Source organism: Lactuca virosa, chromosome 1 (genome assembly GCF_052849685.1).
Source record: "Lactuca virosa cultivar CGN04683 chromosome 1, Lactuca_virosa_CGN04683_v6, whole genome shotgun sequence".
In the NCBI taxonomy this organism is placed as follows: domain Eukaryota; kingdom Viridiplantae; phylum Streptophyta; class Magnoliopsida; order Asterales; family Asteraceae; genus Lactuca; species Lactuca virosa.
Window position 1 is genome coordinate 3,917,694 of NC_136426.1, and position 72,089 is coordinate 3,989,782.

General features: G+C 36.0%; 2 protein-coding genes across 2 annotated transcripts; both read left to right on the forward strand.

The window, feature by feature from the left end:
• The first annotated feature begins 14,080 nt into the window (after positions 1 to 14,080).
• LOC145131796 (E3 ubiquitin-protein ligase UPL2-like) lies at positions 14,081 to 27,925 on the forward strand. Its single transcript, XM_079066449.1, has 17 exons — positions 14,081 to 14,321; positions 14,427 to 14,569; positions 15,851 to 15,946; positions 16,037 to 16,240; positions 16,331 to 22,832; positions 22,904 to 23,931; positions 24,006 to 24,305; positions 24,383 to 24,587; positions 24,666 to 24,928; positions 25,023 to 25,294; positions 25,385 to 26,444; positions 26,516 to 26,662; positions 26,745 to 26,825; positions 26,911 to 27,136; positions 27,269 to 27,408; positions 27,479 to 27,585; positions 27,669 to 27,925. Exons 2-17 carry the CDS (start codon positions 14,471 to 14,473, stop codon positions 27,769 to 27,771), a joined length of 10,833 nt encoding a protein of 3,610 aa, XP_078922575.1. The 5' UTR covers positions 14,081 to 14,321; positions 14,427 to 14,470; the 3' UTR covers positions 27,772 to 27,925.
• A 14,902-nt stretch (positions 27,926 to 42,827) lies between these two features.
• On the forward strand, positions 42,828 to 54,932 carry SAB (HYPERSENSITIVE TO PI STARVATION 4). The gene is made up of 22 exons (XM_079066454.1): positions 42,828 to 43,127; positions 44,067 to 44,178; positions 44,489 to 44,761; positions 44,941 to 45,206; positions 45,527 to 45,740; positions 45,828 to 45,998; positions 46,093 to 46,170; positions 46,281 to 46,532; positions 46,630 to 48,717; positions 48,800 to 50,639; positions 50,727 to 50,824; positions 50,892 to 51,355; positions 51,434 to 51,683; positions 51,782 to 52,006; positions 52,126 to 52,265; positions 52,364 to 52,436; positions 52,507 to 52,608; positions 52,691 to 52,861; positions 52,940 to 53,263; positions 53,341 to 53,508; positions 53,603 to 54,032; positions 54,569 to 54,932. The coding sequence occupies exons 1-22, from the start codon at positions 43,063 to 43,065 to the stop codon at positions 54,751 to 54,753; spliced, it is 7,989 nt and encodes a 2,662-aa protein (XP_078922580.1). The 5' UTR covers positions 42,828 to 43,062; the 3' UTR covers positions 54,754 to 54,932.
• The last annotated feature ends 17,157 nt before the right edge of the window (positions 54,933 to 72,089 follow it).

Consider the following 72,089-nt stretch of genomic DNA (forward strand, 5'->3'; position numbering starts at 1 on the left):
AAATTCAAAATTTTCAATTGGTAATTCATGAAGAATGGGCTGAATAGTCACTGTGCTTTTGACTGGGGTATGCGGTCCAGATGATTGTACTACCGCAGAGTATGTCAAGGATGGGTTTTTGTTGGGAAATTTTATGGAAGGCAAGTATGGACAATTTAAAACTAATTCTGGTCCTTCCACAATGATTTCTTCATCTACATCTGAAGACGACTAAGAATCAGGACAAATTGTGCCAATGATGGGTAATTGATCCCTTTGATTACCCGAGGATTCGGGAAGAAATTCCGCAATGGAACAGTTGTTACTCAGTTCATGAAGTCTACTGAAATGACATCTTATGTCTTCGGGGAATGTTTTGTCATTGTCTGGGTAATGAAACTCACGATCCATTGGGACATATGGACGATCAACATTGAACCGGGGAGTAGAGTTCTCATCGGTTGAGTACCCACTGGACCATCCCCAGTTATAAGTGTTGTCTACGACCCTATTGTTAACTAAGTTCTTAATTGCTTCATTTTCATTAAAAAGCTTTTCTATTAAATGGTTCAAACGTACAATTTCATTCCGGGCAAGATCTCGTTGATTTAAATCAATATCTAAATGAGTCTCATTCAACATCCTAACATCCTTTTCTAACAACAAATCTTTTTCTAGCATGGCAACCTTAAGTCTCTTATCCTCAAGTCTTCCTCTCACATGATATAGCTCTTGGGACGCTATATTCTTTTCATCTAGTGCTTTGTTGTAGTCTGAAAGGACGGCAACACACGTGTCATTAAGACTTTCTAAGTATGGTTCACAAACATGCATGGTGAAATTATTAGAATGGATCATGATTTTTACCTGTTCGACGATGCTAAGAGTGCCATCTTTGGCCATGTAGCAGTAATTCCTCTCCAAATTTGTCGATCCGTCCTCTTCAGCAGTTGCAACCATGCAAATCTTCCCTTTTCTCTTGTTGCTGTCAAACTCTTCATCCTCATCTCCGAATGACCACACTTGATCTTCACTTGAGCAACATACGCTCTTGCTTTTTCTTTCTCCTCCATCTCTTGGGCCATTCTAAGGTAGAACGCCTTATCCTTAACCACATTTGCTTTGCAATCTTTGGCAAAGTGATTCTCTTTATGGCACTTATGGCAGATAATGACTTTGTTTTTCTCTTCAGTTGAGGTACCAGAGTCTGATGGTTTGTTGGACTGCGGTGCCTCTTTGGAATGATGTGCATTTTGTGGTTGCTGTAGATGGTGAGGGTTTTAGGGATATCTTGAGTGGTTATTCTGTGGGTTGAAGTTACGGTTAAAAGGTGGTTTGGTAAACTGCCGACTTTTGCGAAATGATGGTGGTGGTAGCCTGTTGAATTGTTGGCTAACTAAGGCGATGACATTTTGAAATTCTTATTTGTCATCGATTTCAATATTAGCTTCATATGACTGCGGTGAGTTATCATATGAAAGTGGATAGGATGATTATGTGGTATATGAATACTATGGAGTTTTGACTTGTGGGGTTTGAGCTATCAAGGCAAGTGGTCCACCGAGGTCTGCACAATCTTTTAGCACAGTTGATTCTTGTTCTTGAAGTTCTCCATATAACTTGAACAAGGATAAGGTATGAATCTTTCTATCCCCTTGCACAATCATCTTTACAGTAGACCAATGTCTTCCCAAACCATTCAGAGATTGCAGGTTTGTTTCATGGTTACTTCGAACTGTACCAACATTTGATAACTTCGTGATGATGAGATTGAATCGTTTGAACGGGTCGTCAAGACTTTCACCGGGAAGAGCTTTAAAGTTGTTTAACTCATTTAGAGTTGTGGTGAGTTTCTTATCTTGAGCTTGTTCTGACCCTTGATAGAGATTCTTGAGCACATCCCATATCTCCTTAGCAGATTTGCAGTTGATGATGATGTTAAAATTATCTGGAGCCACACCGGAAGAGATTTCATAAAAAGGTTATGGCATCGTTCTCCATTTTGTCACGATCATCTTTGGTTGGTCGATTCATTGCGGCTGGACCTCCACCTAGTCATGCTTCAGCACCATCTTCTTGAACATGAGTAAGAACAGGGACATGGGGTCCTTCTTCCGCAGACCTCCATACATCTCTACCGAGTCTCTTGAGATGTCTTTCCATTCTTTGGGACCAATGGTGGTATTCATTTACAATGAGTATTGGAGCTCTGTTCGAACCTCCAACACTGTTGGAAATGTTCAATGATAAAGCTTGTGCCATATTTCCTTTGTTTTGATTTTTTTTTAATTTCCAAGAATGAGCTTTAGTGGTATAGAAGGATTTTCAAAATCAGAGTTTTGTTTAAAAGCAACCACTTTGGCTCTGATACCAATTGTTGAGAGAAAAACTTTTGAGAACCACTTGAACAAACATTGGTACAAGATAATAGTTGCGGAATAAGTTAATCTCAATGATCAAGTTAGCTCAACAATAATAAGTTAGAAGTGTTAGATTGCTACTTGTGGAAATGTAAAGGAAATGTAAATGACAACAAGTTATATTAAGTAAACACCAAGCTGATTCATAACAAGGTTTGCATTCAAACACAAGTTGGTGTGTGTGTGATCAGCTTAAGGTGAAGAGGATCTCGGATATTAGAAGATAACAAGATAGAGAAGAATGATCTTTTGTATTTCAATGAAAGTTCAGAAAGATATTAAAAGTTGGTGTGATTACAATAAGAGGGAGTCTCTATTTATAGAGTCCCAAAAAGTTACATAAGAAATAAACTAATACTAAATTACTGACTTCAGTAACCATGCAAGGTTCACTGGACAAAACAATGTAAATACGATAAGTCAGAAAAGTATTCCTGGGGTCTTCATGTTCAGATCATCTATGCGGTAGTGGTTGCGGTTCGTTGTGGTTCACTAAATGTCTTCTTCAACTCCGGTAGTTCACTTCTACTGCGACATCAACCCCAGATGCGGTATCGACTACAATCCAGACTGCGGTTCCTTAGCTAAAGATGGTCACTTTTTGTATCAACATCTTTTACCCTTTGTTGTTATTTGATGTTTAAGATAATATTTGCATCTTCATGGTGTTTGTCGAACAATTTTTAAAACAATGTCTAATTTTCTTCATTGGCACTGCGTGGTCGTTTTAAAATCCTGGGGGGGTTGTATGGGTTAAACAATACGTGCTCTGTGTTTTTTGTATGTTAAGTTTGCCTTTAGTTCATCGCATTTCTTCCCCCTTTTTGTCGTCTTGGATGGTTTTGTTGGGTTATGAGCATTCTAACACTCCTAAGTGTACATGCAACCCTAAATACCTTGGATCTATGTTTTCTCTATTATACATACAATTATGAACATCCAAGGTATTATCCTAATCTAGCATACAAAATAATAAATATAACAAGATAGAATACATACCTCTTTGATGTAGAATGTCTTCATGAAGCTTGAGTGCCTAGTGCCCCAAGTGTGACACCTCAAATGGTTCACACAACACCAAATACACTTGGAATAACTTGAGAGAAACTTGAACACTCCTTGAAATCGTCTAGCCCTCACACTCACACATTAGTGCCCGATTTCTTGAGCCATGGGATTCTTTTATATGGTGGCTATTAGGGTTACACCATGTAACTCATAACTTTACCCATTCCTTATGCTCCATGGATTTTAACCTCCATTGAGTATCCATGGGTCACCCCATGGACTTAGTCCAACATAAGGAATCTTGGATCACAAGCCCACATATATAAGAATGAATGATTTACACAATCAACCCATATATTTAATTAGTCTCCTTTTGATCACTTAATTAATTCCAAATTAATTCTTGATCAATACTAATTAAATAACCTTATTAATATATTAGAACTTATAATATATTAACCAACCTTAAGTGTTATTTCTCTCATTATAGTCTATCCAAATGCATGATGCCATGCAACCCAAATGGACCATGCCGGGTCGGGTCAAGTCTTACCAATTATAGTTATGGACTTAGACATTAATCCAACAGTCTCCCACTTGGATAAGTCTAAAACTATTATTGCGTATGACTTCAGGAACCGATCAGCAATCGTAGCTCTCAAAAGCTTCTGTCGAACTCTGACCTTGTCGATGAACTCTGACCTTTGTCAATGACTTGTCCATTAGATAAGGGATCATATATTCCTCCATTATAGATATCATATGGACTGAGACATGGATTATCAATCATTCTCTCTGTCCATTTGTTGTTTCCCGATTTCCGATTCATGATGACTGACTGATTGAACAAATCAAATCAGTCCTGGCTTGGCCAATCACTCACATGTATCATCTTTAAATCATCGAGGGGCCCACAGATATCGCTTTTATCCCGAAGGTAAAAGGAATGGATAAACTTCGACTCATATGGCTTGTTCTACTACTTGTTGAATCATACACAAATGCACGTTTTATAACATCGAGTTACCAATGCGTTTTCGTGCAATCAATGTATAACCAACTCATAGTAACAACTCATATCTCTAGGTTTGAAGAATATAAGATATTATCGTCTCATGATCACTCGTGATAAAATCCATGAAGTGATTCAAATGAGCGCGGGTTGAATCCAATACTCAGAACTTATGAGCACTCATGAGTGTTGTAGCACCACTTTGTCCACCAACTTGGACCTCTACAAACCAACCCATGACAGTCTTGATTCATATCTACTTCCAACATATGACCGACTGTGGATGGTTTGAATAACTTAATCATTCAGGAAGAGCGACTTAGTTATTCTGGAAGTCAAAACATGCAAAGTGAAACACAAGAATAAATGAATCAAATATGGTATCAAACCCTATGAATATAAATAAACACTTTTATTTATCACCATACTGATTACTCATTATTCATTGTTTCGGTTTTATCAACTTTATACTTGAATTTAAAACAATAGTTGTCCCATGCTCCAAGCATGTACACTATGTTTTCTAAACACTAGTCATGCCATACACCAAGTATGCATACTATGTTTGTCTATGATCTTTACTTTGTAAAATAGATCAATTGAACATCACTCCAATGATCCTCTTTTCACAGTCCCAAATCCTTACTGCAAATGCAAGAATTCCAAATTCATGCCATTTACTGAAATCTGTTAGATTCTAAACTTATATGCATTGATCCTCTTAATGATTATGCACGAAGTCAGAAAGACTTGACAGCAATCATTACAGAGCATTCCAAAGGAGATCAGCTCCTTGGAAACATCCTTCTTTCATTAAGTTTCCTAATCTTACACAGATTGAATAATTTCTAACTTTGAAACATTTCCATATTCCATTTTGACTATCACTTCTGAACAAGAGTTGCCTCCTTACAGATTATGTCAATATGGTCCTTCCACAATTAACATTATACTTCCAACTGTCCTTGAGCAACCAATCTTTGGTAAACCTTAGATTGTCCTCGACAATTGCTTAATCATTTTAGTCATATCCAATTCTAGACCTTTTCCCTTCATAATGCCCCATGCATTTGGAAAATTTTAGAAATGATGAATATAGCACATGTAATCGATCCTATATCCGAAGCATATGGGACACGATTCATGATGTCTCACATAAAGACTAAACCAGTCTTTTGCTATAATATTTCCATTTCAATTTGCCAAGTTCTCAAAATTCAGATTATGAAAAGGATGCCGTAATCATAATCGAATTTTAGAACGCAAATAATGGACCCATATATAGAATTTCCTTATGTTGAGCCATTCCAACATGAAATTCATATATATATCCTTGATTAAATACGATTAAAATCTCAATCTAAGCTTTTAGAATTGAAATGAAGTATAATTTCCTCTCCCTTAATTATAGCAAAACAACTTTTTCAACCCCTGCAACCTCACGAATTGAAACTTTTGTTTTCTATAATTAACATTGCTAACTTGCAACCTTTGTCATAATTATCATGCTCCCACTAACATGATGATTATTAGCATAACACTTATGCTCCCACTAGCTTTGACATGTACTCAGAAATCAGCTGACTTTCTTACCAAAGTTTAGATTTCTGATACTAGATTGTTTTGATAAAACTTTATCAAAATCATACACCTCTCTTAGATAGTTCACATGTGTGTCTAAACAATTTTAGAACTATGAAAAGAGATGTCGTAATCATAGTCTCAATTGTTTAGACCTTTGCCACTTCTCACAAGTCCATGTTAGTGTGCCGGTAAACCACACACGCTCCACTAACGACTTTGAGAATGCAAATATCACAATTGCTATCTAGCTAAAATCTACTTAGTGAAAGTGTTTCCTCACCATCATTTTCATGAATCGGAGAGAAACCTTATGACACTTAGATTTAATAGTGTATGTGTTCTTATCCATGTGAATTTGTCAAAACCATAATCACAAGACAAGGTTAGTGACAAATCCAAACTCATATTGATTAAACTTGTGCAATCTTAAATTCTTGCCATTTGGCAGCTCAGGTGCCTGCCATTGCTTCCAAGTAGTTGTGCAACCAATTGAGAACTCTCAAAACTCCTATGCAAAGCCAACTTGAATAGGCACAAAAATTTCAACACGATAGGTTATAAACCTCAAGTCGTGTGCTAGTGAAGGACTTTAGGTTTTATTCTTGATTAAGTCTTGAAACTTTCAAGAGCTTTAAGACTCCCACTGTCCTCTTGACATATAAGACTCCCTTGTCAAATATTCAAGAGATAGTGCGGATTCTTTATCAAGACTAACACTTTACACAATTGGCCTAAGTTGGTCTCTGTTTTATCCAAAACATCACAACTTACCAATTTCAAATGTACAAGAGTAGATAACCTTTTACTCTTACATTTGACTAGTGTTAACAAACCCTCTTTAAGATATGTCACTCAAGTTACAATCTTGGAGTATGACTCTAAGAATTGTTTTGGAACGAAGTATGACTCATCTTTTTGATTTAACCATTTCAACAATTCATGACTCCTCTTCTTGACTTTAGAGGACCAATTGTGATATGGTATCTTAATCATTAAGATGATCATAAACATGATACTAAAGTACTCTCCCATCTTTTCAGATTTGAGAAACTTTTATCTTTCTGCCATACTTTGATTCTTCTTATTCGTTCTGTCTCACATTGAAACTTCTCCAATGCTACAAAATTATACTTAAACTTATAAGTATAACCATATTTACTGAACTTAAGTAAATCATGACGAATAGTCTTCTTGATCTTTTGTGGTGGACTTGACCAATGCACAAGAATGTGTACTCGATCCCTTAGTCCTTTCCTTATTCACATAAGGAATTAGTCTTAATTTTCCAAGCTGAAAGTTCTCATTCATCATACTATACAACTTGCATGATTCCAAGTTTCGGTCCAATTGAACCTTGGGTGATGAGAATCTTTCCTTATTTGGTAATATTAGACACTACCACAACCGAAAGAATCAAATCCATTTTTCCAATATTGCTATCAATGGAATCTTATAAGCAACAACTTTTCACAAATGCCATTGTAAGGATACTTAAAATAAATAAAATCAAAACCTTTTTCTTTTATTTTAAAACTTTGTGGAAAAACTTATCCTTACAATCCATATGAAAACCTTGTTGTTATCTATTCCTAAGCAATATAAATATCATAACTCTTAAGTAATAGCCCAAAATTCTGATCACCGAACCATGCGATTGAAATCCATCTTCGCGATCAGAATCAGCATGTACTTAATAGAGTTAGACAATGGACTTTACCTGAAGTAGAGCCAAACTTATTGACTTTAACATCCTTAGGTAAATTTGACAGCTTTGTAACCAATGCCCCTTCCTTTGGCAATAGTTACCTATGGACCCTTGATAATGGGACTATCTCAGACTTCGCCTCTCTCTTTACCATTGGGTCAACCGAGTTGACTATGGCCGATCCCTTTCCATTGGGAAGAGAGAGCTTTACTGGATATCCAATGTCATCATTGTCAATGTCCATAGCGTTTTAGGAAGTTGATCTTAGCAAATAGATAAGATCATTAAGGGTCTTGTCTTAGTCTGTTTCATAGGATTCCCAAAAGAACTCACTATGTGACTTAGAAAGTAGTCGAGCCACCAACTTTCTCAAGACTTTGACACCCAACTCTCCCGGCTTGTCAATATATGACTACATCTCCAAGATGTGATCACACCTAGACCTTGCCTTGCCAATAGGGCTTGAGTGACCTTAAACTTTTTAGGAACTTGTGGGTTAGGGAGAATAATTGGAGGAGGTGAAAGAAGTATGATATCCATGGGACATCATCTTCATTTAGGAAAGCTTGTTTCAAGAGATTTGGGAAGATCATAAATGTCTAGACCAGACATCTTTTTGGGAGATATTCAAGATAGTTGATTTAAAGTCCTTAATATGACACCCAATATGAAATATTAAGGCTAGGACCCAACAAACTATTTTATAACTTAGAAGAGGGATGCCGTAATCCAAGCTATAAAATATTTGAAGGTAGGTGAATGACGATTCACCAATTTCCACCATGAAAAACGAAATAATTTATTAGGTTTTAATTGGATTTGAAAGTCCTAGATCTTTGAGATTCATTGAACTGTTCAAAGGCATGTTTCAATCTCGAGTGTGCCCTTCAGGTTTTGTGACTGGGATGCTGAGGATCACAAAACAAGGTGTGAATAACCATGCAAATATACTTGGTACCCTTAATATTTACCCCTTAATCAGTGTGCCGGTTAACCACACACGCTCCACCGATACTATGATAAATATTAAGTTACCCTTTGCCTACCTTGTTAAGTCCAGGTTAGTGTGCCGGTTAACCACACACGCTCCACTAACGACTTAAGCAAAGTGCAAAGTGTAATTTCATGGGTTAGCACCAAATTCACATTTTCCTAAGTAACTAAGATTGGGTATTAATAAGAGTTTAGTTACTTAGTATTTATCGTTAATACTTTTAATGAAAGGAGAATTATAGTCCTTGTCCTACCCGTTCGGCTAACGACCCTCCACCAGTCAAGGAAGCGGTGGGTGAGAGTGGACACCCATTAAACTGCCATTTTATAGGCAGTAACCTTATACCCCCCTTATAGACCGGCTTCGTGAATGAGGCCTACTAACGATAAGACTGACTTTACTCTTATACATATATATAAATATTATTAACTTATAATATTATAAAGTATAAGGGTTGAATTTTAACTTTTAAAATTCTAAGGGCTAACTTGGAATTAAAGTATTCACAAGTGAAAACTTTTCAAATTCCAAAACTTGAGGGCAAGTTTTGAAACTATTCAAAACTAATTAATTCCATAACTTATGAGTTTAAAGTAGTTTTAATTAAAAAAAAAAAAAAAAAACTCTTCAAGTTCCATAACTTGAGGACAAGTTATGGAAGACTTTAAACTAATTAATAAAAAAAATAACTTTTTTTTTATTGTAACTTATGGAACTAATTAAGGTTACGCTTTTTTTTTAATTTAATGAAGAGACTCTTGAACCTCCATAACTTGAGGACAAGTTATGGAGTCATAAAACCATTTAATTAGAACTAGACTCTTCATTTTGTAACCTTTGCCAACTTTTATGAGTTTTATGATTCTTAAATGTGACTTTTCATATAACTTGAGGACAAGTTACAAAAACACACTTTGGAATCAACTCTTAGATTAAAATGGATTGAAAACAACTATTTCACACAACTTTTCTATTAATCTAAGAACCTCATAAGAACAAGATAATTCAAATCATCAATCTTCAAGAAATTAGCATGAACATACAAACTAATACAAATCTTGAAATTATGACAATTATCTTAGAAATTGGATTAGCATGAACATTACCACATAAAAAACAAGTTTATAAGTCCAAAAACATCTTAGGGTAATGTTCCTAGTCCAATTCCAGCCAAAACAATCGAATATATGCATCCAACTCGATTTTTCAGCTACTTTTGCAAGTATAACAAGAAAACAAGCCTAGGCTCTGACACCACTGTTGGGTTATGAGCATTCTAACACTCCTAAGTGTACATGCAACCCTAAATACCTTGGATCTATGTTTTCTCTATTATACATACAATTATGAACATCCAAGGTATTATCCTAATCTAGCATACAAAATAATAAATATAACAAGATATAATACATACCTCTTTGATGTAGAATGTCTTCATGAAGCTTGAGTGCCTAGTGCCCCAAGTGTGACACCTCAAATGGTTCACACAACACCAAATACACTTGGAATAACTTGAGAGAAACTTGAACACTCCTTGAAATCGTCTAGCCCTCACACTCACACATTAGTGCCCGATTTCTTGAGCCATGAGATTCTTTTATATGGTGGCTATTAGGGTTACACCATGTAACTCATAACTTTACCCATTCCTTATGCTCCATGGATTTTAACCTCCATGGAGTATCCATGGGTCACCCCATGGACTTAGTCCAACATAAGGAATCTTGGATCACAAGCTCACATATATAAGAATGAATGATTTACACAATCAACCCATATATTTAATTAGTCTCCTTTTGATCACTTAATTAATTCCAAATTAATTCTTGATCAATACTAATTAAATAACCTTATTAATATATTAGAACTTATAATATATTAACCAACCTTAAGTGTTATTTCTCTCATTATAGTCTATCCAAATGCATGATGCCATGCAACCCAAATGGACCATGCCGGGTCGGGTCAAGTCTTACCAATTATAGTTATGGACTTAGACATTAATCCAACAGGTTTGTGTTGGCCAACCTTGGTTTGGATTTTCCCAGAGGTTAGTGTTGGCCTTTGGGGGTCTTGGTCGTGGATATCATTTGAATAAGCTTTGGGGGCCAGGGCGTCTGTTCTGATGAGCTCAACGCTCACCCATAGGTTAGTCTCCATGAGTCGAGGTTTTAGTTAGCCCGTAGGTGCGAACTCTGGCTTGTTCGTTCCGTTAGGATCTCTTTCTTAGCTGAAAGCCTTCGCTTTTGGGGTTTGCTCTAAGCCATGGTTCAAGGGGAGTTGTACTCCAACCCTATTCATCTAAGCAAAATCGAGGTCGTCACCTCGGGATCTAAGAGATTAGGCATTATGTATTTCGAGGGAAAGGTTATGATCCTTTAAGGCCTCTTACTTATCGTGATCAGGAGTTGCAGCTCTCTTGACCTCATCGACATGTTTATTAGGGAGAAGTGATGGGCCTTTGAGGCTTATGATTGTCTTTTGTCTCATTGGTTTTGTGTTGGTGGCACGGGTGATCATTCCGTTATTATTTTTCATTTATACGAAAGTATGTCGATACTCGTTCGCTACAAATTTTCTTTTCATTGCATGTTTTTTAGTGCCTTGGAGGCATCTACCTTGTCAGATAAGTATCGAAAGTCCGATAGCTTTTGCTATTCTAGGTTTAACTCTTGGGCTGACTAGTTGGGGCGTGATTATCCGTTAGGAGTTTGATCACTTGGCCCCTTCCCTTGATTCCCCTCGAGACAAGGCTATTGGCTTGGGCTCTGGGGCTCTCAGGTAATTGGGACAAATTCTTCTTCTTGGTCTTCCTTGGCTTGTATCCCTCGGCGGCTCGAGTCTGCGAGCTTTCCAGCGTTCGTGCTCGTATGCGAGCCGTGATTGGCTGTTTCTGTGTTAGTCGTCTTTTGGAAGATGATTTTAAATTTCCTCCACTCTCCGGTTTTGGTCACTTGGTCATCATATTTGGGTGGTTTTACTTCCTTCTGTGTGACTTTTTCATTGCTAGCTCTGTTTTCTGTGAGGTTACTGACTTGGTGCCGTCCTGGGGGAAGCCTCTGCCAGCTGCATAATCTTATGGTCGTAGCGAGTCTCCTGTTTACGTTCTCTTTTTTTAAGGTGATTTCCTATCCTCACTGCTCTGGTACTGGCGGCTCCTTGTTTGTGTCTCTTGTCGAGCTCCGTGACTTCGCGGGTGTGTTCCTTCATTCCCTTCTTTTCCATACCCTGTGCCCTTGCTGCCCTAAGGCGTGTAGGTACACTTAATAACGTCCAACCTCGTTTGGTATTCATGAGGACGATCCTTAATGCTTTTGGAGTGGTAATACTATTGCTATCGCGCCCTTCCCCTCGGGCTGTTCGTTAGGGGTTGGCGTCCTTTCCTCTTGTCTTGGATGTTCGTTTTTTTGCGCTTGACCGTGTGGGTGTTAGTTGTCTTCGTGCGCCGCATTTGTGGAATGTGTGCAGTAGCCCAAGCGGCGATCGCCTGAAGTGGTTTTGCCCGTGTGCTTAGAGTTGTCACTATCGTTGAACCGTTTTTCGTTTTGAACTTGATTGTACCGTGTATTGTTGATGGGATGGCTTGTAGCCAGAAGAGAGCAGGTCGCCCTAGGATCATATCGTCTTCTGACTTGTGTTTAACTACCGATAACTCTATTATCCTTGTTACCCTTTCCTTTTTCGTCGTGGTTGAGTAGTGTCAACGGGAGTTTTATGGTTCCGAGTGGCCATAATTTGTGTCCCGTGAAGCCAACGAGCGGGGCTCGGGTTGGTGGTCTTAGGCTTCTCTTCCAGCACTCGAGGCAGTGCTCATAGAGTACATCGGTGCTGCTACCTCCGTCGATTAGGACTCGCCAGATCTGATGTTGTTGTACGAGGGCGGGGATTATGATTGAATCTGTGGGACGCTCTCGGTTTTACGATTACTACAACTTTCGTTTAGATCACTTAGGTTAATAAGCGATCTATCTTTGATTCACTATTTACGACATTCGATGTCGTACTAGGTCGAACGCAAAACTTCAACGGGTCATAACTTCTTTGTTCTAAGCCCGATTTGAGCGTTCCGTATATCCCCAGAATCCTCATCACGACTCCTTCGACTTTCATCAAGGTTATTTGTCATAATTATTATTCTATTTAAGACGCGTATTTTACTTCTTATTTTATTATATTGTTTTAAGCACGTATACTACATAATATAACTACCCATAGAACACATAATACTAAATAATTCTCTTTATTTATTCTTTAAAAGGTTACAAGTGTTGACTATTACAATTACGTTATTTTATTAATGCCTAGTGAGAAAATAAGAACGCTATATTGATGTTCTCATGCTTCAAAAAAATTCTTATGTAATAAATATTATATTATTCCTAATACATAGATATTGTTGTAAATAGATATTGCTTTACAACAAGCAAGTGAAACATCATATTTAATATTAATGAATACTATTTTTAAAGATAAAACACAAAGCCATACAAATTATGTATTGTTTTAAATTTACCACATATTCATTAGTAAATACATATAAATATTAAATGAATATTGCATTAACAATATGTTTTATTATATGATTAAAAATTTCAAGTATGTAAAAAGCCCACAAAATTTTTCTATAGGTGGTTTTGATATTGTTTATGAAAAACATGAAATATCCTTATTTTTGGTAACTATTATAACTCCATGGTTGTAGGAAACAATTATTCTTCATTATTAGTTAATTATGATAAATAGTAAAATTTCATTCATGTCCTTACGTAATGATCAGTCTACAATTGTTATCGCGTTATCAATATTTTCATGTTCTCAATATAACCTCATCACACACACAAATACACAAATACACACACACATACATACATATATATATATATATATATATATATATATATATAAGTTTTTTTTTTGAACTCTTTAAATAAATTAGAAAAACCTAAAATCAAAACCATAGGTAAAAGAAAACCTTTAGGTTGAATTGTTTTGTAACGTGAAAACGAGTTAGCCGTCTAGGTCAAGATTTTATTTTCAGTTTCTCATATCTTCCAAACCACACAACCCTCTCGACCACTCCCTAATCCTTAAGATCCCGCTATCCACCTCTGAATTATTATTTTTTTCCTTTCCGTTTAATCAACTCATTCTCTTTCAACATGTTTAGTGTTTTAACCTTACGTACCACACAATATTTTAAGATATATCCTAACCTGAAACCCAACACAAAAATAAAATATTAAAATAACATGACACGATAATTAAATGGGTCGAATTAGAATTAGGATGACATTTCACATTAAGTAGAAGGAGAAAGGACGAAATATGTAATTTTACTCATGTGAAAAGACCCACCCTATGGACCGTAGTGCAAAAACCGCCCTTCAATTTCACATCGAGTGTAGAAAAGAGGGAGAGGACTGCCCTTCTGTATAAAAAGCAGCTCTCTTCTCCGATTCGAGGGTTAACCCAAACACATCCACCAACAGAACCCTTTTCTCTATACTCTTTGGGCTTCTGGGGCCTCATTTCTCTTACACATAAACCCTTTTACTCCCTTTCTTGATTTTCAATTTACTTTGATGTTTATGAATCCCTTGTTAATCTCTACACAACCAGGTCAATCTGTCCCGCCCTCTTGTTTTTCTGTATGATTTAATCGATTATCCTCGATTTGTTTGACTGTTTCATATCAAATTGATATTTTTTGTTTTGTTTTTGCAGTATAAAGGAGTGTAGAGGAGTAAAGAAGAAGGGTTGTGAATCTTATGGCGGGTACCCTAAGATCGAGCTTGCCGTCGAGGTTACGGCAGCTTTTATCCGGTGAAGGACCTATCGGTCCGAATGTTAAACTTGACTCTGAGACTGTAAGATTTTTGCCCCCTTTTAGTAATTCTTCGCTTCCGTGAAGTGTTTATGCGTAGTTTTATTGGGGGTTTCTTGTTTTTGGTGTTGAATTTCGTTTATTGGTTGAAGTTAGGGCTGCATTCTGTTGGTGTTATTGTTTCGAAGTTCTTATGTTGATAATTAATTAATTGATGTGGAGGTAGGGTACTCTGTGATTTAAGTAACATGACTAGAAGGGTTCGCCTTGCTACATATAGTAATTGTATGCATTCAGGTACAGTTTCAAGTGTCACTGGATCTACATTGTATTTAGGGTTTGTAGTTTTTAGGCACACCAATTAAAAAAAACAACAATTTGAGTTTTGATACAAAAACTAATACTCTCCAAAAGTCCAAATGTAAATAGATATGGACTTCCTTAGTTCCTTTCAAATGGTTGTTGGAGTTATGCTTTTTCTTCCCTGGATGTTTTAAAATCCAAGTTTTAAGTACAAAAGTAACTGTGTTGTCGTTGATTCTTACTTATGATGCAATTACAGTGGCGTTTAAGCATATTATCTGATATAGAACAACATCATTGAAAGATTTTGTGGGGTTTCTTGTGGTGTATGAATGTGATTGATTAATAAATATCATATTAGGGCTAGTTTTTGGGGATGCTTTTCTTTATAGCAAAATTATGACTTGTTAACTTCTGTGCTCTTGTTGATTCTTAGTTTATCCACAATCAAATTAGTAATTATTGAAGCCATGATGAGTTCTAATAGCATGATCTAAGGATTACCTGTACGTAGTTATATGACCCTTATTTGTGTACTTTTGGAAGATACGAATGGGATGTATGTGCTTGAAGTAGATCTCAAGATTTTATGCACTTTTTCTACCCTTCTCTCATAAAATTTATGCTTCAAATACTTTGCTTTATTGTAGTTTTGTATTCATTCGTTCTTTTATCTTGTTTCCTTCCTAAAGGGCTGCATTTTTGTTGAACTTTTTAAAACCTAATTCTATTTGTAAGTATATAACTATATATGCATCCTGTAGCATAAGATTATACACCACAATTGACATAGGTGTTACCCTGAACTTTTTATAAAGAAAGAGGGGAAATTCTTCATTTTGGTTCCTTTCATACTCGTCTGTAGCGGGGGTTGGGGGATCATAATGGGGTATCTAATGAAAATAAGGCTTTACTTATCAGTAGGATATTAGATTCTTGTGATGCTTGCAGAAGATTATTTATTCGCTTATATTTTGTATTTCTTGTCTTTACTAAGTTAACCATGTCATTTTTTTTGCAGCCCCCAAAAGTGAAGGCATTCATCGACAAGGTGATTCTGTGTCCATTGCAAGACATAGCAATCCCTCTTTCAGGTTTCCACTGGGAGTACAGCAAGGTGATAAGATCATATTCATACCCTTACCCTGTGCCACCTTTTGAGTTTATATACTGCCTGTAGTTTGCTTAACCATGTGATTGTTATCAGGGAAATTTTCATCATTGGAGGCCACTGTTTCTGCATTTTGATACATACTTCAAGACATACTTGTCTAGCAGGAAGGACCTTCTTTTAGCAGATCCTTTAGAAGATGATACCCCTTTCCCTAAACAATCTGTTCTTCAGATTCTGCGTGTCATGCAAATAATTCTCGAGAATTGTCACAACAAAAGTTCCTTTGATGGTTTAGAGGTATAGTGATATCCATATACCGTTGCTCTTTATCAGTTACACTGTATGATCTTTTTATATTTGTCTCTAAGGCGTGGTTTGTTTGTTCAGCATTTCAAGCTGTTGCTTGCATCAGCAGACCCCGAGGTTCTGATTGCTACCTTGGAGACTCTTTCTGCATTGGTGAAAATAAATCCCTCAAAACTTCATGCAAGTGGGAAGCTGGTAGGATGTGGTTCAATAAACAGTTGTCTTCTATCATTAGCGCAAGGATGGGGAAGCAAGGAAGAGGGTCTGGGCTTATATTCATGCGTTATGTTAAATGAAAGAACCCAAGATGAAGGTCTAACCCTGTTTCCATCTGATGTACAAACCGAAAATGACAATTCTCAAAACCGTGTGGGGTCCACTCTCTATTTTGAGTTGCATGGTGGTGATGCTACATCTACCAGCACAAGTGTTATTCACATCCCTGATCTTCACTTGCGTAAGGAGGATGATTTGTCTTTGATGAAGCTGTTGATTGAGCAGTATAGTGTGCTCCCTGAGCATAGGTTCTCATTGCTGACTAGGGTTAGATATGCTCACGCCTTCCGTTCTCCAAGAATCTGCAGGCTATACAGCAAGATATGCCTTCTTGCTTTTATAGTTCTTGTTCAGTCAAGTGATTCGCATGATGAGCTTGTGTCCTTTTTTGCTAATGAGCCGGAGTATACAAATGAGTTGATCAGACTAGTGAAATCTGAAGACACGATACCTGGAACAATTCGTACGCTTGCAATGCATGCTCTAGGATCCCAGCTGGCTGCATATTCATCTTCTCATGAAAGGGCACGCATTCTGAGTGGCTCAAGCATCAGTTTTGCTGGTGGAAACCGCATGATTCTTCTTAACGTGCTGCAAAGGGCGATTTCGTCTTTGAGCAACTCTAGTGATCCATCGTCCATCGCATTCGTTGAGGCACTTCTTCAGTTCTATTTGCTTCATGTGATATCCACATCAAGTTCCGGGAGTGTTATACGGGGATCAGGAATGGTTCCGACTTTTTTACCTCTTTTAGAGGACTCGGATCCTTCACACATGCATCTCGTCTGTTTAGCTGTGAAGACACTGCAAAAGCTCATGGATTACAGCAATTCGGCTGTGACTCTGTTTAAAGATTTGGGAGGGGTAGAGCTTTTAACCAACAGATTGCAGATAGAAGTAGGTAGGGTGATTGGTTCAGAAATAGGAGATGACAATAGTTCAATGAGCATCGGGGAGTCCTCAAACAGTAATGTTGACTGGTTATATTCTCAGAAGCGGCTCATTAGGGTTTTATTGAAAGCACTTGGTTCTGCTACTTACGCCCCAGCAAATTCTACAAGACCTCAAGGGGGGGGTCATGATGTTTCATTGCCTGCCACTCTTTCCATGATCTTTGGAAATGTGGATAAGTTTGGAGGTGATATATATTCCGCAGCTGTTACTGTCATGAGTGAAATGATCCATAAAGACCCCACTTGTTATGCTTCATTGGATGAATTAGGTCTTCCAGACGCGTTTCTAGAGTCGGTGAAAGCTGGAGTTGTACCTTCTTCAAAAGCTCTTACTTGTGTTCCCAATGGTATTGGGGCTATCTGTCTCAACACCAAAGGCCTAGAGTCTGTTAGAGAAACTTCAGCATTAAAGTTTCTGGTTGATATTTTCACCGATAAGAAATATGTACTTGCAATGAATGATGGAATTGTGCCTTTGGCGAATGCTGTTGAGGAGCTTTTGCGTCATGTTGCTTCACTCAGAGGTACCGGTGTAGACATGATCATTCAGATTGTTAATAAAATTGCATCCATAGAGGATGGTAAGGGCAGAGGAAAATTGGGGAAAGTTAACAATGAGAGTAATTCTATGGATATGGACATGGAAGATAAGGAAAATGTAGGTCCGGTTCTTGTTGCTGCTACAGATTCGGTTTCTGAAGGAGTTGGTGATGAGCAGTTTATCCAGTTATGCATCTTTCATGTGATGGTCTTGGTTCATAGAACAATGGAGAATGCTGAAACGTGCAGGCTGTTTGTTGAAAAAGAGGGGATCGAAGCTTTGTTGAAGCTTTTATTAAGACCAAGTATAACACAATCATCAGAAGGGATGTCGATTGCTTTGCATAGCACCATGGTTTTCAAGAGTTTTACACAACATCACTCTGCTCCATTAGCACGTGCCTTTTGTTCTGCTCTTCGTGATTATCTCAAGACAACTTTGACAGGATTCGGTGTTCTTTCAGGATCCTTTCTGCTTGACCCCAAAGCTACTCCAGATGCTGGGGTTTTCCCTTCGCTTTTTCTTGTTGAATTCCTTCTGTTTCTTGCTGCTTCAAAAGACAACCGATGGGTCACGGCATTGCTTCAAGAGTTTGGAAACGATAGCAAGGATGTTTTAGAAGATATCGGGCGTACTCATCGTGAGATTTTATGGCAGATTGCACTGCTTGAAGATGCCAAATTTGAAACCGATGATGACAGTGACAGATCAAGATCCTCAGAACCTAATGCATCAGAATCCGAGGAGCAAAGATTCAACTCCTTCAGGCAGTTTCTTGATCCTTTATTGAGAAGAAGGATGTCCGGATGGAGTTTCGAATCCCAGTTTTTTGATTTAATCACTTTGTATCGCGATCTTACCCATGCGTCTGGTGTTCCACAACGACAGAGTGCAACAGATGGTCCTTCAGCCCTACATCTTGGAGGGGTTCACCAATCACAATCACAATCACAATCACAGGCGTCTGCGTCTTCAGATGTTGCTAGTGCCAGAGTTGGTTCAAGGGAAGTTGACAAGCATAGATCGTATTATTCTTCTTGCTGTGATATGATGAGGTCACTCTCTCTGCACATTACACATCTGTTCCAAGAGCTTGGGAAAGCAATGTTGCTTCCTTCCAGAAGACGAGATGACATGGTGACAGTTTCGCCTGCTTCAAGATCAGTGGCTTCTACATTTGCTTCCATCACATTGGATCACATGAACTTTGAAGGTCACATGAAGCCTTCTGGATCGGTATCATCCTGGTCACCAAAGTGTCGTTACCTGGGCAAGGTCATAGACTTTATCGATGGGATTCTCCTGGAGAAGCCTGACACCTGCAACCCTGTTCTATTGAATTGTTTATATGGTCGTGGTGTACTTCAGTCAGTTCTCACCACATTTGAAGCTACCAGTGAGTTGCTATTCACAGTCAACAGGACGCCTGCATCTCCAATGGATACCGATGAAGGAACTCCAAAGCATGAATCAGAAGAAACAGTTCGTTCGTGGATAGATGGTCCTTTAGCCAGTTATGGCAAACTCATGGATCATCTAGTCACATCATCTTTTATTCTGTCACCATTCACGAAACATTTTCTTACACAACCCCTTGTGACTGGCGATATTGCATTTCCACGTGATGCGGAAGTTTTTGTGAAGGTTCTTCAGTCCATGATTCTGAAAGCTGTTCTCCCTGTATGGACACATCAACAATTCACCGATTGTAGTGACGATTTCATTGCTACCTTGATATCTATTATTCGTCATGTTTTCTCTGGGGTTGAAGTGAGAAGTGTAAGCAGTACAGGATCGCGTCCCTCTGGTCCTCCCCCAAATGAAACAACTATATCCACAATTGTAGAAATGGGATTTTCCAGAGCTCGAGCAGAGGAGGCTCTGAGACAGGTGGGGTCAAACAGCGTGGAGTTGGCAATGGAGTGGCTGTTCTCACATCCAGAAGAAGTTCAAGAAGATGATGAACTTGCTCGTGCACTTGCTATGTCTCTTGGTAATTCTGGAACAGACACAAAAGAAGCTACTACAAATGAAAGTAGTCAACAGATTGAAGAGGAAACCGTGCAGCTACCCCCAGTTGATGACCTGCTGTCTACTTGCAAAAAGCTTCTAGAAATGAAGGATTCTCTTGCCTTTCCGGTTCGGGATCTTCTTGCAATGATATGCTCTCAAGATGAAGGTCGATACAGGTCAAATGTTATATTGTTTATTCTAGAACAGGTGAAGCTTTGCAGTGCCAATGCTGATGGTGGAAAGAACAACATGCTATCCTCCCTCTTTCATGTCCTTGCTTTGATTCTTAACGAGGATAAGGATGCAAGAGAAGTTGCTTCCAAGAGTGGTCTGGTTAAAGTTGCAGCAGATCTTTTGTCGGAGTGGAACTCCCGCTCACATGAGAATGAGAAACTGATTGTTCCTAAATGGGTGACAGCTGCTTTTCTTGCTATCGACAGGCTGGCACAGGTTGATCAAAAGTTGAATGCTGATATTTCAGAGTTGTTGAAGAAAGAGGATGTGGGCAACCAGAATTCTGTTGTTGTGATAGATGAGGACAAGCAAAATAAGTCCATGGGATTATCCTCAAAGCATATTGATGTGGATGAACAGAAGAGGTTTGTTGAGATATCATGTGGGTATTTAACGAAGCAGCTTCCTGCTGAAACAATCCATGCTGTTCTGCAACTATGCTCTACGCTTACAAGAACTCACTCTGTTGCTGTTAGCTTTTTAGATGCTGGAGGTTTGCCTTTGCTGTTATCTTTGCCTACAAGCAGTCTATTTGTTGGGTTTGATAATGTTGCTGCTACTATTATTCGCCATATTCTTGAAGATCCACAAACTCTCCAGCAGGCCATGGAAAGTGAAGTCCGCCATAGTATTCTGACAGCTGCCAACCGACAGTCTAATGGAAGGCTCACACCCCGTAATTTTTTGTTAAATTTGACTTCTGTCATCTCGAGGGATCCTGTGGTTTTTATGCGGGCTGCACGATCTGTGTGCCAAATTGAAATGGTTGGTGAGCGTCCATATGTTGTCTTGCTAAAAGACCGTGAGAAGGATAAGGTTAAAGAAAAAGAGAAGGAGATAGATAAAGAGAGAGGAGAGGAAAAAGATAAGCCACAGACTCCTCAAATTGATGCAAAGTTGACATTGGGTAATGCCAAACTACCCGAGGGAAATGCTAAGAATGCAAAAGTTCATCGTAAGCCTCCTCAAAGTTTTGTTACAGTAATTGAGCTGCTTTTGGAATCAGTTATTACTTTTGTACCTCCTCCAGAAGACAAGGCGGTGGTGGCAGGTGGAGAGGGTTCTTCAGTGGCTGATATGGTAATTGATGTTGCTTTAAGTAAGAGTAAGGGAAAAGCTATTGCCTCAGCAACCGAAGAGAACGGAGATAATGGCCAGGAATCATCTGCATCTTTGGCTAAGGTTGTGTTCATTTTGAAGCTTTTGAAGGAGATTCTGTTAATGTATGGTCCATCTGTTCATGTTCTGTTACGAAAAGATGCTGAAGTTAGCAGCAGTCATGGTGGGGGCATATTTCACCACATTCTTTGTAAGTTTCTTCCTCACCTGAGAAGTTCCAAAAGGGAAAAGAAGTCGGATGCAGACTGGAGGCATAAATTAGCAGGTAGAGCCAGCCAGTTGTTGGTGGCTGCTTGTGTGCGTTCTACAGAAGCAAGGAAGAGAATATTCATAGAGATCAATAACGCCTTCAGTGATTTTGTTGATAGTTCTAAAGTTCACAGGCCTCCTGGAAATGATATCCAGGCTTTTGTTGATCTACTTGGTGATGTACTGGCTGCCCGCTCGCCTACCGGTTCTTCAATTTCAGGAGAAGCTTCTGTCACATTTATAGATGTTGGTCTTGTGAGATTGCTTACACGAACTCTTCAAATGTTGGATCTGGATCATGCTGATTCCATAAAGATTGTACCAGGGCTTGTAAAGGTTCTGGAGTTGGTCACTAAAGAACATGTTCATGCTGCTGAGGCTAATACCACTAAGGGTGAGAATTCAACAAAAGCTCCTGATCATGGCCAACCTGGGGGAACGGATCATACTGGTGATATAGATACATCTCAGTCCACAGAAACTGCAGCTTTACCTAATTCAAGCTCTGCTCCTACTGAAGTTGCTGAGGGTTTTAGCACTGTTCAAACCTATGGCGGATCTGAGGCTGTTACTGATGACATGGAACATGATCAGGATATTGATGGAGGCTTCGCCCCTCCAAGCGAAGATGATTACATGCATGAAAATTCTGAGGATGCAAGGGGACTTGAGAATGGACTTGGTTCTGTTGGAATACGATTTGAAATCCAACCTGATATTCGTGAGAGGCTTGATGAAGATGACGAGGATATGTCGGGTGAGGAAGGAGATGAGGTTGATGAGGATGAAGATGGGGACGATGACGGACACAATGATCTGGAAGAAGATGAAGTCCATCACTTGCCGCATCCAGACACCGATCAAGATGACCATGAAATTGAAGATGAGTTTGACGAGGACATGATTGAGGAAGAAGATGAAGACGACGAAGATGATGATGGTGGAGTTATACTAAGATTGGGTGAGGGAATGAATGGCATAAATGTATTGGACCATATTGAGGTATTTGGAAGAGACCATAGTTTTTCCAACGATACCCTCCATGTGATGCCTGTTGAAGTATTTGGTTCCAGACGCCAAGGCCGTACCACATCCATCTATAATCTTTTGGGGAGATCAGGTGATAGCTCTGTTGCCTCTCAGCATCCTCTTCTGATGGAGCCTTCTTCATCACGTGGAGTCTCTTCCAGACAAGCAGGTAACTTTCTTTCATTCTCCCAATCCCTTCTCCTGTCTGCTAAGTTGGTTTTTGGTTTTTTCTGTTTGTAGATAATGGTCGTGATGGGCACATTGAAAGAAATTTAGAGTCATCCTCGTCGCGGTTAGATTCGATTTTCAGGTCTTTGAGGAACGGTCGCCATGGACAGCATGGACACCGTCTTAGCATGTGGAATGATGACCAGCAAAGTGGAGGATCTAATGCATCCAGCATCCCTGTTGGCCTTGAAGATTTGTTGGTTTCTCATTTGAGGCGTCCAACTCCTGAGAAGGCCTCAGCCTCTGATCAAGAAAAAGTGGAGGAGGGTCAGCAGACGAAAAACGAGTCCCAAGAATCAGCTGGGATGGTGCCTGAAACTGCTGGTGAAAGCAGCAGTGGTACTGGTAATGATGATCAAGTTCCTCCTTCTATCCCTTTGAATGGCTCTGGAAGCACACCTGCAGTAGATGATGAATCTCAAGGGGGCACAGATGCAACTTTGGGACAGCCTCATGATATGCAGTTTGAGAGCAATGATAGTGGTGTGAGGGATGTTGAGGCTGTGAGCCAAGAAAGCAGTGGAAGTGGAGCTACATTAGGAGAAAGCCTTCGGAGTTTGGATGTTGAAATTGGAAGCGCGGATGGCCATGATGATGGTCCCACAAGGAGAACAAATGTATCAATAAACGCGAGAGATGCATCCCTTCACAGTGTAACAGAAGTTTCAGAAAACCCTAGTCAAGAAACAGACCAAAGTGATCCTGCTGAGGATGCACCACAACCACGTGATGGTGCTGCTGCTGGTTCTGCACCAATCGACCCTGCATTTCTGGATGCACTTCCCGAAGAGTTACGTGCTGAGGTTCTTTCAGGCCGACAGGGACCAGTGGCGGCACAGCCACCTGCAACTAGCGAACCACAAAATGATGGAGACATAGACCCTGAGTTCCTTGCAGCACTTCCTCCAGACATCCGGGCAGAAGTTTTGGCTCAGCAACAAGCACAAGGGGCTCACCGAGCCCAAGAATTGGAAGGTCAACCCGTGGAGATGGATACTGTATCCATAATAGCCACATTCCCTTCAGAACTAAGGGAAGAGGTATGTTTTCTCTTCCTGTACTTTTAGTTTCTTGTTATCAGCTATTTGATCTTTTGGGTTGTTCATATCTTCAGGTTCTTTTAACTTCATCTGATGCGGTTCTTGCTAATCTGACACCTGCTCTTGTTGCGGAGGCAAATATGTTGCGAGAGAGGTTTGCACGTCGTTACAATCGGACACTTTTTGGTATGTTCCCAAGAAGTAGGAGGGGTGAGTCTTCTAGAAGAGGGGAAGGAGCTGGATCCAGCATGGATAGAAGTGGTGGGATCATTACCCGTAGGTCAAGTGGAAGTAAGCCTGTTGAAACTGATGGAGCTCCTCTAGTTGACCAAGAAGATCTTAAAGCAATGATTCGGTTGCTTCGTGTAGTTCAGGTGACCGTTTGTTACACTCGTATTCATACATGCTAAACAATATTCTCTAAAGCTTTTGTTGTTTGTTTTTGCCACAGCCACTATATAAACCTCAGCTCCAGAGACTGCTCTTGAATTTGTGTGCTCATGGTGACACCCGTTCTTCCGTGGTAAAGATATTGATGGACCTATTGTTGCTTGATATTAGAAAGCCTGGAAATAACTTGAATGCTTCTGAGCCATCATATAGACTTTATGCATGCCAAAGTCATGTGATGTATTCTCGTCCTCAGTGCTTTGATGGTAAGGATCTTATCATTCATTGATGTCAATGGCATTTGTATTTTTTGAAGCTAAAATCAATCCTACTCTTTGTTCTAGGGGTCCCTCCATTGGTGTCACGCCGTGTTCTAGAAACTTTGACGTATTTGGCCAGGAATCATACATTTGTTGCAAAACTTTTGCTTCAGTTCAGATTCCCTCCGGAGTCCCATACTCCTCCTGATAAGTCTCATGGAAAAGCCATCATGGTTGTTGAAGATAATGAAACAGAAAAGCAGCAGGGAGATTTCTTGGCCATAACAATGCTGTTGAGCCTCTTGAATCAACCGCTTTATTTGAGAAGTATTGCACATCTTGAGCAGGTAGAATTTGCACATTCGTTTCTTTTGGTAAAATCTTCGATACATCTTTTTTTTTTTTTTTTTTTTTTTTAACTAAAAACTGTTTGTGTTTCAGCTGCTGAACTTGTTAGATGTGATCATTGACAATGCGGAAAGCAAGCAAGCTCCTGCTCCCGTATCTGTTCCTGAAGAATCACCTGCTCAGATGTCCACATTAAATGCTGATGATGCTGGTGGCTCAGGCTCAAATACCAAATCACCCAAAGCTGATCATGCCTCTAAGCCCTCATCTTCTGGTGCTAATACAGAATATGACTCCCACACCGTGCTGCTAAGTTTGCCACAAGCAGAGCTACGGCTTCTATGCTCATTGCTTGCACGTGAATGGTATGTGATCATTTCTTCACTTTGCTCATAATATATATGTTAAATCATATGGGAACTTGTTGTTTTAAACTATAAAGTTTGTTGTTTTAGTTTGTCGGATAATGCATATGCTCTTGTGGCGGAAGTACTGAAGAAGCTGGTGACAATCGCACCACATCACTGTCATTTGTTCATAACAGAGCTAGCTGGAGCTATGAAGAATCTTACAACATCTGCTATGGATGAATTACGCCGATTCGGTGAAATTGAGAAAGCACTTATTACAACTACTGCTTCAGATGGAGCAGCAATTTTAAGGGTGATACAGGCATTAAGCTCACTTGTTACTTCGCTTAATAATCAAGAGAAAGAAGAGACAGTTGCTGAAACGGATCAAGCTGCCGCCCTTTCTCTTGTTGGGGACATAAATGCAGCTTTAGAGCCTTTGTGGACAGAGTTGAGCACATGCATAAGCAAAATAGAAAGCTATTCAGATGCGTCTTCACCTTCACCGGATATGTCTGAGTCATTGACATCAAGACCTTCGGGTGCAATGCCTCCACTTCCAGCTGGCACTCAGAATATCTTGCCATATATCGAGTCTTTCTTTGTTATGTGTGAGAAGTTGCACCCTGGGAGCCCACAGGATTTCGCTGTTATGGATGAGGCGACGACTTCAAAAGTTGATGAAAAGCATGTGGTGTTTGTGAAGTTCTCAGAGAAGCATAGGAAGCTTCTGAATGCATTCATCCGCCAAAACCCTGGACTGCTTGAAAAATCCTTCTCCCTGATGCTCAAAGTCCCCCGTTTTATTGATTTTGACAACAAGCGGTCTCATTTTAGATCAAAAATCAAACATCAACATGATCACCATCACAGTCCTTTGAGAATCTCTGTAAGACGCGCATACATACTTGAAGATTCATATAATCAGCTGCGGATGAGATCCACACAAGATCTCAAGGGTAGGCTGACTGTTCACTTCCAAGGAGAAGAAGGGATTGATGCGGGTGGACTTACAAGGGAATGGTATCAGATTTTATCAAGGGTTATTTTCGACAAGGGAGCTCTGCTGTTTACAACTGTTGGCAACGAGTCAACATTCCAGCCAAACCCTAATTCTGTTTATCAGACAGAACATCTCTCGTACTTCAAGTTTGTTGGAAGAGTGGTAAGTTGCTGCTGAATTACATTTGGTTTTTGTTCTTTCTGTAGCTTTTATGGATTCCTGTTGTGTTGTAGGTTGGGAAAGCACTGTTTGATGGTCAGTTGCTTGATGTTCATTTCACAAGATCGTTCTACAAGCACATCCTTGGTGTGAAAGTGACATACCATGATATTGAAGCGATTGATCCGGGTTACTTCAAGAACTTGAAGTGGATGCTTGAGGTATATATATTTGACAATAACATTTGAGGAAAAAAGTAGATATATTATTGATTATTGAACTAGTTGTGTTGGTTTTGTGCAGAATGATATCAGTGATATTCTGGATCTAACATTTAGTATCGATGCGGATGAAGAAAAGCTGATACTGTGCGAAAGAACAGAGGTAAAAGAGAAGTTTAAGTTTTAGAATGTAATGTAATGTTAATGGATTTATAATATGGTATGGTGAATGAATGATATTATGATAGGTGACGGATTACGAGCTGATCCCTGGTGGAAGAAACATTCGAGTGACGGAGGAAAACAAACATAAATACGTGGATTTGATTGCGGAGCATAGATTAACGACAGCCATACGTCCTCAAATCAATGCTTTCTTGGAAGGTTTTACTGAGTTGATTCCTCGCGACTTGATATCCATCTTTCATGATAAGGAGTTAGAACTCTTGATAAGTGGCCTTCCAGATATCGACTGTGAGTTTGAGTTTTTCTTTATATTTTTCTTGATTCTAACTAACCCAACAATATGCTTGTATTAAAAAAAAAAAAAAAAAAAAAAAAACCCATAAACATGCATGTTTAATATCTGATGTATGTTGTTCTCAGTGGATGACATGAAGGCCAATACAGAGTATTCTGGGTATAGTGCTGCATCTCCACTTATCCAGTGGTTTTGGGAGGTTGCTCAAGCTTTCAGCAAAGAAGACAAAGCTCGTCTCTTGCAATTTGTCACTGGTACCTCAAAGGTATATTCATATTTTGCTTAAATAATTAATAAATGGATTCAATGCCTAATCATTCTATATATTTTTGCAGGTGCCTTTAGAAGGATTCAGTGCTTTGCAAGGCATCTCTGGATCTCAAAAGTTTCAGATTCACAAAGCATATGGAAGACCTGACCATTTGCCCTCAGCTCACACCTGGTAATTTTTGCTGATACAAATTCACATGATTTTAAATTATCTTAATCCCACATATAATAAAATGTTTGTTGGTGGATATGCAGTTTCAATCAGTTGGATTTACCAGAATATCCTTCAAAGGAGCATCTGGAGGAGAGGCTGCTGCTTGCAATTCATGAAGCCAATGAAGGATTTGGTTTTGGTTAAAAGAGATGAGAGATGTAGATAATTTTTTTTTATCATGTCCTTTTCAACACGGGATTCAAGCAGTGTTGATATACTTGCTTACTGTACAGTTTCGGTTTGTTAAAATTGAAACTTGTTCTTAATTAATTAATTTCCTTGGTTGGGTTGCTGCCAATTATATCATCTTATCTTTAGATTACAAGTTGGAAGGAAGGATTTTTGCTAAAATTGTATATTGGACAACGGCTTTAGAAATTGCAAATTAGTGATTTCAGCAAATCTATTTGGATTCATTGTTTTTTAATTATCATGTCAACTTTCATCTGAAATCTACTTTCTTGTTTATTATTCTGTATTCTACAGACTTGTCTAATTGCTTTGTAAGGTGGCTGATCTTGAATGTTTGCTTGTGTGTTCTATACAATATTTGTTTTTGTTTCAGTCCGGCAACTGGGTTATATGTGGCTAACCGGGTGAACAAGTTTCAAACATTTCTAAAATGGCTCATTTCGGACCTTTGACTACATAATTGTGATCTTTAGTCACCAAATCATACATGATATTGTGTTTTATAACATCATGTTATAGATGTGTTTTCACAACACCAATGCATAACCGGCTTGTAAATCACAACTTCATGTATCTCTATTTAAAGAATAGAAAATATTATCATCTTAAAATTACTCGTAACTGAATCCATGAAAATAATCTTTAAGTGCGGGTTTATCCCATAATTTAAATCTCCATTTTCTAAGTACTCAAATATTGTAGCAATCCTGTTGCAATGTCTAGTATCCAGACAATCTATTTGATTCATGACAGTTTTAAATCACTATTAACTTCCAAAAGCATGAAAGATTATGTAGTTTCGAATAATCAAATTACTCAGGAAGTTAAGCATGCAAAAATGAAAACACGAATAAACAATTGAAGAAGGCAGTATGATACTCATAAATAATTCTTTATTATCCATTCACCAAAATCAATTAGATTTATTTTGTTACAAAGTTTCAACCTATCAACTAACTACTAAAACTAATATCATCTTTCAAGCAAATGCTCCTAGCATGTTGGTTGTGCTTAACCCTGCTCAGAGCCTTCGACAAAGGATCTGCAGGATTGTCTTCCAATGCTCCTAGCATGCTGGTTGTGCGTAACCTAGGAATGGAGATTAAAGTTATGTTCCATAACACTATCAGGTGTCGATGTACAGTAGCTCCGTACGGGATGACTAGAAAGGGTGAGACCCGACTAGGCAACTATTAGCGGTACATCTAGTCACCCCACAGAGTAGGCGACAACACTTGATCATTCTAGACGGTCTTGTGAATTACGTTGCTAGCGTAGATGAATTGGAAAACCATATTCATCAAATATTCTGACGGCCCATAAGCCTTTATGACTTACACCTGCAAAGGAAGCCCTTGGCTGTGCAGTCAATCTTTAAACGGTTCATCAGGCGAGATAATTACTTCCTAATAATCTTGGACTAAGATTTGTGAGGATCGGTAGGAATACATATGTATGAGTGTAAGCCAATATGGATTTAGTATGGTAACGGTTGGTTTTGCGGGTCTGGTAATTAAATAATATTATCATATCAATATCGTGGGATTGGAATCCCTATGTATCTCACCAGGTTTCCCCAACCTGACCCACTCAGTTTATATGCATCACAATTATCAAGACTTAAGCTACTGGAACTTGATTAGGACCCTAAGTGATTAAGAGACAACCTGCAATAGTATTCAAGACCATCCGATCTTTACGCTGTAACTTATGTATCTGTATCGATTATGACATCCTTAGGGTTTTAACATTTTGAAAACTGTGACATCCCCAAATTCACGGTCATTTTAAGAATTTTATTTATGCTATTTGAAATTCAAAGTATTCATTTTAAAGAATAATATTGCGGAATTTGTTCCCAGAAAACATGATAAATATATTATCAAAGCATTTCCGAAGAAATGTATTTTTGTTTATATTAAAACTTTGGGATGTCATCGTCAATACAGAAACATAAGCATGAACAGACCTTACATTCATTTACACTAGTGATTTACATCTCCTTTAATCCTTCAGTGTGATACAAATAAACTGAATGAGTTAGGTTGGGAAACCTAGTAAGTACATAGGGTTTTCAACCCACAATAATAAAGTTATTATGTTTCGTCATCAAACAACTAACCCAATTACCCATCCCCATTATCTTATTTATTCTTAAGGATCTACCCTAAGAATCATCTATTCTTCATTTATTCATTCCTAAATATTGTCCTAAGGAATATGCACGAAGTCCATCGCTGCCAATGACACAACTGCCAATGTTATCTATTAGGCACATTTGCCAGTATTATCATTTAGGCGCAACTGCCGGGACTAGTTACGAGCGATATTGTTTTATAAGTGTTAAACAATACTTTTCAACCACTATGTACAGACAGGGATCAGACATGAAACACCGAAGGGCAGGACCATTTTGGCATTATAGCACTTCTGAAATCCAACAACCCTATGTGACCCTTCAAACCAGATTCCTCGTACCGCGAGTAGTTAAAATATATTATAATAACACTTTGTATATTATATTTTATAATATATATTGTTTATAAGTTCATAATAACGATAATAAACTTAAACATAAGCTATACTTAAAGTAGGGTAAGCATAACTCACTTACTAGGAGGTTTGGCTAGGAACCGGACTCTGCGGGGGAAAAACTTCCGAGCCGAAAAGCTCTTCTTTTCGGAGCCTTCTGGCGCTCCGGGGATTTCCTCTAGCAATTAGAAGTTACTAGGGCTTTGGGAGAGGTTTAGAGAGAAGTTAGAGAGAGAGAGAGAGAGAGAAAGAGAAGGGTTGAGGTGTGAAGAAAATGGGAGAACCTCGCATGTTATTCTGGAACTCCTTTTCTTCGGTTGAACAAAGAAGGTTCAATCTTGTGAAACCGTAGCGTAGGCGAAACCTGGCATCCTCAACTCGGCGAGTTCTGGGCCTCCAACTCGTCGTGTTGGTGTGACACATGTCACCATATGGCGGCAAGGCGTGGGGAGAAAGCAAGGGCTCAGATCGTGCCACGTCACCCCCTTCGCAGCAGCACCCTTTCGACTTCTAAATTCCGTAACTTTCGCATACGAGCTCCGTTTTCAACGTTCTTTATATCACGCGTAGGTAAAATCTTTTGGATTTTTTAAATGCTTTGGATGATATGAATGAGGAAAATAGAACCTAATATTTAAAGACCCGTCCCCAAGATTAAGATTAAGCATTTAAAGACCCAGGGATTTCCTCTAGTAATTAGAAGTTACTAGGGCTTTGGGAGAGGTTTAGAGAGAAGTTAGAGAGAGAGAGAGATAAAGAGAAGGGTTGAGGTGTGAAGAAAATGGGAGAACCTCGCATGTTATTCTGGAACTCCTTTTCTTCGGTTGAACAAAGAAGGTTCAATCTTGTGAAACCGTAGCGTAGGCGAAACCTGGCATCCTCAACTCGGCGAGTTCTGGGCCTCCAACTCGTCGTGTTGGTGTGACACATGTCACCATATGGTGGCAAGGCGTGGGGAGAAAGCAAGGGCTCAGATCGTGCCACGTCACCCCCTTCGCAGCAGCACCCTTTCGACTTCTAAATTCCGTAACTTTCGCATACGAGCTCCGTTTTCGACGTTCTTTATATCACGCGTAGGTAAAATCTTTTGGATTTTTTAAATGCTTTGGATGATATGAATGAGAAAAATAGAACCTAATATTTAAAGACCCGTCCCCAAGATTAAGATTAAGCATTTAAAATACTGACAGACTCGCAATATGTAGGTGTTAATGAACTATCTGTTCATTTGATGTATTCTATCCCCCCTGGTTGCCTTATTGACATATATTGCTAAAGGAATCCCCAAAGAAGTAACGTCTACTCATTATTGATGATGATCCTTAGGATAGGTCCCTTGAGATTAATATTTCAGGATCAATATGTGAGGATAACGGGAATAGGTAATTGGGTGAATTGTTTGATGTGAATTATATAATTAAAGAATTTAATTATTGTGGGTTGAAAACCCTATATGTTCACCAGGCCCCAAGCCTGGCCCACTCAGTTTTTTTGTATCACAGGTAGCGGTACGAAGACACATGGATGATGAGTGTTTTAAGGAGTTGTTAGGCCATAGTATAATAAATTATTGTAAGGCATGTAAGAGAATGTTTATGACCATGTATCTGTATTGACGATAACATACCAATGTTTTTATATAATGGAATTTTTTTTGGGAACAAATTTTGCATCAAGTTTTATGCTTTGAAATAAATAAGCATAAATAAAAAGTTTTAATTTGGTCGTGAAAATGGGGATGTGACACTATAGCAGCCCGAACCCACTGATCGATAGACTCCCTCGTGTGGTTTCTCACACTTGCCACAACGACCCTGACCCTGTTGGCCTTTAGACCAAGAATCAAAATTCTTGGGCTTCTTTTTTGGGCCCTCAACTGCCTGAAGCTGAGCTGGCTTCCGCTTCGATTGAAGCTCCAACTCAATCTCCCTCTCTTAAGCCTTGTCAATCATGTCCTCCAACTTCATGAATCCCGACATGCTAATAAACTCCTTGATGTCATCCTTCAGCATGTCATGTTACCTCATGTTCTTCATCACCTCATCCACAAAATACCGCAAAACTAATAAATCACTCACCCTGAACTTAGCGGTGATATCCGCCACCGTCTCCGTCGTCTGGCGAAGGTCTTGAAATTCACTCGCTAACTGTTGCACTTCAATAACAACAGGTGCAAACTCCGCTCTGGATCTCGTAACAAAATCAGGCCAGGTCATGGACTTCATGACCTATTCTCCCAAGGCATGGCTAACTTCCTCCCACTACTTGCGATCTCGATCCCTCATAAGGAAAGATGCAAACCTCACCTTCGATCCCATAGGGCAGAAACTCGCCAACTGAGCACTCTCCATATCTGCAATCCACATTTTGTTAGCAATATGGTCCTTCTTCCTGAAGAACTCATGGGTTTCGAAAGTCTTGAACTCCTGAAATGAGAGAGCATGTGCCCCAAACAGACCAACTGCAATCTCTACACGAAAGGCCCCCGGTTGCTCATCCAAAATCTCCATGATCCCTCCTTGATGGTATCGAACATCACTTAAGTCGCATCCAAGATACTGTGTGTGATCTCAGTCGTGATAAACTTACGCATCCTTTCATCCATTGGTTCAACATTAGCGCCTGAACTGGAACCAGAACCATAACTAGAACCTCAAGTAACCACCACTATACTGAAAGGCAACAATGCAAAAGATTAGAACATACTTGGAAGCAGGGTTCGAGAGGAATTGAACGGATTGTCTGATTTCCTGGAAGGTAGTAAGGAGTGATTTCGAGGACGAAATCTAATTTAAGTGGGGGGGAGTTGTAACACCCTCTTTCGAGTCGTTCCATAGTTCGGGACCATGACCCGAAAATCAATTATCATAAGGATTCGGGCCTTGGGAAGGAGAGGTTTAGACCCATTTGGATGTGGGTAATGTAGATTATGTGATCCAAGAGTTTGGTTTGTGCTTTGGAGCCCAATGCTATAATGGGAAAAATGGTGTTTCAGACTTCTTTTATTAATTAAAGATTTTTAGTTTGATGTGTTTTAAGTTAAAAGTAATTAGATAGGGTTGTAGATCTCATCAATACCTTTCCGTGGATATAAAGATCGTCCAAATCGGAGTTGAAACGAATAAGTTATGACCATTTGAAGTTAGAACAGTTTTGGGTTAAGATGCATACGTCGGGCGTACGGGGAAGTACGCTGGGCGTACTAGGGTATCCTGAGTACGCTGGGCGTACCAGGACTATGCTAGGCGTACGCGATCAGTGCCCAAACCCTATTTTCGTGGTTTGAGCTCCATTTATGTAACACTCAAAAAAATCATGCCAATTTAAAACTTTTTAAATCGTCCAAAAACCAGTAATTATTAAAAATTTGTTTTCAAAATGGTTTAGTGTCAGAGTATCTCAGAATCAAATCACAAAAACATAAGGAGGTGCACGATCACGCCTTCGCTTTCCCGCGATCATCAGAAGTACCTGAAACATAATCAACAATTGTAAGCCCGAAGCTTAGTGAGTTCCCCCAAAATACCAACGTCATACAATCATAATCAAATCATATAAACAAACAACATGCATAATGAGCCATCAACCTGACTGGACCGCCTCACAGGCCATCAGTCTATCTAGACCGCTCTCCGAGCCATCGGCACGTCTGGACCGCCTCTTAGGGCCTTCAACCTATCCGGACCGCTCTCCGGGCCTTCGGCCTGACTTGTATGCCCTAACCGGGTCTGCAGTCTATCCAGAAAGTTCCTAATACATGGTATTAACCCATTAAGACCTTTCTACTACATGCATGGGACAATCTCAGCCATTGGGACATCATTTGTATCACTTAGGACCCTTTCTAGGGTATGAAAGGACAAGTTATCTCGTTCAAATCATAACATGCACCAACTTGGGACTTTTGGGACAAGAAATGGTTTCATAAAGCTAGCATGGCAAGATCTACATCATACAAGCTTACAGGTTGGAGCTTTTTATCTCCTGGAGCTTCTAGAGCACAAAGAAACCTCAGATCTACAATCTTGTCTCCCTTCTCCAACTTCTTGATGCAACACCTTCTTCTCCAACTACTCAAAACACACACTTTTAGCCCACACACTCAAGAAAAGGGTTAGGGTTTGGGGGAAAATGGCTTAAAGTTATGGAGGCTGAAATGATGGAGGGTTATGAGCTCATAAGGTCGTTTATATAGTACCCAAACCCTAAGTATTAGGGTTTCTATCTGACGTGAGTACGCTTAGCGTACACAAGTGTACGCCCAACGTACTAGGGCGCGCCTAGTACGCTCAGCGTACCTTATGTACGCTTAGCGTACTTTTCCTGATCCCAAAGTTGCAACTTTAGCCCTTAGGCTTCACATGACCCGACTCTTCCAACCCCAGGGACTACAAATGACAAATAAATAATAGAAGAGAGGATTCAGAAATACCTGCCAAATCTCGGGATGTTACAATTTAAGCTCCTTAACTTCCCCAAACCCATTCCATTCTTAGCCTCCACCTCTCCAACACCCTCCCTTGAAACCTTAACCCTAGTTTGAGCCTTGTGAGAAAAAAGGTGTTTTAAGTGCTTTGGAGTGTTCCTGGTGCGTATTGGAGAAGAAGGAGCTCATTGGAGAAGTGTTGGTTGCATTGGAGCTTGTAGATTCAGACTTTGTTCACCTTGATCTTTCTTCTAGAGGTATAAAGCTTGAATCTTGATGATGCATTTGTTAGATCTAGTTAATTTTGGGTGTTATGAGCTTTTTGTCACTTTAGTGCTTAAAGTTTAGATCTTGAAATTTTGTGACCTTGTTATGGATAAAGTTGGAAAATTTATCCATCTAAACATCATATTTATTCAAATCTAAAGGTTAGAGACTTGGACTTAATGGATTAAGTTGAAAAAGATGCACTTTTGGTCCCTTGGAGACTTAAAGACTAGATCTTGGTTGTTTGGACCATTCTAATGGATAAAGTTGGAAACTTTATCCATTATGGAGTTATTAGGAACCATAAAAATGTGATATTGGACCTCCTATCCCCTCCATGCAAGAGTTAAGATGTCTTAATGGATAAATAAGTTAGGGTTTTAGCTTTTGGACCTTTTCTAACCATGGAAAGTCATAAAGGTGGAAACTTTATGACGTAAGTCGATGTTTTGAGATTAGATCTGAGTTTGGAAGTTTTGATCTTAAGCATTCAGTCCTAAAATGAGAAATGGTCACCAAGGGGGCACGTTGGGCGTACATGTGCGTACGCTCAGCGTAATGCATGTCTTCCCAATTTCATGTTGTGGCGAGTTGTACCTTAAGCATCAACGAGCAATATGTGGGGCGTACGAGTCTGGTACGCGTGGCGTACTTGTAAGGTCCTCCTTTTGGGCCTTGGGTCTTTTAGAAGTTGGGCCATGAGTTGTTGGGTCAGATATGGGAAGGGTAAAATGGTCTTTTACCCATGGTAATGATAGAGAATGATATGGACCTTGGATTATGGGGGATTATCTTAATTATTGACTAGGGATAATTTGGTTGTGTTTAGTGTGAGGAATCCGGTAGTAGCAACGCGCGTGTTTCAGTTATCTCGGTTTGAGGTGAGTCTCCTCCTAATGTTTCGCATGTCACTGACAGATCTATACCGGGCGGGGCCCGATGAATACCGGGCGAGGCCCGATGTCGGGTGGGGCCCAATGGATGTATGTATGTATGTATGGTATGTGGTATTTTGGGGAACTCACTAAGCTTTGTGCTTACAATTTTATGGTTATGGTTTCAGGTACTTCCGGTTCGAAAGGGAAATGCCCGACTTGATCGCAGCGCATCCACCCATGTTTCCGCACTTTGTGATTTTGGGATTGTACTCTGATAACTATTTTTACTTTGATATGCTTTTGAATGATTCGAAAGGATAAATAGTGTTTAAGGTTGAACTAAAAATGAAAATTTTACCTTATAATTTTTGGGATGTTACAATTAGAGTGGTAACAAAATCATAAGTATGAAATCTCCTATGGATACGATGCAATCAGGCCGGCCTCTTCCCCTTGGAACCAAAAGTACCTGAAATATTTAAACCACAAAACCGTAAACACAAAGCTTAGTGAGTTCCCTCAAAATACCACATACCATACATAACGTGATGTGTCTATATCAACCCCAAGAGGATGCTATGGCCCAAATCATAGTCTCACTCCCCACCATAGGCCAATGGTCTTTACTTGTACAAGTTCTAGGGGCCAGATCCTGGTCTTCCATACAATTGGCAGGGGCCAAACCCTGGTCTTTCATGTAAATGCCAAATGCCAAACCCTGGTCTTTAATACAAATTCCAGGGGCCAACCCTTGGCCTTCCATGCATGCATGTATCACAAAGACAACTAGCATCCTACATAGTATAGTGAGAAAACTCACCTCGCAATGAAGTAGTTAGCTAATAAGCTCACACAACTGAAAAGTGGGTGCTACACACCTCCTATAGATTTATACAAGGTAAACCCTTAGTCTACCTTCCAAATCTATGAATTTGACTAAAAGTCAAACCCGAGCAAAAGTCAACGGTCAAAGTCAACGGCATTTGACTTCCACATTGTGGTCATCCCTTGGCCACGTCGTAGGACCTTCTCGACAAAATAGTCGTGGTTCCTATTTTCGCCACATCGTAGAACCCATTTCGTCACTTTGTGGCAACAAGCTGAAAACATCTTATTTGCTCAAGCTCTTAATCAGTTAAGTCCTTATACCATACTTTTCAGAAGGCTTCTAGGGGCTCAAAGGGCTCATATAAATCTAAACTTTATGGACATGCATGCCCCATGCATTTCCTTCCCCAAACTAGGTCAAAAATATGAGAAAAGGGACCTAAAGCTCATACATGATCACAAAAACTACACCAAATCCCAGACCCAGAAGATATAATGACCAGGGGACTAAGGTAAGCCATAAAGTTGCAAACTTTATCACTTTCATCCATCCAAAGCTCAAATATGGAATAAAACATACCAAATAACCTAGATCTAAAAGGAAAACATCACAAAAAAGAGAGCTTGAGAACTCACAAATGGTCCAGAAGATACACACAAGGAGTAGGGCTGAGAAACTTGCTTGATCTATGCACAAGAGTTCATCCTTCTTCCTTCTAAGGCCACAAAACACCAAAATGAGCTCCAAAACTTGCAAAGAGCTAGGGTTGCTCAAGAACACTTTAGGAGGTGATGGAGTGTAGCACCTGGTTCCTGGTACATATTTTATTTAAGTAATTTGCATATTTGGCCTAGGACTCGGCGAGTTGAAGGACCAACTCGTCGAGTAGAAACGGATTTGATTCGGGATTTAAATGACGGATTCGTCGAGTCGGCTGCAAACTCGACGAGTAGGCTCTGACTGGACAAAACCCTAATCTAAGGGTTTGCACCCTATTTAAACATCTCATTCAGCCACCCTTCGTCCCTATTGCTTCCAGAAAACCCCCATAGCAAACCCTAGCCGTTTGTATAAGAGCTAAGGCTTTTGTGGTGCTTTTTGGTGATTTTGAATTCAAAGGAGAAGGAAAAGCCTAGAGGAATCAAGAGGAGACCAAGGGAGTTCAAGTTTGTGCACCATTTGCAGTTCTCAGAAGGTATAAAGTCGATACCTTGCTTGTTCTTTTGCTAGATCCCTTTTTGGGGAAATTTAGGGCTTTTATAAGCCATTCTTGGTAACCAACCATGATTGCAAGCATGGTTGGGGGTAGAGGCTTCGGATCTAGGTCCATGGAGGAATTACAAGGCAGAAAGGGGCTGTTTTGCACCCATGGAAGCCCCCATGCAACTCAAGAGTCCCTTTTAGAGCCTTTTAGGCTCAAAGTCCCATGCATGCACGTAAAGTTCGTAACTTTACGTGCTAGATCGAGTTTAGGGACCCAGATCTACCATTTGGATAAGAGTTGTACGCCAGAAATCGAAGAAATAAGACTTGGACTGTATCGACTCGACGAGTCGTTCTTGGGACTCGGCGAGTCCGAGGGTAGACTCCCCTTTTCTGTTATGGGTCAAGGAGACCCAGTGGAGTGCTGGAAAGGTGTTAGAGGTTCCGGAGGAGTAACATAACGTTTTGGGATAAGCCATAGTCCTGGAGTTCATAGGACTCGGCGAGTGCATGAACAGACTCGGCGAGTCCAAGGCAATCTCCCAACTTTTGAGGATGAACTCGACGAGTTGTTCATACAACTCGGCGAGTCGAGGACAGGACTTGTTCATAGGATGGAGATGGACTCGACGAGTTGTTCATACAACTCGGCGAGTCGGATGAAGGTTCATTCAAGGTTCGTATGGAAGGAGAACTCGTCGAGTCATTCCTAAACTCGACGAGTAGAGTCGTAGATGAGGTCAGTTAAAAGGATAAGGACTCGACGAGTTGGCGGCCCAACTCGGCGAGTCAGGTCAACTGGAAGTTGACTTTGGCCTTGACTTGGACTTGGTCAGGGGTAAAACAGTCATTTTACCCTAAAAGTAGATATCAGATTCTGACTGAGTGTTTTGTGGGGATTATAGTCGGAGGATTTCCGGAGCAGCCGCAGACAGAGATTTCCCGCGCAGGTTATCAGCAGCTACTCGTACGAGGTGAGTTACCTTCCAATAGCGGTGAGTCTACGACCACAATGCCGACCCACTAGTAGGAGTTGTATGATAGATGATTGTCTTTATGATAATCATCTAGGTTTGCTACTACCTGATATGTCTTATGTGCTAGTATGATATGATGTTAGCAGTAAGGGAGATAGTCCCCGAGATTTCCGGTCGATAGGGCCGAAGGGGGTAGTCATACCCAGTCATGCTAGATAGAATATGATTATGTGTTACATGTTATGTGGTAGTAGTAGTGGGGTGAAATAGTCCCCAGTATCCGGTCGAAAGGACCGAAGGGGAGGCCAGCACCCAGGTATGCTAGGCAGTATCCGGTCGAGAGGACCGAAGGGGAGGCCAACACCCAGGTATGCTAGGCAGTATCCGGTCGAGAGGACCGAAGGGGAGGCCAACACCCAGATATGCTAGGCAGTATCCGGTCGAGAGGACCGAAGGGGTAGGTCGGGCACCCAGATATGCCTAACGGTATATGTATGTTATGTGATTGTATGGTATGTGGTACGATGGGGGAACTCACTAAGCTTCGTGCTTACAGTTTATAGTTTTGGTTTCAGGTACCTCTTCAGCGAAGGGGAAGAAGCTGGCGCGGTAGCAGCACATCATACACACTCGCATTGATTTTCCGCACTTGAGATATTCTGGGGTTGTACTCTGACATGATGCTATTTTATGACTTGAGTTTTTAGACATGATATATTGATTTACGGAATGATATCTTTTATGTGGTTCTCTTATGAATGCTTTTATAATCAGTTAATTAAAAATGAAATTTTTGGACTCGAAATTTTGGGACGTTACATGGAGGCTGAGGGTGGAAGAAACCCTAGCCTTCACATTCTTTAAACAGGGCCTTAAGCCCAAAATTTTAGGGTTTTCTTGAACAGTCGTCACCACTTCATGATCAAAACATGTCCACGTCGTGGCGACCCAAGCGAAACACATGTTTCATGCGGAGCTTCCACATCGTGGCTAGCTGAAAATCCCAAAAATTAAACAAGTTTAAATCCATACCTGAAACCGACGTTACACTTTCAATTTACAATCCTTCATAACTTTTAATTTAAATCGATATTTTGAAAGGTTTTTAACAACTTATGACGCCACACCTTTATAAAATGTATGACTTAAGCTATATATATATATATATATATATATATATATATATATATATATATAGGCTAGGTTATAATGTGGATGGACAACTATTGTGCGGACGTGTGGACAATGTTATTCTATGAGAATTACTAAAAAAATAAGTTGTTTAGTAATGTGAATACGTTCAACCTCATACAATTATTGTCATTTCCTTGCATTCTCTCTAATTCTTATTCATTTTTGTTCTCACGCATCGTTTTTCTCTTATTTTCATTCTTACAGAATACGACTCAATAAACATCCTCACAACATTCTGACAGAATGAGAATAATAAAAAAAAGTCTATAATAACCTTATAGACGATTTAATTTGTGAGAATGCATTATAACGACAATGATTATGTAAGATTGAACGTATTCACATTATCAAACAACATTCTTTTTCATTGTCACAGAATAGCATTGTCCACACGTCCGCACAATAGATGTCAATCCATATTTGAACCTAGCTCTCTCTCTCTCTCTATATATATATATATATATATATATATATATATATATATATTCTTAAATTCACGCTTTGCAAACAACGTGATTCATCATGACTTATAAAAGTTTGAGGGTTAACATTACCATTAAATCACGTTTAACGTTATTTAGAACTTTGACTTATTGTTAAAGTTCCTATTCATATAACGTGTCAAATGAGTAAAAATCGGTTAAGACAAAAGTAACATACTTTTTTAAAAATAAATGTTAAAAAATAAAAAATTTCTTTAAATTTGAATAATTGAACAATAAATTAATGTAAATATATATACTATGTTGAAATCATAAAAAATATGTTTAAAATAGGCAAAAAGTGGTCAACATGATAGCAACTATAGAACACGATCATAGACTTCTCAATGTCAACAACGTCATGCCAAAAACAGTCCATAAACTATCACCTTCTTTTAAAAGACGCCTTTGACTCATTATTTTGTTCATTTAGGTCCTTTTTTGAACCACTTATTAGAAAATGGTCATTGATAGGTGTGTGTAGACTTCCGTTAGCTTAACTTTCAGCCTATGGTCTTTCTATTAAGAGATATTCTACTACTTAATATTTCTATTTATTTTTCTATCATTTTTAGATGATGACAAATGAAAACAATGCCTAGTGATTTTTTATTTCACATAAATTAGTTATCACAAATATGATAAAAATTTATTAGTTTTATTAAATATGACAAATGTCAAAATCTTAAATGTATAGGAAAATGGTAAGAGAAAAAGAGTAGAAGGATATTTAATTTCTCTACTTTTAAATAAATGCTAATCTAATAAACCAATGTAATAACGAGACTTGAATATTCAACCTCTTAAATAAAATATATATTTTCAGCTAGTAATACCAATAGGTATAAGCCTTTTGGTTAGCACATGATCTTTCTAAAATTTAAAAGAAACTGAAAAATAAAAGAAATAAGATAAACACATGATATTGTATTTTAATTATTAATATTAGAGGATAACAAGAAAAACTAACGAAAAAAGAAAGAAAGTTATATTCACATTGATCAGATTCTAATTATTTTTATATTCTGAAAACTAGTTTATAACCCGTGGGAACCATGGTTATAAAATTAATTAAACTTTCATAGTAAAAAACTCAAAACTAATAATCAATTATGTTAAATAAATTATTAATTAAGAGATATTTATTTTTAGTTATATAAAATTATAATCGTTGATTTAAATAAATACGTGACTTTATAATCTGTATTAATTTTTTTTTTAAAATTTTTATTCTAATTTATTTAATTTAATGTAATTAAAGTAAGGAATTTAAAATTTAAATTTGAAATGGAGAATCAATAGGTTGACATGTGACATCACATTAATTAGGTGTTTTAATAAGGTGACACATGTCAAAAGGAGAATCGACCTATTCTTTTATTAGAATATTAGTTGTAAGACCCGTATGTTATACGAGTTGTACAAAACAAAAAGTTTAAATATGAAGGGTTAAACAAAAATTTGTTTAGATTTGAAATTTAAAATTTAAAATTTGAATTTAAAAGGAAACATATTAAATACTATATGAATAGTAATATTGTAATTTATTGGTTATTTCTAATTAAGACAATTATTAATTGAGGTGTAAATATAATATGTCAATTAAGAAAAAGATTAAAAAAAATAAGAAAATGACAAATGGAAAAAACATTTATTCAAAAATACTAAAAAATGACATGTGTCCAAGTTAATAATAGAGTGACATGTGACAAAATTATTTTCATTTATTAGGTAGGATGGATTACTTAAATTATTATCATCTGATTTAATCAAATCTGTATTTGGAAACAAACATACAGAAACTGAAACAGTTAAAAGTTGGGGGACTACAATTGATAACTTGATGGGTGCTGTTTGTAACTTACCTCGAGAATTCCCCATCCACACCTTCCCTTCTCTTGATCCCAAAGATGTCTTGCACACACAGTAAACAAAAAAAGCAAAATATTTGGATAGAATAATGTACGACATTCAATGCATTAGATACAAGTGTTAATGCGTTAGTGTTCTAGATTTTCAACTTTTGCTTTGGAAAAAGAAACTACCATAAATTTAGGCTCTGCTCTTCATCGTATGGTAACGTACAAAGTATAATGCATTAAATACAATTCAACGAAGAAGTGATTCTCTGGATTCTGAAGTTGCTGCTCTGGAAAAAGGAATTACCAAAATTTTGGGCTCTTCTGTAGAGTCTAGACAGTCTCAATGGTCTACAAATCGTGCGTTTTTTGACCCTTTTTACTTCCCCTTCAATAATATTCCCACCGGTTTCCTTCCCCAATTGTTATGACTAATGAGCCTTTGCGATCTCTTTCTTCGTCAAAGGACTTCAATTCGATTTCAGTGGTTTTAGGGTTTTCACGATGATGTGTAGTGAAAGTTATTGTAGTTCATCGTCAACAACAAGAAGCAGAATGAACTGGGTGTAGAACAAAAGAGGATTTGCTTTGTAGAAATGTCTCCGGTCAAATTCTTGTTTACGTTCCTGTTCATATCAATCATACTATGGCTTCTGTTCATGTAAGTAATCAATCAATCAATCAATCATCTATGCTCTGTCATATCATTTATTGTATTTTAAGGGAGAACTGCTAGTCCTGGAGCTTCAATTTTGGAGTTATTGAGAAATATGACCGAATAAATTAATACATTTGACTATGCAATATGCATTGCTACGTTTGCACTCAATGTTTACATGAATGGGTTTACTGAAATTCGAGATCATAGTTCAGTAACGTGGCGCTTTCCCTTAACATTTTTTTTTGATATTTGTTCAAGTTCCAAATCCATTGGTTCTGCTAAGTTGTGTGCAATGTTGTCTGAGTATATTAATGCCATATGTAGTGCTGATCTTTTGTGTGGCTGGTTTATGAATGGTAAAATTCAGATCACTGCAGTTTTAGTCTCTAACTTTGTAAGTGGGGGAGCGGGTACTTTATTTTTTGATCTTTTTGGATAAATTGGGAGATTACTCTTACATGGTACACAATCTTTATCTTTTCAAAACGCCAAGTGCATCATTTTTGCTAATTTCGTTATAAATTATGAGTGTAGGTTGTCAATTTAATGCTATCACTTTCAGGCTTACAAATAGAACCACAGCTCATGTAACCCGTTCTCTCCTTAGATTTTTTTCTCATGTTATTGGTATGCGGAGGTGCATATAAACTGATTAGTGCGACAGGAAGTCGCAATAATCAAGTCTGAGTATTCGGTAAACTGTTGCAAAACTAACTAATATTGCATTACGAATCCTATGATTCCTATCTAGATATTGATTGCACTCTAATTTTGGAGGAGTACTAAATTTTGTGCAATTAATGGTTCTTTAATGAAGGAATACGCCGTAACTGGGTCTCATAGTCTTATGTTCAATTATGCTTTGTTTAGAAAGGCATTCATTATAATGCATCAATGTAACTACAAGTTCCAGAAAACTTACTAAACCTCTTATTACAGATCTGCTTCCAAGTTTGTGGCTTGGACTTTGAGTCGGGTTATGAAAGCATCAGTGGCATTTAAAGTTAGTGGATGGAAATGTTTGAGGGATGTAACAATCAAGTTCGAAAAGGTTATTCATCTTTTACTTTGGTCACTATATCTGATTAAATCTTTACTCTACTTGATGCTTGTACTTTAACCTCTTCTGTGTTGGGCTAGTTTATTATGGTCTTCTAACATACATCTAATTGTATTTCAATTTGTTTTCTCCTGCTAAGGCTGCTGTTTTTATTTTTGCATGTCAAAATATATTTTGTGGTTCGTAAGCGATATGCACATTGAATTAGTCATGTTTAATTGATTTAAATGCTCATCTGAAGTTCTTATATCAGAAACTCTATAAGACAGTTCATCTTGATGTTATGGTTGTCAATTTGCAGGGTGCGGTTGAATCTGTTTGTGTTGGTGAAATCAGATTTAGTCTACGACAATCCTTGGTTAAATTAGGAGTTGGTTTCATGTCTAGGGATCCAAAACTGCAGTTGTTGATAAGTGACATAGAAATTGTTATAAGGGCTTCAAACAAAAATGCAAAAAAATCAGAGTCACAAAAATCTCGCAGATCCCGCAGTAACCCAGGCAGAGGAAAGTGGATGGTTGTGGCTAATATGGCAAGATTCTTATCCATTTCTGTCACAGATTTGATTGTAAAGGTAAGTTGTTCATGATAAAAATTCTTATGTTTACAATTAAAGTCCTTGGTTTCCTTTCTTGCTTACTTACTACTTCTTCATGTATGCCTATAAATTTATAGTATGGTCATTTGCTATCTTTTGCTTTGTAAGGGTTTCATGTTCTCAACTGTTTTTGATTTTACATTATATGGGGGAAGACACCAAAGGCTACTGTAGAAGTTAAAGAACTGGGTGTTGAAATATCTAAAGATGGTGGTACAAAGCCTTGTGTCCTTGTGAAGTTGCAACTTGTGCCTGTTGTTGTTCATCTGGGTGATCCACGTATTAGTTTTGATCAATCATCAAGCTTTTGCAATGGTGAAAGCTTTACTGTAGGCCAGACATGTTTTGCATCGATAGAGAAGGCTTCTGCTCCTTTCTTTTGTGAAGAATTCCATCTCTCGAGTGAGTTTGGTCATGATAGGTTGGTTTTCTTTATTTTTATTATGTTTTCCCACAAAGAGATCTAAGGAATAATGACTTCTTTCTTGTCTTTTTTCCCTCTGATTTTTGTTCACATCTAAGGAAGCTCTAGTACTCACCTTTTTTCTGTGCACTAGGGTTGTTTGTTGAGTAATTTTATATCACAAGAACAAATTGTTATTATTATTATTATCGAAACAAGAAAGTCTTTGGTCTTGGTGTTGGGTGTTGATAGTCTGTTGTTTTTTTCCCCTTATTCTCTTCACCACTTATTTCATCTAGTAACTATTCGAGCTTTTGTATTTGATACTCTTGCTGCAGAGAAGCGGGTATTGTAGTAAAAAATGTGGACATTTCTATTGGAGAAATTGCTTTGAACTTAAATGAGGAGTTGATCCCTGGAAAGAAGTCGACTGATACCCAAGTTGACGAATTTTTACAATCAACCATTGAACACGCTGTTGCCAAAAAGAAAGAAAATAAACAATCTCCTCTTTTGGCTGTTACCAAGTATACTTCATTCATCCCAGAAAAGGTTGGTCAGTGCAGAAGTGCTGTATTTGTTGCTTTTATTCGTTTGTCATCTCTTCTGTTGACTTCATTAATCTGCATCCTGTAATAGGTTTCTCTCACTTTGCCAAAGTTAAATGTGAGGTTTGTGCATAAAGAACACTATATTGTTATGGAGAATAACATCATGGGCATCCAGTTAAAAAGTGTGAAGTCAAGGTTTGTTGAAGACATTGGAGAAAGCACACGTCTTGATCTTCAGTTAGATTTCAGCGAGATTCATGTATGGCTGTAATGTTTCATTTTCGGGTTTTCTCAATGTCATTGATATTGGTCATAGTTCCTTTCCTGATGATAATTTCTTCTTTATGATGTAGCTTCTTAAAGAAGCTGAAAATTCTATGGTGGACATATTAAAGCTTGCTGTTATTTTTTCAGTTTACATTCCATTACAGGTGCATTTATATGATTTTCATACATAGCTTCAAAAGCCAGTGAGATAGATGCCTTTTAATAATCTTGCATCTTTTGGGTGACACGCTGATTGTTTATTTCCCCTTTTCAGCCTACATCACCCATTAGATGTGAAATTGATGTTAAGCTTGGAGGCACCCAATGCAACCTATTTATGGAAAGATTAAATCCATTGATGAAGTTGAGCTCCTCAAAGAAGAAAAAGATGGTGCTTGGGGATGAAAATGCTAATCCAGTACCAGTCCAGACAAGTAGTTCTAAAGCCATCATGTGGACATGCACAGTTTCAGCTCCAGAGATGACTATCGTGCTTTTTAATCTGAGTGGATTGCCTATATATCATGTAAATGATTTATCTTGTCATACTCCCTAACCCTCTCTCTCTCTCTCTCTCTCTCTCATGTTTAAGCTAATGTTTTGTTGGAATTTCTTACTTTCAGGGTTGCTCACAGTCCTCACATGTCTTTGCCAACAACATATCTAGTACAGGCACTGCAGTTCACCTGGAACTTGGGGAACTGAATTTGCACATGGCAGATGAGTATCAAGAATCTTTGAGAGAAAGCCTTTTTGGTGTTGAAACAAATACTGGTTCCCTATTGCATATAGCAAAGATCACCCTGGATTGGGGCAAAAAGGACAGGGAGTCACAGTCACCTCAAGAAGACAGTTCTAAGTTTATATTGGTTCTGTCTGTTGATGTAACTGGCATGGGTGTGAACTTGACATTCAAGCGTGTTCAGTCCTTGTTATCAACTGCTTTGTTGTTTAAGGCACTGTTGAAAGCTTCATCTCAATCTCTTAAAACATCCACACAAAGTCAGGCAGGGAGGTCAACAAAAACATCTGGCAAAGGGATTCGGTTAGTGAAATTTAATCTGGAGAGATGCTCTGTAAATCTCTCTAGTGAAGTAGGCTTGGAAAATGAAGTTATCCAGGACCCCAAAAAAGTGAATTATGGATCACAAGGTGGCAGGGTGACTTTTAGTGCCTTAGCTGATGGGACTCCACGTACTGCAAAAATAGCATCAACAGTTTCTGATGAGCACAAGATGGTGAAGTGTATTGTAGGCCTGGATATTTTTCATTTTAGTTTGTGCTTGAACAAGGAGAAACAGTCGACTCAGTTGGAGCTTGAAAGAGCTAGATCTGTGTATCAAGAGTATCTGGAAGACAACAGTACTCGCACAAAAGTGACATTGTTTGACATGCAGAATGCAAAGTTTGTAAGGAGAGCTGGAGGTCTTAAAGAGATAGCTGTTTGCTCTCTTTTCAGTGCCACTGATATCACATTCAGGTGGGAGCCTGATGTTCATTTATCATTGGTTGACCTAGGGTTGAGAATGAAGCTGCTGATTGACAACCAGAAGCGTCAGTCTCAGGAGGACAAACTCCTGAAGGGGATGTATGGTAGTGGAAATAACGGACATACAAAAGAAGACTCTGTGGGATCATTAGAGTCAGAGAAGAATAAAAAAAAGAAGGAATCTCTTTTTGCTATTGATGTCGAGATGCTTACTCTAACTGCTGAAGCTGGAGATGGTGTTGAGGCCATGATTAAGGTTCAGTCGATTTTTTCTGAAAATGCTCGTATAGGTGTACTTGTTGAGGGACTAATGCTCAGTTTTAATTCGGCAAAAGTGTTCAAGAGTGGCAGGATGCAAATTTCCCGCATACCGCATGCTTCAAAGGATTCAGGTGGTAAGTGGGATTGGGTGATTCAAGCATTTGATATACATATTATCATGCCATACAGATTGCAACTGCGTGCTCTTGATGATTCTATCGAGGAAATGTTGCGAGCTTTAAAGCTTGTTACTTCTGCTAAAACAAAAGCAATATTTCCATTCAAAGAAGATGCTGCGAAACCTAAGAAACCTAGTTCTAGTTCCTCTAAAATTGGTCGTGTAAAGTTCTACATACGTAAGTTGACTGCTGACATCGAGGAGGAGCCACTACAGGGTTGGCTCGATGAACACTATCGACTGATGAAAAACGAGGCTCGAGAAGTAGCTGTTAGATTGAGTTTGCTTGATGCAGTTACTGCAAAAGGGACCCAATCTTCTGCAGTTGGTGATACAGATGATTCTGTTCATGAAGTTGGTGGAGAAGAGATCGATGCATCATCTATTGAAAAACTTAAGGAGGAAATCTATAAGCAGTCATTCAGGTCTTATTATCGGGCATGCAAGAGTCTTGTGACAACAGAAGGATCAGGTGCTTGCTCTCAGGATGGATTTCAGTCCGGTTTTAAGCTTAGCACCTCCAGAACCTCTCTTTTTTCTATTACTGCAACAGAGCTTCATCTAAGCTTGTCAGCAATCGAAGGTGGTGAAGTTGGGATGATAGACTTTGTACAGAAGCTTGATCCAGTTGCTCTGGAATATAAAATTCCATTTTCTCGCCTATATGGATGTAACATTAATATGCAGACAGGCTCTCTTGTTATTCAGCTAAGAGACTATACTTATCCTCTCCTTGCTGGAACCTCTGGCAAATGTGAGGGCCGAGTTGTGCTCGCTCAACAGGTCAGAATATAATTATCTTGTTATTTTCAAATTTTTTTTCATGTATAATAATCGAAGATGAAATTCTGAATTGTTGTTGCAGGCAACACCTTTTCAACCCCAAATGCTGCATGATGTCTACATTGGTAGATGGAGGAAGGTGCAAATGTATCGTTCAGTTAGTGGCACAACTCCACCAATGAAAACATATTTGGATTTGCCATTGAATTTCCAGAAAGGAGAAATATCTTATGGTGTGGGTTTTGAACCATCTTTTGCTGATTTGAGCTATGCCTTCACCGTAGCTTTACGTAGGGCCAACTTAAGTGTCAGGAACCCAAATGCTTCCAACACTACCCCCCCAAAGAAAGAAAAAAGCTTGCCATGGTGGGACGAGATGAGGAATTACATGCATGGAAAGACCACATTGTGTTTTTCAGAGAGCACATTTAACATTCTTGCTACAACCGATCCATATGAAAAGTCTGATAAACTCCAAATTACTTCTGGGCATATGGAGCTCCGACACTCGGACGGGTGTATTCATGTTTCAGCAACGGATTTCAAGATGTTTACAAGCAGTTTGGAGAATTTGCTACGGAATTCAACGGTTAAGCCTCCAGCTGGGACATGTGGCGCTTTTCTAGTGGCCCCTAGCTTTACTCTTGAGGTTACAATGGACTGGGAATGCGAGTCGGGCAACCCACTTAACCATTTTTTGTTTGCGCTTCCTTCTGAAGGTTTCACTCGTGAAAAGATATACGATCCTTTCAGATCCACTTCACTATCGCTGAGGTGGAATTTCTCTCTCAGACCCATCCCCTCCGGTAATGGGTTTGTTGCATTTGATGCAGCTTTGCATGACCTGTCTAAATTGGAGAACGATTCAATTAGCTCTCCAACTTTGAATGTTGGGCCTCATGATTTTGCTTGGCTCATAAAGTTCTGGTATTTAAACTACATTCCTCCTCAGAAATTGCGTTACTTCTCTCGATGGCCTCGATTTGGTGTCCCTAGAATCCCTAGGTCTGGTAACCTCTCTTTAGACAAAGTCATGACAGAGTTTATGTTCCGAATTGATTCAACTCCAACCTGTTTAAGACATATGTCATTAGACGATAATGATCCGGCTAAAGGGTTGACATTTAAGATGACAAAGCTGAAATTTGAAATGTGTTACAGTCGTGGCAAGCAAAAGTACACATTCGAGAGCAAGCGTGATATTCTTGATCTTGTCTACCAGGGTCTTGATCTTCATATGCCTAAGGTATTTCTTAACAAAGATGATTCCACGAGTGTTATTAAAGTTGTACAAATGACAAGGAAAAGCTCAAAATCTTCATCCACGGACAGAGTTGTAAATGAAAATTCAAGTAATGCCAAAGGAACGACGGAAAGGCATCGTGATGATGGGTTTTTGTTGTCATCTGATTATTTTACAATTAGAAGGCAATCGCCAAAGGCAGATCCTGCTAGATTGTTGGCATGGCAGGAAGCTGGTAGAAGGAATCTTGAGATGACATATGTTAGGTCAGAATTTGAGAATGGAAGTGATAGTGATGAACAGGCAAGGTCTGATCCAAGTGAGGATGATGGGTATAATGTGGTGATAGCTGATAACTGTCGGCGGATCTTTGTGTATGGACTGAAGCTGCTATGGACGATTGAGAACAGAGATGCTGTTTGGTCTTGGGTTGGTGAGTTATCTAAAGCATTTGCACCTTCAAAGCCTTCTCCTTCACGCCAATATGCCCAAAGGAAGCTACATGAAGAAACCCAGCTGCAAAATAAAAATGAATCTCCATCTTTCCAAGAAGATGCCTCCTCAAAGAACCCATCTGTTGCTCAAGGTGCAAGCTCTTCTAAACAAAAGGAGGCATCAGGTTCAGATCCATCTCTAGCAAATTCAACTAAAGCACATAGTCAGTCATTCGGTGCTATTGGTAAGTGCAAACCCACATTAAGAAGCATCTATTCATGCAACATTCATCTGATCATACTTGGTGCATTTTTTTCTTTTAAATTGCCAGACAAACATGGATTTGATGACTCTGATGAGGAGGGAACTCGCCGTTTCATGGTAAACGTTATCGAGCCACAGTTCAATCTTCACTCAGAAGATGCCAATGTAAGTATTAAATGCGTTGGATATGACATGAGTTTTGAGTTTTAGCTGATTGTTTTATGGTGAACAGGGTAGGTTTCTGCTTGCTGCTGTAAGCGGGCGAGTGTTAGCTCGGTCGTTTCATGCAGTTTTGAACGTGGGTATAGAGATGATCAAACAAGCACTTGGGAGTGGAGATGTGAATAATCCTGAATTGACATGGAACCGCATGGAGCTGTCAGTGATGTTGGAACGTGTGCAGGCTCATGTTGCTCCAACTGATGTTGATCCAGGGGCTGGACTCCAGTGGTTACCAAAGATTAGAAGAAGCTCACCAAAAGTAAAGCGTACTGGGGCTCTACTTGAAAGAGTATTTATGCCATGTGATATGTACTTCCGTTACACCAGGCACAAAGGGGGAACAACAGATCTCAAGGTCAAACCTTTGAAAGAACTTGCATTCAATTCTCAAAACATAACAGCCACCATGACATCTCGCCAGTTTCAAGTTATGCTCGATGTTTTGACCAACCTACTCTTTGCCAGGCTTCCTAAGTAAGAATATTATCAATTCAAATTTCAACTGGTCGGTCTGTTGTACTCCAGTCATTTGACTGAAGTTTTTAATTTCAGGTCTCGGAGAAGCAGCCTTCCGAAATCTGCAGAAGATGATGAAGACATGGAGGAAGAAGCAGATGAGGTGGTTCCTGATGGTGTTGAAGAGGTAGAGATAGAACGAGTCAACCTTGAACACAAGGAGCGGGCACGGAGCTTGCTCTTTGATGATATCCGGAAGCTTTCTGTTTTACCGGATGCTTCTGGAGACGTGTCTTCAGAGAAGGAAGGGAATCTTTGGATGATAACATGTGGAAGATCCACACTGGTAGGATTTTAAAACCTTTCAACTAATTATTTTCGCAAACCTGTCATTACTTCATTATATGTCTGTATATATGAACACTGGACGCTTTACACTTACAGGTGCAAAGACTGAGGAAAGAATTGGTAAATGCACAAAAATCTAGAAAGATGGCTGCTGCTTCTTTGAGGATGGCTATGCAGAAAGCTGCACAATTACGACTTATGGAGAAAGAGAAGAACAAAAGCCCTTCATGCGCTATGCGCATATCTTTACAAATCAACAAAGTGGTTTGGGGAATGCTTGTGGATGGGAAATCTTTTGCAGAGGCTGAGATAAATGACATGGCAAGTGTTGAAACAAGTTTATATAAAAGTAGTTTTTTTTTTTTTTTTTTTTTTTTTTTTTTATAGGTAATAGATCTGAGGGATCATGTTATGAAACATGTTTTTGTTTGCAAATGCAGATATATGATTTTGACAGAGATTATAAAGATGTTGGTCTTGCTAGATTCACAACAAAGTACTTTGTTGTGAGAAATTGCCTGCCTAATGCTAGGTCTGACATGCTTCTGTCAGCATGGAATCCTCCTCCTGAATGGGGAAAGTATGTAGATATTTCTTCTGCTCCAAGGCTAGTATAGTAGGGTATTTACTGACAGTGACACATCCTTTGTTTATTTCTTTTTTGGTTTTTGGCTTCAGAAAGGTGATGCTTCGAGTAGATGCAAAACAAGGGGCTCCAAAAGATGGCAACTCGCCTATTGAGTTATTCCAGGTACTCAATTGAAAGAATAATTTATCAAAATCCCAAGTGAAGTAAGTAATACAATCTTTATTCATTATAGGTGGAAATCTACCCGTTGAAAATACATTTGACCGAGACAATGTACAGAATGATGTGGGAGTACTTCTTCCCTGAAGAGGAGCAAGACAGTCAGCGGCGACAGGCTAGTTTAACCAAAATCTCAGATTTTCCTATAAAAAATAATATAATAATAATAAAATATATGTTTTTTTTTTGAGAAATAGGAAGTTTGGAAGGTGTCAACTACTGCTGGTTTACGAAGAGCGAAAAAAGGTTGTACAGTGAATGAGGCTTCTGCATCAACCAGTCATTCAACTAAGGAATCAGATGGATCCTCCAGATCAAGTGCTTATGGTGTGGCATTAACATCCTCTATCCATGGTGATGCCGTGCATGTGAGTTGTTTTAAAGTGTTGATAGATAGATATTGTTTTAGGTTTTTTTGTATATGATGGATTGGATGATTTATGCAGGCATCAAAGCTGCAGAGTGCGAAAAACACAGCACCAGCACCGGAGCTGGGGAGAAGTTGTTCTTTTGACAGAAGGTGTGAAGAATCGGTAGCAGAATCTGTAACAAACGAACTTATGCTACAACTGCAATCTTCAAAGAATGAAACAATTGGAAGCCTTGAGCTACAACAAGATAACGAGTACATTAAATTCAACAAATCCAGCAAAACTAGTGCAAAAACCGCGCGTTCTTCTCATGAAGACAAGAAGATAGGCAAACCAAGCGATGAGAAAAGGTCGAGGCCGAGGGTGATGAGGGAGTTCCATAATATCAAGATAAGTCAGGTAGGTTGGTAAAATAAATAAATAATTATGGTTATATTTTTGTAATGTATATGTGATTTGTTAATGGACTGGAACAGGTTGAGCTGCTAGTGACGTACGAAGGGTCACGGTTTGCTGTAAGCGAGCTATGGTTGCTGATGGATACATTTCATCGTTTAGGGTTCACTGGAACTTGGAGGCGCCTCTTCTCAAGAGTTAAGAAACATATAATTTGGGGGGTCCTAAAATCAGTCACAGGAATGCAGGTAGGTATGGTATATGGATTATGGATTATGATTTGAAAACACATATAATATGATATACTGTATTAAGGAATTGGTTGGTTTGATTGAATTGCAGGGTAAGAAGTTCAAAAATAAATTACTTGGTCAGGGAAAAGAAGCAGCAAGCAGTCTGTCTGGTATCCACAGCACGGATCTGAATCTGAGTGACAGTGATGGGCCTGGTGGTGAGCAGGTGGAGGTCCCAATAACTTGGCCCAAAAGGCCTCCTGAGGGTGCAGGGGATGGATTTGTGACCTCCATCAGGGGATTATTCCATTCTCAGCGTCGTAAGGCCAAGGCGTTTGTGCTCAGGACAATGAGAGGTGAAGGGGAGAACAACAGCAATAATAATAATAATAATAATGAATCCGAGAGGATGAGTGGTGGTGTTGGGGGGGAGTGGAGTGAAAGTGATAACGAGTATTCTCCCTTTGCCAGGCAACTCACCATAACAAAAGCTAGGAAGTTGATCAGACGCCACACCAAAAAGTTCCGCTCAAAGAAAGGTATCATTCCTTCTCTTTATTTTTTCCTTAATATTAATTACTAAAAAAGAATCGGATAATGCCGTTTTTTGTATTTTATCAATTCTCACCAACTATGAAAGTTGTTCCATTTCAAATAGATAGCATTTTTACATATTATATTAACCCTCATTTACCCAACTTTTTTCTTACAGTTGCATGTTTTTACTTCCTTTTTTTATGGATTCAAAAAATGAAGTTGTAAGAAAACGAATTTCAGCACAAGGTTTTACATGCATGAATTTGACAACTTTTACATGTTTTTCTACAATTTTTTTATAAAGTTGTAAAAAAATGATTTTGTAAAGAAAAATAAAAAACAATTTTGTAAAAACACTAATTGATAAAATAAAATAAAAAAGTTTGCCAACAGATTTGTAAAAATAAAAAGTTGGGTAAATGCGGGGTAACCTATGAACCTGGTATAGCAGGTGACAGTCAACACTTACAATTGTATTATTAAGAAAAAAAAAATACTAGTATATGTGAGAGTGAGTAAGCAAGCGTGTTTTTGACAGGTATTATTATATCTCCACACTCACACTCACAGCGAATAATAGATTCATCACTTCCATCTTCACCAATTGAAACCACACCATACGAAACAAACTCCTCCAGTGGATCCGAATCCGATCCGTATGAGGATTTCCTCGAATTCCAACAAAAATCCCTAACTTCATCTCCTCCTCCTCAAACAACCTAAAAGAAAAAAACCATACTTTTTCCCAACGCCTTGGCAAGGCTGAGTAATTTTGTATAATGTATAATGTATTATTATTATTATGTATGTATGTTTGAATTATGAAAAGCAGGCTCCCCAATCATTGCATGCTTGGTAATGATACGTATAGATATACACAAAGGATTGTGGTTACTCAATCAGACTTCTTGTATTGTATATATATATATATATATATATATATATATATATATATATATATATATATATATATATATATATATATATATATATATATATATATATATATAGCAACCACAACACAAACCTTTCACTTTCACTTTCATCACCCCCATTTTTTTTTTCTTTATCTATGTAATTTGTATAATTGAAGCTGAAAATAAAGCAAGTTTATGGGAGTATTTTGACGATTTTTAAATTCTACATATCAATTTCTGGCTCTTACTAACCGCCCAATCTGCTTCTCAATCCGTCTTTTCTGGGTGGATGGATGGATTATAAAGCATACACCTACACCCTAGCCGGTGAAGGTTTGCATTTTAAAAAAATTACTTACCAACGCTGTCTACTATCTATTTTAGGGGTCACCTCCGTATGCATCAAACCAAAAACTAATGAAATCCAAAATTCAGTTTCTTGGATGGTACCGGCACTTCAGTATCAATCTCATTTTTTGAATGCAACAATCCATGTTTCAGGTTTATACAACTTGAGCTTAAGTACATCAAAACGTCATGTTTAGTACAAACTTCATATGAGTGTTTAAAAGTTGAGGAAAAATTCTGCATAGAGTGGGGAGAAAAAATGACGGTCTAAAAAAATTAATTTTTTTTAAGTATATATGTTTAGGGCTGTGTAACTCTGACTAATTATCAAAATCAGTTAAACTTTTTAGCCTAATATGTAGTCAAGACAACGAAAAAAAAACATCAACCTAATTGAGCTTCATATGAGAGTTATGCGTTCAAAGTAAAGAAAACCACAAAAATATAAAAATGAATTCCGGTTTGATTGTGGTTTTTACTTGGAACGAATGGTACTAGACTTGTTAGTCTCGAGAACTGAAAATAATAAAAATAGGTGAGCCAAGTATCAATCCAAAAAAGTTATATAGTACCGGTTCAATACCATCGATGCTTTTGCTCACCGATATTCTATTTTTCTTAGTAGAATAATGATGAAGACATTTTTTTAGAAATATCTCAGTCGAGTTGAAAGACAAATATTATACTTATAATGTTTATAATGTTATCATCTCTCACTAAACAACCAAAACCATCAACTAGAAACAACTAAAACCCTTCTGTCACTCTACCATCTACAAATAAATCGACCTATTTTTTCACTATTTTTATGACGTTGGTGTGACAAACAAATGAAAACGACAAATATAACTCATCTCTAGACGAGTGGATTAAATGACAAAGTACAACTAACAATAACACAAAGAACAAAAGATAACTCCAAAACTGGATTCTTAATTGATAATCGAAAAACTGTCTAATAAACAAGGAAAACGAAAGATTTACAAGGAGAAGAGAAACTTCATTACATAACCAGAGAATCTCATAATTAATTAGGATAATATCCTTAATCAATTATCTAAATCAAACTCAAACGAAATCCAAGAACTTTTTCCAAAATTGTATTATGGTTTGTTTTTTAAATTTTATTTTACAAATCATTAAGAGTTTAATTTTCGAAAATTAAAAAAAAAAACAACATTTTAAAAAAATATGCATACATACAAATTTCTGATGTGCACACCTGTACATCAACATTTGCATATATGCACATCTTTTAAATAATTGTTTTTTTTAAATTTTTTATTTTATTTTAGTTTTTTTTAAATAACTGAAAACCAACGGCTAAGGCCCAAAACTTTTTCACGAATATCCAAGTTTTCAAATAATCCTACTTTCTCTCTCTCTCTCTCTCTCTATATATATATATATATATATATATATATATATATATATATATATAGGTTCATGTGAGACCACTATATTTTGTTAGACGGGGAGACGCAATCCTAGCCACTCATTTTGTAGATAAAAAAAACATTTTTAAAATGCAAAACAACTGAAAATTTTTGATTTTTTTTATAAAAATATTATTTTCGTCACTTTTTTTATAAAAGAAAAAGAATAAAAAAAATAAAAAAAATTTACCATTTTTTTGAAATATCTGTGAAATATTCTAGTAGAATATTATAATATTTTAGTAGAATATTAGAATATTTTATATATCTGACAAATCTACTACAATACTAGAATATTTTAACATTCTAAAAATTACATTGAAATATTTATAGTGTAATATTCTATTAGAATATTTCATGTATTTTTCAAAAAAAAAAAACGGTAATTTTTATTTTATTTTTTTAGGTAAAGAAAATGATGAAAAATATAATTAAAAAAAAGAATTTTTGGATTTTTCCTTTTATTTTGCATTTTAAAATTATTTTTAGATTGCGTCTCATGGACTCACAAAATTAACATGGTCTCAAATGAACCTGAACCTATATATATATATATATATATATATATATATATATATATATATATATATATATATATATATATATATATATTATAAAGCTAGCATTTTTCCTTGAACCTCATGCATTTGAAACTCCTAAGACCATTTTTCCTTGAACCTCATGTATTTGAAACACCCAAGACTATTTAACTTATACAAATTAATTTATGATTAATTGAAGTATTATGATTTGTAACTCTTAAAACTCTTCAAATCATGCTATTTAATTGATTATTTAAATGAAATATTTAGCATATATAAGAAATTTGTAGAGTACATATTGCATGTATGTCAACACAAAATGATAGATTATATTTGAAGGTTTTGAAGAGTTATGTGAGTGGTTCCATGGATGTAAGAAAACAATTGCAACTTTTCAAAATATAAATTTATGTAAACTCAAATTGGGTGCATGTAAAGTTTTAGATATTAACCAATGTTCAAATTTAGGTATGTTTGTAAATGTATACTTGTGATCATTTTTTAAGTTTATGTGTTATGCATCTTTTTATAATCACATGATGAATAAGTGAGATTAATAATTACTTCTCATGAGCTGTTGGTAAATCAACCATCAAACTATTTATCAGTTGGAGCAATTAACTTTGTTAACATGTATGTATCTTTATGCTGTCTCTCTCTTTTTTATGTTAAGAAAATATATTTTATATACAAGAGAACATTATTCAATAATAATAATAATAATAATAATAATAATATAGGAAATAAAAAATATTCAAATAAATTATTTATAAATTAGTTAAAAATACCTATAGCTTAAAATAATTTTAAATCAAAAACTTAATTCAATTTGATTCGAACACAACTTTTTATATCTTTCTTATCGTATAAATAAAATTATTATAATATTAGTTAAAACTTATTATAAAAATTATTATTTCAATGATAAATACTTATAATATTATTTTTATAACATATAATTGTTAATATTTATATTACATTATTGGGCACAAATCAAGAGTTTAAAACTCCCACTACAACTCAATAGTTTTTTTTTATTTAAATTTAATGTAATTTGCCTTTATATTTTCCCTACATTCAAAAGTTTTTTAAACTTATGGCTATTAATGTGTAATGCTTTTTTATTTTCCACTTATTTATTATACACATTGTAGCTATATTAGTAGTATATAAGTAAGTTTTGATTAAAAAATCATATGTTTGAAAATATTTGTGATTCAAAATGAAAGAGTTGAAACGCATCAATGGTTATTTCAACACAATTTTTTTATAACAATGTTTCTATATATCAAATATATGTTGATTTCTAAATATTCATTTTGAATGATTTATAAGTGTTTAATAAGTTTTGTTTGATGTAAATGTTATAATGTTGTAGTGTTTTTATTTTATTAAAAGCTATAATGTTTTTCATACTATTTGTTATTTGTTTTATATACAAATCGGCATACGTTTTATATATAATTTACACAACTTAAATCGTTCTATAAAATCATCAAAATGTGTAGTATTTATTTTTTTCATACTACTTTGGTTTTTTTATACATAGAAATCAATATATGTTTGATATATGATTTACACAACATAAAACGGTCTATAAAGTCATGAATTAATATTGGAAATAACTAATGATATAAATTTATTAAAATTAATAAAACCAATATGTTAACTATAAAGTTTGTTTTGCTATTGACATTTAATGTGTAATGTTTTTTTATTTTCCACTTATCTATTATACACATTGTAGCTATATTAGTAGTATATAAGTAAGTTTTGATTAAAAAATCATATGTTTGAAAATATTTGTGATTCAAAATGAAAGAGTTGAAAAAAATATGTTTTATCGCATCAATGGTTATTTCTAGGAGTGAGCAAAAACCGAACCGCAAACCGAAAACACCGAAAAAACCGCATAAACCGAAACCGAAAAACCGAAACCGAAATAAAAACCGACGGTGCGGTTTTTAGTTTTGCAAAAACCGAAAATGTTCGGTGTGGTGCGGTTTCTAGTCTTGCAAAAACCGCAAAAAACCGAACCGCACCGAATATATATATATATATATATATATATATATATATATATATATATATATATATATATATATATATATATTAAGTGTTGATATTTGTAAGAACGAAGAACTCATGACAATTAAAATTTATATAAATATAAATATCTATCTTATCAGAGGATGATTGTATATTTTTAAGCATACATATAGTGATATTTACAAAAACAAATAATGTTTATTATATTTTTTTTACCATTTTAATATTAAGAGTACTAGTGATGATAATATTATTTTTATGAATACATTAATTGATATTATCGTATGTACCTGTGAAATAAATATTATATTTAATTCGTATTATACTCAATCATTAGAAGCATGTTGAATGAGTGGTTATGTTATTTGATTTCAAACCAAGAGGTGATGGTATCGATGGTTCATCTCAAGGATATCATTTGGGCTTTAATTTTGTCAACCTTATAAGAGTATCCCTCATCGCATTTGAAATAAAACATTTACCATTCTCACATCTTTATATACTTATAAAGGAAACATTTTTCCTTTCACCACATTCATTTGAAACTCCCATGATGCATTTTACTCAAACCATATTCATTTGAAACCTCTTATTTGAATGAATACGACTCAAAAGTCTCTTAATAATGATTTACCATTCAAAGGTTTTATAACTTATATAATATGTTTAATAAGCAATTAATGAATAGTCTACTATAAAAGGTCAATCTCTTTGAGTAGACACACAAATACCAATCACATACAAATTCACAAAGAAAACAAGTCTAAAGGTTTTTGTGTTGATTTGAAGGTTTTGGACCATATTTCAAGCCATCTTATTATGTTAAAGTTTTTAATTTGTAAGTTTGTTATATACTAATTTTTTTCTTGGTTTAAGTATTCTTTTAAGACAATCATTGTATGTTGTGGTTGAAATTTTAATGTAAATTAAATTAGATTTATGTTATCTATCATATGTTATGGAATGTGATATAGATAATATTTATTAAATATTGTATATATGTTTGTATGTTTGTGTTGCTTCAAAACAATAATTAATTAAAAATCAAGGATATGTCATATTATTCATATTATCCATGTAAGTCTCTTTTAAAATGCAAATTGTCTATCTTATCACTTTATATATTAGTATATGTTTAATATGTTAACTATAATAATAAGTGCTTTTTAAAATCTTTCTTTCACTTATTAATAATTATAAGTGGTTTTAAAATTAACGAACAATAGTTATAAATAATAGAATCAAATTATAACAATCATGGATATGTCATATTATCCATGCCAGTCTCTTTTGAAATGCAAATTGTCAATCTTATCACTTTATTATGTAGTATATGTTTCATATTTGAATAATAATATTAAGTGTTTCTTAAAAGTATTCTTTGACTTATTAATAATAAGAAGTGGATTAAAATTAATAAACAATAATTCTAAATGATAATAACATCAAATTATAAATTACATAACGTTAGCTACAAATAAATTGTATTTTAAATGAACATCATTAATGAACTTAGAAAATAATTGCATAAGTAAAATTTAAATTAATCAATCATAACAATTGTTAAAAATAATACTATATAGATCATTATATTTAATTCTGTTAATGAGGAAGGCGAATTGATGTTAATGATTATTATTGTTCAAAATAGTTGAAATTATATATATATATATATATATATATATATATATATATATATATATATAAAAAGTTAATGTCAATAACATAACCATTATAAACATATATTTTTCAATATTCTAACAATATATTTTTAACCTGTGCCGCGCAACGTGCGGGAATTCGTCTAGTTTCATATAAAAGAATCAATTTTCTTGCTTTTAACCCACATCTTTGAGGAGTCGCATATTGCTGAGGATGAAAAATTTAGCGCTCCTCATCTCTACATAAAGTTTCTCAAAAAATAATTAACACTTCTCATCCGTGTCCAAGTAACTCGTTGAGTTCCTTGAATTTTAGTAAAAAAGCAAAACAAAAACTAAGTTAAAAAAAAACTGACAAAAAACCGCAAAGAAAAAACCGAACCGCAAAAAACCGAAAAAACCGAACCGTATAAAAACCGAACGGTGCGGTTTGTAAACTTCAAAAAACCGAAGTTGCGGTTTTCGGTTCGGTTTTGGCAAAAAACCACACCGAACCGCACCATGCTCATCCCTAGTTATTTCAACACAAATTTTTTATAACAATGTTTCTATATATCAAATGTATGTTGATTTCTAAATATTCATTTTGAATGATTTATAAGTGTTTAATAAGTTTTGTTTGATGTAAATGTTATAATGTTGTAGTGTTTTTATTTTATTAAAAGCTATAGTGTTTTTCATACTATTTGTTATCTGTTTTATATACAAATCGACATACATTTTATATATAATTTACACAACTTAAATCGTTCTATAAAATCATCAAAAGGTGTAGTATTTATTTTTTTCATACTACTTTGGTTTTTTTATACATAGAAATCAATATATGTTTGATATATAATTTACACAACATAAAACGGTCTATAAAATCATGAATTAATATTGGAAATAACTAATGATATATATTTATTAAAATTAATAAAACTAATATGTTAACTATAGAGTTTGTGTGACAACCGTCAAATTCAAGTCAAAGTCAAAGTCAAAGTCAAAAAATCAAACCGGTCAAACTTAACTAGTACTTGTATGTTAAAAAGTTACTCTATGTATAAAAATATGTATTTGTATGTCAAAAATTTAAGTGTCTTGAAGAATCTATGTGTTATCAATGTAAAAACCCTAAAAAGGGAGTTAAACACATCAAAACACGACTAAGGACCCTTTCGGGGACTTAAAACGATCATTAACGAAGCATAACGGAGTTCGCGAACCTTGCATTTGCGAGATTATGCGATAATAATGGCTAAGGTTAAATCTCTCCCAAATCTCTCCAAGTATGTGAAATCTCTCCCAAATCTCTCCAAGCATGTGAAATCTCTCCCAAATCTCTCTAAGTATGTGAAATCTCTTCAAGTATGTTAAACCTCTCCAAAATCTCTCCAAGAATGTGAAATCTCTCCCAAATCTCTCCAAGAATGTGAAATCTCTCCAAGTATGTGAAATCTCTCCCAAATCTCTCCAAGTATGTGAAATCTCTCCCAAATCTCTCCACGCATGTGAAATCTCTCCCAAATCTCTCTAAGTATGTGAAATCTCTCCCAAATCTCTCCAAGTATGTGAAATCTCTCCCAAATCTCTGTAAGTATGTGAAATCTCTCCAAGTATGTGAAATCTCTCCCAAATCTCTCCAAGTATGTGAAATCTCTCCCAAATCTCTTCCAAAATCTCTCTCAAACTTTTAATAGTCATCCGAGTCATCCCGACCCTTAACTTGGTAAAAAATCAAGCAAAACGGAAAGATTTCTCGAAAAACAGCCATATAGAACCGAAACTCCTCTTAGGAACCGAAACCCCTCTTAGGAACCGAAACTCTCAGGAGCCGGACCTCTTAGGAGCCGAAAGTGTCAAAACCGAAAGTGTCAGAACCGAATGTGTCAGAAGCCTCCTCGGATCGAAGCCAGCAGCGAGGACCGAACCTCGCCCCCCCCCCATGCGAGACCTCGGACCTTCGGCTTCCCCCTTCGGACCCTCGGCCAACTCTCGGTTCCTTCTTTTCCCTACTCTCGGTTCTTAGCTCCTTAGAGCCGAACCTCGCAGGTTCGGTCCCTAATGCCGGTTTTTGACTACTTTCGCCTCCTAAGCCCGTTTTTGACGGGATTTTTTCACCAAATTCATATTTTTATCATTTTTAACCCCCAGAACTATTATTTTAATTATTTTTCAAGGATTTATTAATTATAAATCATTATTTTATAATAAGAAGAGTATTCTACCCCACAAGTGGGTCAAGTGTGCCCACTTGCCTCCTATGTGTCACTTTCTCATTGGTCCAACCTTATCCACATCACACAAACCAAGGCAAACATCCCTTCATCCTAGCCACTTGCTCCAGTAACCCTTCATATAAGGAAATGCCTGGGATTTCCTTGATCATTTGCTTCACCATCAAACATTATACACTTCTTAAACCATCAAGAGGGCCTCTTTTCTCTCAACTTTCAGCCACACTTTTGATGTGTTCTTGAGTCATTTATTCACTTATTGGTAAGTATTTCCTCCTAACTCAAGTGCTATTACATGTTTTCATAACACTCTTGGATCATTGACTCATATATTAACACCAAAAATCGTTCTTAGGATCATCCAAGTCTTCCCGTGTTCATCAAGTACTCTTGGCTTGATATTCCTTAACTTCAACCTTCCACTCTTCAAGTCATCACTCAAGGTGAGTTCATACCCCTACATTTTCTAGTTTTCTTCAGTTTTCAGGGGGGGAATACAAGTTAAAACACCAAAACATATTCAAAACTTAACTTGACAGATTACAACAGAAAAGTTGTGACCTGTTCACGAACTGTTTTACCCAACTTAAACTTAATATCTTTCAAAACTGTTTAATACGCAACTAGTTCAGGTTTATACCTTTAAAATGACTACTTTCACATCTCCATATGATTTTTCTACGATTTATGGTGATTTTTACAAAACTGCCTATCATTTCAGAAACGAATTCGGACCAGTCTGTGATTATGAACACTTTCACATAAGTTAGAGACTTCTAAAAATCATAATAAAAATTATGAATAAACTAGACACATTTTCTAAACTCTCAGAGTTTACGGAGTTAGTTTTCGACTTCGTATGATTTTTATATGATGATTTCAAAACAGTGCAGAAAGGATAAAATCTAGTTACATAGTTTACCATATTAACAACACTTTGTAGTATGTTGAGCAAAGTGCATAACGATAAGTTTCTCAATGTTTGGATGCATTCTTGTTAGTTTATCATCATAAACAGAAATTAGTCATTCATGTTAAGGTTTTTCCTCCATTCATTTCGAACACATATAATAAACTACATTAAGTATAGTTTATGAATTTTCGATAAAAGCATACTACATGGAAAAGGTTTTACTCTCAAAACAAATGAGTTTTTCATATACTACTTGATAAACTATAACAGTAATAGTTTATGGATTTATATCACAAATGTATTTTTATAAAAGGTGATTTCACTTCCTCCACGGAAGAGGTTTTATACTCAAAACTATATGTAAACTAGTTAACGTAAGTTGTGAGACATTCTCCTTCGGGGTACTCTTAAGTACCACATAAAATCTTGATTTAGTTATAACCAGAGTCTCTTGTAGGGAGAGCATGATAATTGTGTATAGATCTATATTGTGATTGACAACCCACACCCATGCTGCTTGCATAAGTCCGATCGGCCGATCGAGGGTGACAAATGTCATTTCGTTTCCGACGCCTGAAGAACGTCGCAGCAGGTTATTCTGTCGTAGTATGGTTATAGCGACTCACATAGGGAGTTAACAATCTTTCAAGTTTACAGGAAAAATTCTAAAATGAAAAGGAATTTTACTTCTAAATTAAACGAGTTTATGCCGATTTAAACTTGCATGAATTACTTTAAGTATGGAAAAATACTTGTATATTCTCGGTCTTGACGTTTAAGACTACATGAATTTTTATAAGGAAAATATTGGATTTTCTTTGGAAACACATTACCATTATGAACATTACAAGTACAAAACACACACATATTCTCTGTCTCGACATTTAAGACTACATGACTTTTTATAAGGAAAATATTGGATTTTCTTTGGAAACACATTACCATTATGAACATTATAAGTACAAAACACACACATATTCTATGTCTTGACATTTAAGACTACATGACTTTTATAAGGAAAATATGGGATTTTCTTTGGAAACATATTTCTATCAAAACTACATTTCATCTAGAATTGTTAGACTTCGGCTATAATTGCTTAGTGTATATGCTAGAGTTATATAAGAATCTAGTCGCAATCAACTTAGAATTAGTGGGTCCGCATTACTTCCTGTTCCTTGTTTGGTTGTGGATCTAGGGCAGACCCGTTGTATTCGACAGTTTATTTAACTTAAATTTTATATAACTTATATACACTGGGTGATTATAGAAGAAATCTATAGGTCTTTCTAGGGTACATTATTGCATAACATAGGAGAATTCATTTCGCGTTTAATAAAGAAAATATTGAATTTTCTGAAATCATACTCTATCGCTTTTTACAAGGAAAACGACTTCTTTCTCAAATAAAACTCTTATGAACTCACCAACTTAATTGTTGACGCTTTTTCAAACTACTTGTATTCTCAGGAATTCAGTAAAACAGGAAATCAACCGCTTTTGAGGATGGGACGTTAAATCCTCAAACATTTCATTTTTGTCATCATAAGTGTAATTGTTTGGAAACATGTAAACACATACTATTGTATAACTTTTTCAATTATATTTATGATGGTTGTATTTACTTTGGGCACTATCATACTCGTTGTTGTGATACTATACATGAAGTCCTCCACCCCCGGACGTTTCCGCCATCCTTGGTTTGGGGGTGTGGCAGTTTGTTTTGCTATTGACATTGGTTTTGCATGTATAAATATTAAATCACAATTTGTTATATGTTTTTATTTTAATTAAATAATTATATTCACGCGCAACGCGCGAGGATTCGACTAGTCTATATCTATATATACTTATAAAGGAAACATTTTTCCTTTCACCACATTCATTTGAAACTCCCATGCATTTTTACTTTCACCACATTGATTTGAAACTCCCATGACTTTTCAATTTCTTTAGAATAATAATTATAAGTTGGTTAATAAGGTTAAATAAATATCAAACCTAAAGTGTAATCATATATAAACTAAATTTTAATATTAAAAAATATCTTTACTTCTACTTATAAAGTTATGTTTTTTATCTTTTAACATATTGTATATAATTTATTAGATTTAATATATTGTTGGATATAAACCATTATCATTTTAAAGCTACAACCTTTGAACAATTTGTATAAAATACTTAAATTATTAATTTAAATATAACATTACAGGGTCAACTTAAATATAAATTTTAGTTTAACTTAAACAACCCAAAGAATATTTTGTAATAAGTTAAAAGTTATAAATTGTAGTATCTGTCTAATAATGATTATAAGTTGGTTAATAAGGTTAAACAAATATCAAACCTAAAGTGTAATCACAAATGAACTAAATTTTAATATTAAAATGATATATTTACTTCTACTTATAAAGTTATGTCTTTAACTTTTAATATATTATACTTAATATATTAGATTTAATATGTTGTTGTGTGTAAACAATTATCAGTTTAAAGCTACAACTTTTGAACAGTTTTGACAAAATACTTAAATTGTTATTTAAATATAAGATTACAATGTCAACTTAAATATAAATTTCAGTTCCACTTAAAAATCTCAATGAATATTTTGTGAATAGTTAAAAGTAATAAATTGTAGTGCTAAATGCAAAAACTAAATTGTAATCTCAATTTAACTAAAATATTTTCTAAAGATATTTTGATAATCGTTAAAAGTTTTCAATAAGTAGTTTAAAATAACTTATAATAACAATAGTTAAAAATAACTCTATATAAATGATTATATTGTTACCTTCAAAATCAAAAAACAATGTTTGATGTTTTAAATAATTATAATGATAGAAATTAAAACCTTAAAAAAATAAATTTTAAAATATTAATTAACAATAACAACAACTATAAATAATATTAAACCATATATCATATTTAATTTTATTTATGAGTAACTCGCTGGTAGAAGTCATTCAAACGATTGAGATTATGCAGTTATAATAGATGTATATATTATCATATAATTCAAAATAATCAATATATTATATCAATTTAGTATACGAATTATTATATCAAATTTAACAACAACGTTATTGTTATATTAAAAAAAACATATATTTGTAAACATTTCAACTATATAGTTGTTTCTGCGCAACGCGCGAGTATTCGCCTAGTATACTTATAAAGTTAGCATTTTTTCTTGAATCTTATGCATTTGAAACCCCATTTTTTAACTTCCTCAAACCATATTCATTTGAAACCCCATTTTTTAACAAATACAACTCAAAAGTTTTCTTAATTATGATTTAACACTCAAAAGTTTTATAACTTATATTATGTTTAATTAGCATTTAGTGAAAAGTTTACTATAAAAATGTCAATATTTTGGGAAGACATGCATACAAATCATATACAAATTTCAAAAAGAAAACAAACTTAATGGTTTTTGTGTTGCGTTGAGGTAGGCAGAGATTGGAGATACAACGATTGGAGTGCAGTGACCATACTCGAGATAGATCTGAGCCGCGAGCTCCGCTTGAACAGAAAGCAGCAAGCTGCAAGCACTACTCCAAAAGCTCTTATGACCACTTTTGGAGATATGCTATTATATTAGAGCTTTTAATTTGTAAGTTGGTTATACTAATTCGTTTTTATATTTTCTTCGTTTTTGGATTATTGTAATACAGTCGTTGTATATTGTATTGATCATATGTTATATAGGGTGATGTCGAAAATATTTAATTAAATATTTTTAATATGTTTTTTTTTGTTTTGTAATTGTACCGTTTCAAAAAGATAATTAATTAAAACTCATACATATGTTATACTTTCCATCTCTCTCTCTCTCTCTCTCTCTCTCTTATATATATATATATATATATATATATATATATATATATATATATATATATATATATATATATATATATAATAGTGGTCAAAACACTTCAACCAACATTCATTTAAAAATCTAATATTTCAAGCGCTTTTTAATAATGATTGTAAAAATTTCAACATGTGTTACTTAATTGATTGATTAATAAAAGTATTAATGTTTGGAAACTCCTAACTCTTAAACTTATATTATTTAATTTGGTAGTTAACTAAAATATTTTTCCTACATAAAGATAACAATTTTATGTTTGGTTGCTCATATTTATTTATGTAATTAGAAAACAAGGTGTATATAGAATGATTACTTCAATTTCATATAGGAATCGATACCACTAGAGATGTATGTTGTCTTTAACCGGTGGTAGGAGATCCACATACCCTTTTTAATTATTTATATTAATGCTTAGTAATATCTGTTTTATATTCCTATTCACCTTAATTTTTTAGGTACAAATTAAGGAAGAAGATTCTCGGCGCACCAACATAAAGTCAAACGTACGCCTTGCAAAATATGTAACTAAAATTAAATATCATATTTACTAATCGAATTATTTTAAAACTCTTGATGACATTTATGTATAATGATATATTTTGTATGACTTCATTCTTAATTTCAATGTTTAATATTTGAAAGTTCATATGTGAAACCTTGGATGTTTTGGTGTAATATAAATAGTGTAATACAAAGTTTATTAGTTCAATATTGTTTATTAATAGCTCATTCAAAACAACTTATTACTTATTTTATCCAAAAAATATTATCGGACATAAGAAAAGTAGATTATATTAATGTTATACAAAAACTTATAATATATATTGGATATTATAAGAGTAAAAGTAAAGTTTATAAGGTATGGACTATATTAGATAGTATCAAAATATAAGTTGATGAATTTTTATGTTATTTGATAATTCGGTTAATGCCCAAAACATGACTAAAAACGCAAATTTCAACATATTTCTATTTTTTCCCATAATTATTTTAACCACTTAAATGCATTTTTGAGCAACGCACGAGGTTACGCTTAGTGTGTGTGTATATATATATATATATATATATATATATATATATATATATATATATATATATATATATATATATATATATAGGAGTAGGATCAAATGAGAACACCTAAAAGGTTGAGAACGCGAGAACAGATCTGGACCATTTAAATACTTAGATCTAAGGTTATTATTAAATATACGATTTTTGAAAAATTCTAAAACTAATGGTATTAAAGTGTAACTTGTAAATGATCAGAAGGGCATAATAGGAATTGCAACTTTACCTATTACCTATAATTTCTCACCCTCTCACTTCTTTCCTTTCATCTTTCTCGTATCTATATTCCCTCCGTCTCTCTTCTCTCTCTCTAGGGTTTTATAATAAATCCGCCTCCATCATAAACGTACTACCACGAGGATCTGTTCAGCATCATCACCTCACGCCGCGACCACCATCGTTGTACCCATCACCGGTGACACCAGAAGTGGCGCCGATGAGACCGGATGAGGCGCCTCCTTATGTCGCCTTTCACTCGATTCTAGGGCTATGAATACACAGATACGCAAGAGCAAAAACGAAAAGAAACAATTCTGCTCTTCGTGTTCTTCTTTCTTCTTTTCTAGACCAAGACCTACTAGTCAATTATTGGCAAGACGAGTACTCTTTAAGATCCATCAGGTAATCAACCTTAATGGCTATTTGATTATTCGATTTCTGATTTTGAATACGAGAGTCTTTGGTTCCCTACTTTATACTTAGCGGATTTCTGATTATGAAATTTTCAAGTTCCGATTTTTGAAATGTGAAGAATGAAGTTTGATTTCTGATTCTGAAAACCAATCTGAATATTGCTATTTTTTGCTAATCTGATTCTTAATGAACGAGAATTTTAGCCCAGTTTACTTATTTTTGAACTTTACTTTTTGCTCCTTTGTATTTGAATTCATTTTTCTTTTAAATGTAGTTTTCTGTAAGTTCTTTAAGGTTCTTATATCATCTGAATGTGACATTTGTGCTTTTTTTTTTGTGAGAACGAGAGCAAAAACTGATTTTTTTCTTGATTAAGTTATAATCATTAGTGACTAAAAGAAGCAATATTCTTCGAGTTTAATCATTAAGAAGGTTTACTTCTTATAGGATTGTGCTTTATTCATTTATGCATATTTGTTTTTTTGTTTGATTTTTAATATAAATTTAGTTCTTGTGGATGATTACAGTCGTTCTTTATTCATTTCATATTAAATGTGTATTTGGTTAATGAGTTAAGCACTTTGTTGACAAATAATACAAAAAACAATTCTTTGATTTCTTGTAGATTGACCGAGTTAATACGGATAGCCTAAAGGATTATAATGATGAAAGATGAAGAATACACATGGACAACAACTTGGAAGGAGCTGAAATTTATTTATATTTAGACATTGTAAATTTTCATTTGTGATTATAATTGTATTCATATATGATTGTAAATGTGTTATGTTTATTTATTTATTCCAAAGTTGATGTTTTATCTCTAATTTGTGTTCTATTCATTTAAGATACACATGTATTGATTTTTTTTTATTTTTATATTGTGCTTTATTCATTTACGATTATATTTGTATTCATTAAAGACAATAGTATTTTATATTTATAAATGAAAATGTGCATTCATATATGAATACATGGTCTCGAAGTGATTTTAATCACTAACTAATTTGTGTCAAAATAAAAGTCAAATTCTAATATAATCATTTATGATTGATAGTTTGGTTTTTTATCCATTTCTGATTGATGTATAATTTACATGAAATTGTAGAAAAAATTTAATTTTTTAAGATTTTTTTTTTCTGTTTCAACATAATTTTTGGTAAAATGTTTTTTATGTTCCATTAATAAGAAAAATAAAAAATCAAATATTTTTTTATTTTTTGGTAACTGATCCTAAATTTAATGAAATTTGATTGACTTTTATTTTATTTTAATTTAATTAAAATATACAATTACTAATATGTCCTTATTTATTGATTTTCCAGAACAGTTTTCGCGTTCTCAACCTTTTAGGTGTTCTCATTTGATCCTTACCCTATATATATATATATATATATATATATATATATATATATATATATATATATATATATATATATAGGGCTGAGTTATTGTGAGAACTAAAAAAAACATGTGAACTTGCGATCTCATAATCAACTCATTATTTTTCAAAACAAAAAACACAAATCTTCTCAAAATAGTACGTCTAAGCCATATCTATGCTAAAAAAATGATTTGACAAATTTTTTTTTTGAAATTTACATGTATGCACAATCAACAGTCATATGGACAGCTGATGAGCACAATCACCAGTCATATGGACTGCTGATTGTGCTCATCAGCAAACATACAAAAAAACCAAAAAAAAAATCATCAAATCTTTTTTTTTTAAGCTTAGATATGGCTTAGACGCACCATTTGGAGAAGATTTGTATTTTTGGTGTTGAAAAATGATGAGCTGATTATGAGTTCGTAAGTTTTCACAAATCTTTTAGATTTCAAAAGAACCTCTCTCTCTCTCTCTCTTTATATATATATATATATATATATATATATATATATATATATTTAAATTCATCATATAACATAAAATGTGCATCATATGCACATCAGTAGAAAAATATATTTTTTTCAACATCTTATTGTGTATGTTTTCCACATCATATGCACATCAGTAGAAAAATTTGTTTTCAATGTGTACATTATTATGTATATATGCATATTTTCATATATGTATATGCGCGTACACACACACACACACACACACATATATATATATATATATATATATATATATATATATTGTAACATCCAAAAAAATACCAAGTAAAATTTCATTTTTTAAAACAACCCAAAACATTCTTTCATTTAATGAAAGACAATCAAAATGTAATGTATTCTCAAACATTAGAGTGAATCATAAAAAGATAATGTATAATAAAACTCCAAGGGATGCAGTGTGATCAAGTCAGACTCTTCCCTTTGGAACCAGAAGTACCTGAAACATTTAAACATAATATCGTAAGCACAAAGCTTAATGAGTTTACCAA

Coding starts and splice junctions, on each gene's coding strand:
- LOC145131796 (XM_079066449.1), top strand. CDS start 14,471: ATGGCGGGTACCCTAAGATCGAGCTTGCCGTCGAGGTTACGGCAGCTT. Junction 23,932..24,005: donor CTTCAGAACTAAGGGAAGAG/GTATGTTTTCTC, acceptor TCATATCTTCAG/GTTCTTTTAACTTCATCTGA. Junction 24,588..24,665: donor TCGTCCTCAGTGCTTTGATG/GTAAGGATCTTA, acceptor TCTTTGTTCTAG/GGGTCCCTCCATTGGTGTCA.
- SAB (XM_079066454.1), top strand. CDS start 43,063: ATGTCTCCGGTCAAATTCTTGTTTACGTTCCTGTTCATATCAATCATA. Junction 51,356..51,433: donor CTCTTTGCCAGGCTTCCTAA/GTAAGAATATTA, acceptor TTTTAATTTCAG/GTCTCGGAGAAGCAGCCTTC. Junction 52,609..52,690: donor AAGACAGTCAGCGGCGACAG/GCTAGTTTAACC, acceptor TTTGAGAAATAG/GAAGTTTGGAAGGTGTCAAC.